This window comes from Helianthus annuus, chromosome 14 (assembly GCF_002127325.2).
Source record: "Helianthus annuus cultivar XRQ/B chromosome 14, HanXRQr2.0-SUNRISE, whole genome shotgun sequence".
NCBI classification, from domain to species: Eukaryota; Viridiplantae; Streptophyta; class Magnoliopsida; order Asterales; family Asteraceae; genus Helianthus; species Helianthus annuus.
The window spans coordinates 146104849-146176768 of NC_035446.2; the positions used below are offsets into that span (position 1 = coordinate 146104849).

The 71920-nt window shown below is 36.1% G+C and overlaps 5 protein-coding genes and 3 long non-coding RNA genes across 9 annotated transcripts; 2 read left to right on the plus strand and 6 right to left on the minus strand.

Moving 5' to 3' along the window:
* Positions 1–6507: 6507 nt before the first annotated feature.
* Positions 6508–11215, plus strand: LOC110904212 (glucomannan 4-beta-mannosyltransferase 2). Its single transcript, XM_022150040.2, has 9 exons — positions 6508–7060; positions 7153–7251; positions 7716–7968; positions 9064–9174; positions 9256–9392; positions 9547–9660; positions 9752–9951; positions 10063–10263; positions 10595–11215. Exons 1-9 carry the CDS (start codon positions 6728–6730, stop codon positions 10755–10757), a joined length of 1611 nt encoding a protein of 536 aa, XP_022005732.1. The 5' UTR covers positions 6508–6727; the 3' UTR covers positions 10758–11215.
* A 3483-nt stretch (positions 11216–14698) lies between these two features.
* LOC110906050 lies at positions 14699–17688 on the minus strand. 2 transcript variants are annotated; one of them, XR_002573616.2, is made up of 4 exons: positions 17648–17688; positions 17173–17274; positions 16760–16816; positions 14699–15222 (listed from the first exon to the last, which is right to left on the minus strand). It is a non-coding gene; the product is annotated as an uncharacterized LOC110906050 (long non-coding RNA). The 2 variants fall into 2 exon arrangements; XR_002573615.2 differs by having other exon boundaries at positions 17168–17274.
* A 179-nt stretch (positions 17689–17867) lies between these two features.
* On the minus strand, positions 17868–18141 carry LOC110906048. The gene is made up of 2 exons (XR_002573614.1): positions 18101–18141; positions 17868–18021 (listed from the first exon to the last, which is right to left on the minus strand). It is a non-coding gene; the product is annotated as an uncharacterized LOC110906048 (long non-coding RNA).
* Positions 18142–18528: 387 nt separating this feature from the next.
* Positions 18529–20610, minus strand: LOC110906047. Its single transcript, XR_002573613.2, has 4 exons — positions 20471–20610; positions 19887–19954; positions 18866–18939; positions 18529–18619 (listed from the first exon to the last, which is right to left on the minus strand). It is a non-coding gene; the product is annotated as an uncharacterized LOC110906047 (long non-coding RNA).
* Positions 20611–21317: 707 nt separating this feature from the next.
* Positions 21318–21914, plus strand: LOC110904211 (protein SRC2-like). The gene has a single exon (XM_022150039.2). The coding sequence runs from the start codon at positions 21318–21320 to the stop codon at positions 21912–21914; it is 597 nt and encodes a 198-aa protein (XP_022005731.1).
* A 211-nt stretch (positions 21915–22125) lies between these two features.
* Positions 22126–29623, minus strand: LOC110904210 (AP-2 complex subunit alpha-2). The gene is made up of 25 exons (XM_022150038.2): positions 29250–29623; positions 28089–28220; positions 27838–27963; positions 27678–27740; positions 27489–27586; positions 27193–27400; positions 26837–27103; positions 26613–26710; positions 26403–26484; positions 26233–26321; positions 26040–26145; positions 25871–25936; positions 25684–25790; positions 25502–25606; positions 25281–25401; positions 25016–25192; positions 24736–24936; positions 23954–24034; positions 23712–23876; positions 23536–23622; positions 23316–23441; positions 23136–23216; positions 22971–23042; positions 22780–22859; positions 22126–22680 (listed from the first exon to the last, which is right to left on the minus strand). The coding sequence occupies exons 1-25, from the start codon at positions 29379–29381 to the stop codon at positions 22545–22547; spliced, it is 3006 nt and encodes a 1001-aa protein (XP_022005730.1). The 5' UTR covers positions 29382–29623; the 3' UTR covers positions 22126–22544.
* A 2324-nt stretch (positions 29624–31947) lies between these two features.
* On the minus strand, positions 31948–34110 carry LOC110904209 (protein RETICULATA-RELATED 1, chloroplastic). The gene is made up of 7 exons (XM_022150037.2): positions 33410–34110; positions 33208–33306; positions 32899–33122; positions 32730–32799; positions 32562–32641; positions 32387–32451; positions 31948–32307 (listed from the first exon to the last, which is right to left on the minus strand). Exons 1-7 carry the CDS (start codon positions 33884–33886, stop codon positions 32114–32116), a joined length of 1209 nt encoding a protein of 402 aa, XP_022005729.1. The 5' UTR covers positions 33887–34110; the 3' UTR covers positions 31948–32113.
* A 663-nt stretch (positions 34111–34773) lies between these two features.
* On the minus strand, positions 34774–38838 carry LOC110904208 (BTB/POZ domain-containing protein At3g44820). The gene is made up of 5 exons (XM_022150036.2): positions 37921–38838; positions 37757–37826; positions 36983–37607; positions 35464–36038; positions 34774–35391 (listed from the first exon to the last, which is right to left on the minus strand). Exons 1-5 carry the CDS (start codon positions 37968–37970, stop codon positions 35005–35007), a joined length of 1707 nt encoding a protein of 568 aa, XP_022005728.1. The 5' UTR covers positions 37971–38838; the 3' UTR covers positions 34774–35004.
* Between the last annotated feature and the right edge of the window lie 33082 nt (positions 38839–71920).

Sequence of the window (71920 nt, forward strand, 5' to 3'; positions counted from 1 at the left end):
TATCATGAATTAGGATCAAATACAAACGCTTCTAAAAATAAGAAGTGTATAAAGGCTTCTAAAAATAAACCCACTATAAAAAAAAAAAAAAAAAAAAAAAAACTATCACCCAAAAACCTACAACCCCCCCCCCCTCCGCCAAAAAAAAATATAGTGGGTTTAGGTTTTAGGTTCTTGGACACTTGTCACTCTATAAAGACTTTTTACACTTCTTATTTTTATAAGTCTTTATAGAATAACTTAACCCTTGATATCATATTGTTGATGGTTGTTTTTGAGGGCTACTAAATGTACCCCTTTCTTGTTACTTTTCATACCCCCATTTCCATAAAATCACATTTAAACTTATCATATTTACCCCCAATACATGTCATTTTTTTAAAAATATTCTTTTTGTTACAAAACAAATTCAAAAGTGTAAAAAAAAATATTGTAGACGTTTTTTTTTCAAAATTTTTGTTTGTTTTTTATATTAATTTAAAAAACATATTTTTTGAAGTGTTTACTTCGATCGAAAGTCCTAAACTGCTTTTAACTTCTTTATAACATACTCCTTACACTAATTAAATTTGAACTTACAGTATGAAGATTGTTAATTTATAGTTTGATAAAATTATTTTAGTACCTATTGTTTATTTGTTCACTTACATAAATGGTTTGAATGATTAATATGTGCTAGGGCTATAAACACTATTTTAAAAGAAAAAAACTTTATTACATTTTAATAAATAAAAATTATTAATTATTTTATAAAAACATTCAAAGTACTAAAAAATATAAAAGTAAGATCTTTAAAATATAAACTAGACGAGGGAAAAACATAATATAGATTTAAAAAAAAAGAGAGTTCAAAACTTTTTTTATTGTTTTTTTATAAAAAAATGTTAGTATTTATTTATAAAGATGTTTAATAAAAAAGCATAATCAAAATACTATTTGAAAAGTGTCTTTAAAAACAATATCCGAGAACTTTTAAAAAAATATGTTTTTTAAATAAAAATTAAAAAACATTTTTTTAAAAAAAACGTCTGTAATCTTTTTTTACACTTTTGAATTTATTTTGTAACAAAGAGAATATTTTTTAAAATGATAATTTGTATAGGGGGTAAATATTACAAGTTTTAATATGATTTTATGGAAGAGGGTATAAAAAGTAATAAGAGGGGGTACATTTAGCCTACCCCTTATTTTTTTAAAAGTGAACTTAATATATATAATTCTATTTTTTTCTTTTGCTATAGTAAATATTTATCTACCAGCTTTTAAATTTTATGAATTCTTACATTTGAACTGCTAAAATATGTTAAGTGGTGATAAAATAATGATTACGCTGAATTGTCGACCGGCTTGTCAAAAACCATTAGCTTGACAATGGCATTTGGATGCACAATAATAATACATAATAAGTATAAAAAATAATAACAGTAAAACTAATCAAAGTTTATATAGATGTGTATGTCCACCGATGTCATATCTTCAAATTTTTGTAAATAGGCAAGGTTTATAAAGGCAAGGTTAATAATAGCATTTCCAACACCATAGATTGTGCATTTAGTCTTAGTATTAGAGGTTATCTGTAAGCATCGCGAGTCGGTGTTCTTGGGGCATTTTTGGGACAAGTGTTGGGGGCATGAGTCGAACGGTTGGTGGGCCAATGTTGGGGTTTTGTTTATTTATTTATTTATCTTTTCAATGAGAAATGATGATAGAATTTAGATTAAGGGTTTATAGAGAACGATAAACGAGGACGAGGATGATGGGTTGTTTTTTGGTAAATTGGAAATAAATAATGTCACCTAATTCAATTTGGCCGATAATAATCCCAAGTCAGTTATTAGCCAATAATAATCCGAACTGGTCAATTTTTTTTGTAAAATAGTCCGCCGCTAAAATAGCTTAACGGAGTTAAGTTTTTTTCCGAATTACAAATCGATGTTTTAGGGCTTTTGATCAGAACGAGGATACGAGTCAATTGATGTAAAACTTACCTCAAAATACTGTCCCAACCCACGAAAACGGTGCTTCAATTCGGGTGTTTAAACTTCCAATTAACAAAAATCAAACCATTTCGAGCACAATTTCGAGTTAAGTTTTACATCAATTGACTCGTATCCTCGTTCTGATCAAAAGCCCTAAAATATCAGTTTGTATTTAGGAAAAAAACTTAGCTCTGTTAAGCTATTTTAACGGCGGACTATTTTACAAAAAAAAAAAAAAAAAAAAAAAATTGGCAAATTGGATTTAAATAATCCCAACTCACTGTTATTGGCTAATAATAATCCGAACTCATTTAATCACCAATAATAATCCGAACTATTCACTTTTGTTTGTAAAATAATCCCAGTTAAAAAAACACTAACTAGGTTAAAAATTTGCTGATGTGGCATCTGATGTGGCCCTTTTAGTTGATGTGTCATATGACGTGGCAGTTGATGTGGCATTTTTGATGACGTGGCAGCTGATGTGACAGTCTACGTGGCATTTTTGATGACGTGGCACCTGATGTGGCAGTCTACGTGGCATTTTTCGATTACGTGGCAACTGATGTGGCAGGTGACGTGGCAAGCCACATCAGCAAATTTTTAACCTAGTTAGTGTTTTTTTAACTGAGAGTATTTTACAAAAAAAAGTGAATAGTTCGGATTATTATTGGTGATTAAATGAGTTGGGATTATTATTGGCCAATAACAGTGAGTTGGGATTATTTAAATCCAATTTGCCAAAAAAATTTGACCAGTTCGGATTATTATCCGCCAATAACTAACTTCGGATTATTATCGGTCAAATTGAGTTAGGTGGGATTATTTATTTCCAATTCGCCTTGTTTTTTTTTTTCTCAATTTTCATTTATTTTTTAATTTTTTAAATAATTAGTTATATCTAACATTTTTTAGAATTTATAAAATTTTTAAAGTTTCATAATTTAAAAATGTGAGTTATTTGTCTAATAATTATTTTTATTATTATTATTATTATTATTATTATTATTATTCTTTATTGTTAACTTTATACCTTATTTAAAGTAATTTTATTAAGAGTAAATTACTTTTTGAGTCCATGTGTTTTAGTAGTTTTAACCACTTGAGTTCAAAATCTAAAAGTTTAACGCCCTGAATCTCTAACCGCTCATTTTATAAAGCTTTGAGCCCAATTTTGTTCATTTTATAACGTTTTGAGTCCAATTTATTTTTATTTTTTTAAATTGGACTCAAAAGGTTAAAAATTCGACTCAAAATGACTCAAATGGTTATCAAAAACGTCTAGGGACTTAGAGCGTTTAACATTTTGATTTTGAATTCAAATAGTTAAAACAACTAAAACAAAACTGCTCAAAAGGTAATTTACTCTTTTATTAAATATTTAAAGTTTTTTCTATATTTTGATTTCATTCCTTTCTTGTCAGCAAAACATGTTATACGTTTTCAATTTATATATATTTTTATATTTATTTAAATTTCATTCGTTTGATAAATTATTTAAGTTTTTTTCTAAGGAACTAACTCACAGTAACGACTTTTGTTACACCGACTTCTTTAATTACAAACAAACTATTTCTAGAATTTATATTATTTATATCCAATATTTGGTCAGCAAAACTCACAAGTCATAAAGTCCTTTATCTAACATTTGACTCGCTAGTTAAAAAACCAATACTACCTACAACTGTTGTTCTGGTGTACTTATTTTACCACCTACAACCGTTGTTCGGGCATACCTATTTTAGTAAGCAAAGTTGACGTGTGCATTTCTAACCTAACCCAAACTTAAAATGACATTTATAACTTATGTTTAATATAAGGGAGTTTAGTCAATCTCAAGTTCAAACTTATAAAAATATTTGTCTAAACGGGTCGGGTTTGAAATAGTTTGATGGGTTGACTCGGTTCTATTTACACTTTAATGAGAAAAGTGCCCGAATTGTTTATGTGGTTTGCCCAAATTTCACCTTTAGTCCTTACATATTAAAAATTACAGCTACAGTCCCCAACTTTAGCAAATTCGTTCTTGGATACTCCCTGGTGTGAATGAGGGTTAGCTTTCTCAGTTAAGTTGGTGTGAAATGATTATAATACCCTTAATATAAAATAAAATAAACTAATCAAGTATTAAATAAATAAAACATATATGTATATACACACACTTAGAGACACTTATATCTCTATCTATTTCTACTCTCTCTCTCTCTCTCACTAAAAACCACCATCACCATCACCACCACCGTCGACATCACCACTCCCCACCACCGCCATCCCCTTCCACCACCACACGCTCCGCCTCCTAAACCCATACCCGCCTCCACCATCAACCACCCATCCCCAAACCAACCACCCCCATTCACCATCACCCTACCGCCACCACTTCACCCTGTCGCCTTCACCAACCCCACCCGCAACCATCGCAGCTACCGACGCCATAATTACACCACCGCAACCATCGTTACAGTACAATACAAAACTGAAGCTTTTGAGCATTTTCTGACTAGCAAACGACCTTTCATGTATCTGTGTACCACCACTCGCCACCGCAACTACTCATTTGACCACAAGCTGCCGCCACTACTTGAACCACTGGAGTCACGACCCAACCGTCTCCTTCCGCCGTAACCACTGTAGCACCTTTATTAAATGAACGAATAGGAACATAGGTCTCGTTCGTTCAATTGTGTTCGTGAACGTTCAGGAATGGGTTCTTAAATGTTCGTACATTTACGTTTGTTCATGTTCATTTGTCTATGCTGTTCACTAAAGATTTTTGTTCACTTATTTAATTTTATCTAAACTTTATTATATTCTTTAATTGTTTTTTTACTTATTGTCTTAACAAATCAAATACAAAACCTCATTCCTACCTTATTTATGCATTGTTCCCCTTTCCTTCTCCTTATTCACGTCGAGTCATCGATGAATACTATCGACATCCGTTCCACGATTAGGACTTCATATTCCAGCTCTGCTCCCTCCGCCATCCGCCTCTAGCTTTCGTTGATTTTGTTTGTGTCCATTTGTGTTCGTGAACACGCTTATTTTCTTAATGAACAAACAGAGACATAAAATCTCGTTCAGTAAATGTTATAAACCAATTATATCATTAAGGACCAAACACGAGTATGATTATGTTTAGACTGCGGGGTGTGGGTGGCTTGGGTTGACATGTGGCGGAGGTGGGCTCCACATGATGTGGCTTGGCTGGGCGTGGCTTTTTTGGGTATGGGGTGACGTGGCTTTTTTTTTTTTTAGCTGGGCATGGTTAGCCCTATTAAAAATTTCATTTAATTAACCAGCCAATCACAGCCAGCCACTTTAACCCAGCCAGCTCCCCACGCCAGGCACAATACCAACGCTAGAGGGGCAACGCCCAAAGCCAAGCCCATAGGGGATGGTGTGCAAGGCTTGGGAGGGTTTCCCATGCCCCAAACCTAAGTCCACACCCCACAGTCTTATGATTCGTTCGATTCGTTTACAACCATCCGAGTAGCAGTATTATTAAATTAAATTACTTTACAATTTTGTTGATAAGAGGACGGGATTTAGTTTTATACGCCGGAATATCCTTATGTTACGGTACAGCTTCCAAAATTACCAACCGGAGGCTGGCCGTTGACTCCTTTCACCTTTGTAAATAAAGTAATTCATTCATCGAAATTTCACTTTGACCCCTTTCTTCTTACATTTTTACTATTTAACTCCTTGATTTTCAACATATGCACATACACTCCCATTAGTGTTTGATAAGAATAAATCTGAGGTCTACTTATTACTATATTATAACTTATAAGTGGTTAATATTTAAGTGAATGACTATATTACAAAGCCTGATACAATAATGCTCATGCATTTTGTTTTAGAGTTAATAATAAAAGAAAAATATAGTAGAAAACAATCAAATATAACTACTAATGTGAAGTATTACTGTCACAAACTAATTGGTTATGAAAAATTCTAAAATTACAAAGCTTCACATGATCATTTTGTTATTCATGAATACTTCTTAAATACAAAAAATCTTTATTGGTATAACACTACAGATAACGACATGTTTTGTCACTTCAAATGGCATTCATGCGTACATGACTGCACTAGTGAACTCTGAACACTCATGGAACACCAACAACATATCGAATTCCCAATCTCAAACATTGCTCGTTGACCATGTATAAAAATCTTGTATTTAATGAAAACTAAATTACCCTACGTCAAATTTATACACACAAAACGTCATTGTTTGTTAACTTACTTATTGAACAACCACTTAGAAAAGTATCGTTACCGCCACACTAAACAAGTAACAACCACCCCTGAGTTTTCACTTGCAACAACTTCCTGTGAAAAAAATAAATAAATTAAAGGACTAATTTTACAAAACACATAGAAAGCATGACTCAAAGTAACACAATTTGCATACCAAAAACACAATAAAAAATATAATATAACAAGGTAATAAAACTAAAATACTAAATTAAAAAAAAAAAAGATGTAAATTGACTATAAAAATCGTCAAACCCCTACTCTCTCTCCTACCCTTGATCCACTCTTCTCTCTCTCTAGACCTTCACTCTCTCCATTCCTATCCTCTCTTCATAATGCCACAACATTCCTCTGCTTCTTCTCTATTCTGATCCAAGAAGCAGCACCGTTTTGGCATAATCTGAAACAGAGGATAGGAATTCAGAGCCATTAATCTCAAACAAAAACCCTTCAAATCTCACCCACAGATCTACCCTTGAAATATGGGGGACGTTATTTCCGGCAAGAATCTGATCCCGGAGAGTTTTCCGGGAGCGTCGGTGGACTTAGCGGCGCAAATTGGGATGTTGTGGGACTTAATTAAAGCCCCATTGATTGTCCCATTGTTGCAGTTAGCTGTCTACATTTGTTTAGCAATGACAGTGATGCTTTTCGTCGAACGCCTTTACATGGGCATCGTTATTATCCTTGTAAAACTCTTTTGGAAAAAACCCGAAAAGCGATACAATTGGGAACCCATTCGAGATGATTTGGAGATCGGAAACTCTGCTTTTCCTATGGTTTTGATCCAAATTCCTATGTTTAATGAGAAAGAGGTTTGTTTGTTTGTTTGTTAGAATATTGTTGTGTTTGATTGTGATTTATGAAAATGTTTTTGTGTTGAATGAATGTGTGATGTCATTGATAGGTGTACAAGATCTCAATTGGGGCGGCGTGTAATCTATCGTGGCCGTCCGATCGGCTTGTGATTCAAGTGTTGGATGATTCTACTGACTATGTTATTAAGGTACTACAAGTGTTTGATAATAGTACAAGTTGTTAAGTGTAAAAAAGATTGCAATCATTGATTCATTGTGCATCATGTTTAACCCTTTTTACTTATTATTGGTTAAATGATTATATTGTTTTTTTTTTTAATTTATAAAATTTGGTTTCAAGATCCGGATTGTGCTCCAATTGGTAGAAATGGATTTGGTTTTCACTTTTTATTGGTCATGTGTTTCTTGTTATGAAATTTTAAATATTTTTGGGTCATAAGTGGCATGACCAAGTGTTGTTCCAACATTTATTTTTACTGTTTTAGTAATTTAGTTCCAACAACCGAATTAACTCATTCAACATGTAGTGCCATTATTACTATCTTTTTGGTTTTATATGGTTTGTACTTTAATATTGTTTTTGTAAAAGAGAATAATAATTTACCACAAGGTCACAAGTAATTAATTATTTAATATGTTGTATGAATTTTAGGATATGATTGAGAAAGAATGCCAAAGGTGGGCAAGCAAAGGGGTAAATATAAGGTATCAAATTAGAGAAAGCAGAGGAGGTTACAAAGCCGGTGCACTTAAAGAAGGATTAAAGCATGATTATGTTAAGGATTGTGAATATGTGACCATATTTGATGCCGATTTTCGGCCAGAGCCCGATTTTCTCCGCCGAGCCATCCCGTTCCTTGAGTTCAACCCTCAAATCGCCCTTGTTCAAGCTCGATGGCGCTTTGGTAACTCTTTTAATCCTATATGGCTCTTAAATGTTGGTTAATTAAGTCAACATTTCACTAATAAAATAGTTACTATTAGGTTACTAACCCCATTATAATTATAAATAAGGAATCAAATAAAAAATTAAAAGAAAAAAAGATTAAGTGTAGAAGTGTCGGTAGCCCCCCTGGCCCCAGTTTTAAAAAAAGGTATATATCATATTCAACTTTTATTTCATTAGAATAATGGAAAGCATAGATATTCATTAAATAATTTAATTTTAATATAATATAATAATAGTAAAAGAAAATAAAATATCAGGAAACAAATAATTGGTGACAACAAGCGTATAACTTTGGGTTAGACAGAGCATATTTCAAAAGTACAGGGGTCAGTGCTAAAACATGAGTATAGTACAAGGATCTAATACATGTCGCAGGAAAAAAAGAGATGTGGGCCCATTCAGACTCCACAAATCACGGGATCCTAGCCGTCCGATTATGACACAAATAAAATGCACTACTTAAAGTTGTACGTTATGCTTTAAAAGTTGTCCCCTTGATGGGTCACCCATAATAACCGGCATAAATAAATATTGCACCTTTGAACATTTATAATCATATTATTTTTAAGGATTTTTTAAAAGTAAATAGCAACTTCACTATACGAGGGGCATTTAGCAATTTCTCACCGACACTCAACTCCAAGGCTCTTGAATTTACATTTTTACCCTCTTGGTCAAAAAAACTTTTTTTTTATTTGTTGTTATTTTTTTATTACATATAAAAAATGTATTTAAGATGAAGAGATTAGATATAGATGAGATGGCGATTGATAATTACACGTGGGATTGTGACAAAAAATCTAGCTGTGAGTTCATGTGCTCAATGGCGTGTTGTGTTTGTTATGTAGAAACATGTTACATTGGCCAATAATTCATCACCCCACTGTACTAATCACTTTATATATTTTGTTGTTCATTTTTTTTCATTTAATTATTTAGTGACCATTTATTATTTGTTATATCAAGTCATTGTAACAAATTTTATGTATTAATTGTTGGTACTTTTTTATATTCATTGATTTTTTTTTTGTTTTTTGTATTAATTTTTCAGTGAACTCGGATGAATGTTTATTGACAAGAATGCAAGAAATGTCACTAGATTACCATTTCACAGTGGAGCAAGAAGTAGGATCAGCTACTCATGCATTTTTCGGATTTAATGGTACATTACCAAAGTTAATTAACGATCTTTTTAATCATTTATGAACAAGTAAGGTAATTAACATGAATGCAATTACCGCAGGAACTGGTGGCGTGTGGCGAATTGCGGCTATTAATGAAGCCGGAGGGTGGAAGGACAGGACCACCGTGGAGGACATGGATCTTGCGGTTCGCGCAGGTCTCAAGGGATGGAAATTCCTCTATCTTGGTGACCTTCAGGTTACTCATTTTTCTATCAATCTACCCACAGTTAAATCTTGAATTAAGATGCAAAGTTGGCATTTTAATCAATCTTTGGATGGGACCCACAATCTAAAACTGGAAAAACACAATTAATTCTTGAATTAATGAGCAAATTTGATGAACGGTGTAGGTGAAAAGTGAACTTCCTAGTACATTCAAAGCCTTTCGTTATCAGCAACATAGGTGGTCTTGTGGTCCAGCCAATCTTTTTAGGAAAATGGTGATGGAGATCGTTAAAAACAAGGTTCGTTAAGCTCGTTTTATTATGATCTTTTCTTTTTAGTCTTCTTTCTTGATGCGTATTGACGACAGCAATGATATTATTATGGGTGCAGAAAGTGACATTGTGGAAGAAGGTGTATGTGATTTACAGTTTCTTCTTTGTAAGAAAGATCATAGCTCATATGGTCACATTTTTCTTTTTCTGTGTGGTTCTCCCCCTCACTATTTTGGTCCCTGAAGTCGAAGTTCCGATATGGGGCGCCATTTACATCCCATGCATCATCACCACCTTAAATTCAGTCGGAACTCCAAGGTATTATTTCATCGTCATGACTGTAACGTCTTTCAAATTTTGTATAATTTAACAAACTGTATAATGAGTAGAGGAAACTTGTTAAATGTGATGTTTTTAAATATTTTTCAGGTCTATACATTTATTGTTCTACTGGATTCTTTTTGAGAATGTGATGTCCCTGCACCGTACAAAGGCTACATTCATTGGTTTACTTGATGCAAAGAGATCTAACGAGTGGGTCGTTACTGAGAAGCTAGGAGACGCTCTCAAGAACAACAAAACCGCTGGTAAACCGGCTCCAAAAAAATTCAAATTCAATATCGGTGACAGGTAAAAATCATACCTCTCCCTTTGTTCTAATATTTTCTCGTCTTTCTTTCTTTTCATTTTTTTTAAACTTGACCAAATCCAATATTCTTTGGACATTTGAGTGTTATGTTTTGGTAATATGACCAAACTCACTTCACTAACTACACAATAATTATTTGTTGCATTTGGTATATAAAAATTAGATAAGGAATAGAATGGTTAGTGGACCAGGAATGTGATTCCTTCCAACTTTTGTTAAACAATGTATAAAATAGAGATAAAAATATACACCATTTCTATATATAATTATAAAAAAAATAGTAGTAAAACTCATGAGTTTTTGGTGATGTAGAATTCATCTTACGGAGCTTGGATTTGCGGTATTCCTCTTCTTCACCGGATGCTATGACTTCATGTATGGAAAGCACAACTACTTCATATACATATTCCTCCAAACGATCACATTCTTGATTGTCGGGTTCGGGTATGTGGGCACCATTGTCCCGAGCTCTTAAACTCCAAATGCGACCTTAAACTTAGCAAGCAAAACCATGCATCTTCCATCTCAACTTAATCTCAGTATATACAATGATTCGTGTGATTGAAGCGCATACCGTAGAAGTAGAGATGGAGAAGAGGAAAATGCTAAAAGGTTGGTAGTTTTTGGAAGATTGATTTTGTGTGTGAAAATTAAGGAGACATAAAAGAAATAGGTTGTTTGTTAGAGGAGCATAGTATACAATTGAGTTGAAGAAGAAAGATGATGTTTATGTTTTATTGGATTTTAGGTACTTTTGTTTTAAATATTTATATGCTGAATTGGTTTTTTTAGATTTCTGTTTTTTGTTGAGAGGTATAATATGATGGCAATAGGAAGACTATAGACATCTATTGTTTCTGCTCTTATTTTTTTCCTTTGTTTGGAGTAATGTATCTTAGTACAACTTCATAATCATACCACAGAATTAGACAAATGTTTTTGGTCTTTTTATTCTTTTGTTAAAGGTTTTTTTTTTTTTTTTCATTAGTTTTTTACACTTGTATCTGTGATGAATTGCTTAGTTACATAAAACTGAAAAGGAATAAAATCTGATAAAAAAATTAAAAGTTTACAAGATGATTGAGATGGTTCGTAGTTATAGTAAAGATAAATAGTCGGTTCCCAAGTTCCGAACCATGAATTGAGTTTTTTTTTTAAGTATTTAACTGGTTGATTTGCTTCCGTTTTAGCGGTTTGGTTGGTTTAAACTCTTAATCAACTTACATATTAAGATGAAGGAATTACTTTTCCATACTCACTTTTGGAATCTTGAATTAATGTAGGAGAGGTAGTTATATACGGTGTACGTAACACACAACTTATTAGTAACACAACTAATATGTATTTTGAGCAATTATACCTAGGGCTGTAAACGAGCCGAGCTAGACCCAGCTCAAGCTCGGCTCGAACGCGATTCGAGCTGGCTCGGCTCGAGCTCTAATTTTAAATCGAGCTAAGATTTGAGGCTCGGGCTCTACTCGATTAGAATTCGAGCTGGCTCGGCTCGAGCTCTAATTTTAAATCGAGCTAAGATTTGAGGCTCGGGCTCTACTTGATTAGAATTCGAGCTAGCTCGGCTCGACTCGATCTAGCTCGAACTAACAAACAACCGCAAAATTTACTACTTAAAAAGTCCTCAAAAATGAATTTCTTCATAGACTAAGGGCCATAATTGCCATGCAATTTAACCATATGGCTAAATATGCAAGTATAAATAGTTAATTCACTTTGTACATTGTCTATACCTTCTTTTATAGGGGAGACACTCCCTTAGTTTTTGTTTTCTAAGCGACGTGGGACAAAAAAAAATGAAGGATGTAAACTTATCGAGCCAGCTCACGAGCCGAGCTAGGCCAAGCTCGAGCTCGGCTTGTTTACAAATCGAGCCGAGCCGAGCTGGTTCGTTTACAACTGAGCCAATTTCGCGCCGAGCTTCCTTCGAGCTTTTTTCGAGCGAGTTTCGAGCGAGCTGCGAGGCATGAATTTTTTGAACACCCTAATTATACCAAATAAACGTTGGGTAATGACTATCCTATATACTAACTAAAGTCGGTGGTGAATGCACCTCCCGGCTTTGGTTCTTTATTTTGCTTTGACAGATTTGGTCCTTTCAGTTAATGGTATACATATCATTTGAAAAACTTTACGTTCTAACCGTCTCTTTAAATTACCGAAAAATGCATTACATCGCCGCAACACTTTTACCTTTTATGGGTGTGTTTTTTTTTTTTCTTATTTGTCAGTAATAGACCGAACGTTGTGACGAGGTTGACTTTGATTTGGGCTTTTATGCGGTTGTCATGGTTCTAACCACCTTTTTTATTACTTAATAAGCGCATTACATCACCAATTAGCGCGCGTGAAAAAAATTCCTAGTTATATCTTTCGGTAAATGAAATTATTATTATTAATATCATTAAAGATAATTGACTTAAAAGACCTAGAAAGATATGTAACGCATCATCATCCACGACACGATAATGTAGCTGGAAAAATACATGGCGAATCTTTACAAGTATGTTAATTCAAAATTTTAATTGTTATTAAAGTTCCCGTACAAAATCTAAGAAAGGCATGAAAAAGTAAAAAAAAAAAAAAAAAGACCGGTGGTATTTTTTCGTAATTATGTGCTCGTAGAGTAATTATCAAAATTACCATACAAATGATCTTGTAGTGTAATTGTTTAAAATGATCTTGTAGGGTAATTATGAAAATTACTAACAAGTGTATCAAAATTACTCTACTAGTTTATCAAACAACATACAATTCAAAATTACCCTACAAGAACAAAGTTACATTACAAGATAATTTGTAGAGTAATTATGATACTCTACAAAATTACCTTACAATATCATTTTACAAAATTACCCTACAACATCATTTGTAGGGTAATTTTGATAATTACTATACGAGTAAATAATTACGAAAATGTCACTGCGTTTTTTCAGGAAAACCTTTGATTCGTACGTTTTGTACGGTAAATGTATTTGTATTTGATCTTTCGTCTTATTCTATAAAATTGTAAATTCCTTGATTTTAAAAGTTAAAATATTATTCTTGTATATAATTCATAATAAATATTATTGTTGTATATAATTCATAATTTATATATGAGATTATCTGTATATATATTGTTTATACATTAATTGGAGCATGATCTAAACATTAATTTAACATTATAACTAGAATTACGACCCGCCGCAATGCGGCGGGAATTCTTTAGTTATAACTAAGTCGATTTAGGACGCGCACGTTATGTTGAACCTGTCAAACGGGAAAAAAATAGACAATGTAAAAACGTTCATCCACACACACACGCACGTTGCGTCGTGTTAACTCGTAAAATTTAGAACGGAATGTAAAAACGTTAAACCAAAGACGCACGTTGCGATGTGTTAAGTCACAAAATTTAGAACAAAACATAAACAGAAAAATTTGCAGAAAATGAAAACTATAAGGGACCAAACAAAAGAGTAAAGTAAAGGGATGTGAATGAAAGTTGACTAAATGACAAATCAATAAATTATAATAGTGTAAGTGTAACAAACGTACTAAAGGACAAGAGTAACTGCCATGTCTGGGGGTTTAAACCCTAAATTGTGAAGGAGAAAGACACATATTTGCAAAAAATAAAAAGTTTTGTGTTAAAAGTAAAAAAAAAAAAACAAATAGTTTTTGGTTAAAAGTAATTTATGAAATACTTTTGGGTGAAAAGTAAAAAAAATCAATTTTTTTGTAAAACCCCCAAAGCGAAGGTTACAACAACCATATGCATAACAATTTTTTCTTTGAAAAACCCCCAAAGCCAAGATTACAACATAAAAGTTAAAAAATCAAAATGGTTAAATCGCAAAAGATGGAAACTTTTGAATTAGAAGTGAAAAATCAAATTAATCAAAGGGGTTAAATTGTATAAGATCGAAACTTTTGAATTAGAAGTGGAAAATCAAATTAATTAAAGGAGCTAAATTACCAAAGATTAAAACTTTAAACGCAAATTGACAAAGATTAAAACTTAAAGCTTAAAAAGGAAACAAATATTACCAAAGATTAAAACTTTAAACTCAAATTGTTAAAGAATAAAACTTTAGGGTTAAAAGGAAACAAATATTAAAACTTTAAACTTAACTTGATAAAGATTGAAACTTTAGGGTTAAAAAGGAAAAATCCAATTTTTTTTTGGAAAACTCCCAAAGCTAATAGTACAAATACCATATGCATAAAGTAGTTGGTTTTTAATAAGGTTTTAATTATATCTTATCTTATAATTCAAAATTTTCTATTATGTGTTTAATCGATTTTTAAGGTAGGTTAGTTTGTTTTGTATATAAACTAGGTTATCACCCGCGAACTTCGCGGGTCGAAAAATTTACTTTATATTAATCGAGTTATGCCATTAAATAAAATAAAAATACATGTTTTCAAACGTAATTTTTTTATAATTGTTTTGAATTGAAAGTTGTAGTCAATGGGTTGCGAGTAAGGTCAGAAACTTCGGGCAAGAACCGGAGGCAGAAACTTGCCTCTCTGAACGACCCATGAAACAAAAAAAAAACTTTTCTTTTTTATAATAAAATATACACATGAAGTTGTTCGAACCTGCAAAACAAACTCATTTAATTAAATTTAGAAGTTAATTAAAAGTTTAAATTAGAAAATATAAACAACAAAAACTTTATTTATTAAAATATACACATGAAGTTGTTAACCCGAGCTTCACCAACATCTCTGCATCATCGACATCGCAGAGTACATCCAAAATCATTTAGCATCCTAAACCTGTAACAACCACCCAGATAAGAGACTTAATCTTCCAAGTACCTCGAATGGTTTGTCGGATCATTCAAAATCCAGTATGTTTAACGCAACTTCACAGCTCTATGAAACAATCGGCTCTGGATCTTTGGAGAATTCCTCAAATAGAGATATACATTGGTCATCTACAAAAATGGTTTATTAAAGTCAGAAACATCAAGTTTTTCATAAAAGTGTCTGAGTCAACCCAACACAGCCGTTTTGACCCTAAAAACCATGTTTGACGACCTACCCAATATAGTCCATTTTCCACAAAATATTATTAAAAAGTATAGTAGATTTTAGAAGCATGGTTACCTTATATTTTTTGTTTTAAAAATGTGCCAACTCTCTTTCTATGCTCTTTTCTCTGTATTAAATTATTCTTTTTTCCTTTTCCTTTCAGTTTTTCGTTCAGAATATAATTCAGATTATAACAACCTCTCATTTTTTATACTTAAATGTGAATCTAATTGTTCAAACTTATTTGTCTACAATCAACAAAATCTCATATAACCAGCAATTTCATGCACAATCAAAGGTGTCACAATCAAACACAAACATAATTCAATCTACACATTTCTCAAAACACAATCTCTAACATCACTAACCTGTAGCAATTATTCAAAACCCTAACTAATGTGTTGTGCACTCACTAATATCTGCTACACATGTCTCACTTATTCATCTTCACAACTTCAAACACATCTTATCTAACACCTTATGCCAATCAACAAATACATAAACCTTGAATATTACTCAAACACATCTTATTTAATGAATCAAAATAAAAACACATAAACCTTGAATATTACTCAATTTATGACTACTAACCCACAAAACAAAACTTTGTCAACAAATTATACTAACTTATGCAATGGTAAACCATAAAAATAACAAATTAATTTAGATGATTAGCCTTGCAGAAAACCCAAATCGGGAAAGTTTACCAGAATGTTAACGAAAAAAATCAGACTCACATTGGGTTACTCAAGCGGATATTAATCACGAAAAAAATCAGACTCAGATTGCCATTACTTCAAAATTTAAATTTAAAATAATGATTGAATTCAAAATTTAAAATTTAAAATCTGAAAATCAAATCACTAATATCCAATCCCGTAAATCAAGCAAACTTATTAGAAAAGTCTAACCTTTCAAATTTAAATTCAATATACAGATTCGAAATTTAAAATCAAACACATTAATGACAAACTTTCAAATCTAATAAGTTTTGTTCAAACTTATTTGTCTACAATCAACAAAATCTCATATAACCAGCAATTTCATACACAATCAAAGGTGTCACAATCAAACACAGACATAATTCAATCTACACATTTCTCATAACACAATCTCTAACATCACTAACCTGTAGCAATAATTCAAAACCCTAACTAATGTGTTGTGCACTCACTAATATCTGCTACACATGTCTCACTTATTCATCTTCACAACTTCAAACACATCTTATCTAATACCTTACGCCAATCAACAAAATCTCATACATCAATCAGCAATACAATGCACATTCAAAGACCTCACAATCAATTTCAAACATCAATCAATATACAAAATTTCTCAAGGCACAAATTTTAATATCACTAACCTAATGCGCTACTACTAAATAATGTGTCGGTGCCATGAAAAAACATCATAATCTTAACTAATGTGTTAACTTACCAAGGCTCAAGACTGTATATTTTCCCAATGTTGTTTGTCCGACGCATCCTCACAAATCTAACAACCGAGTCAATCAAATTATTAGTTAAAACCCAATAAACAAAGTATACTAATATCCAATCCCGTAAATCAAGCAAACTTATTAGGAAAGACTAACTTTTCAAATTTAAATTCAATTTACAGATTCGAAATTTAAAATCAAACACATTAATGGCAAACTTTAAAATTTAAATTTAACATAATAATTGACTTCGAAATTGAAAATTGAAAATCAAACACAATAATGGTTTATTCCAAAATTTAAATTTAGAATAATGATTAACTTCAAAATTTAAAATTTAAAATATGAAAATCAAATCACTAATATCTAATCCCGTAAATCAAGCAAACTTATTAGGAAAGTCTAACCTTACCAAGCAAAACCAACCGACATGGTACCAATTTACAGCAATAGCAAGCATATCTCTGTCCAAAATAGTTGCAGCCAAAAACTCCGGACCATCCAAAATAAACACCTAATGAATCAAAATAAAAGCACATCCCTAAAATTACAAATAATATAGTTAAATCATCTCATAAAAAACATCAGGATTTCAAAGCATTCAAAATTTAAAATCAAACACAATAATGGTTTACTTCAAAATTTAAATTTAAAATAATGATTGATTTCAAAATTTAAAATTTAAAATCTGAAAATCAAATCACTAATATCCAATCCCGTAAATCAAGCAAACTTATTAGGAAAGTCTAACCTTTCAAATTTAAATTCAATTTACAGAGTCGAATTTAAAATCAAACACATTAATGGAAAACTTTCAAATTTAAATTTAAAATAATGATTGATTTCAAAATTTAAAATTTAAAAGTCAAATCAGTAAGGAAACATACCAAAAATATAGGATCATATTCCTCAATCAACTTTAACAACGAATGAGAGTTGTTTTTAGGATCCATAACTGCAAAGGAATTAACCATTGTTTTAAAAAATATATAATGGTAATATATTTATAGAAACAAAGTCTATTTACAGAAACCGAATCATAATTCCGAATACAAAATAATCTTTAACAACAGTAATCTGTTTATAGAAACAAAAACAACTTTAAAATTGAAATCAAAGGCATCTTTAAAGAATTAACAACTAACTAAATACAAAAATTATAACTCAATGACTCACGATAAATCATCATCACTAATTTTAAGACATTGACATATGGAAGTTGTTCTCCCCACAATAAGGTTGCAAAATCATATGGTATTTCCTATCAATCGAAACAAAAAAAAACATATAAGTTGCAATAACTTATTGTGTGCACAAAACTGAAAACTTAAGAAACATACCAAAAATATAGGATCATAGTTCTTAATCAACTTTAACAACGAAGGAGCGTTGTTTTCATGATCCATAACTGCAATGGAAGTAACCACTGTTTAAAAAAAAATATAACGGTAATCTATTTATAGAAACAAAGTCAATTTACATAAACTGAATCATAATTTCGAATACAAAAATCATCTTTAACAACACTAATCTATTTATAGAAACAAAAACAACTTTAAAAATAAATTAAAGACATCTTAAAAGAATTAACAATTAACTAAGTACAAAAATCATAACTAAATACAAAAAATTATAACTCACAAAACAAACCATAAGAACTTCAAAAGATAATCACATAAAATTTCAAATTAACACCTAAAGACAAAAATAAAAAAGAAAGACTATACATATCAAAAAACAAACAACACCAACAAAACTGAACTAACCTGTTTTTTGGTCGACGAACAATTCGAAAAATATAGGATCATAGTCCTCAATCGACTTTAATAACGAAGGAGTATTGTTTTCATTATCCATAACTGCAAAGGAAGTAACCATTGTTTAAAAAAATATAACGGTAACCTATTTATAGAAACAAAGTCTATTTACAGAAACCGAATCATAATTTCGAATATAAAAATCATCTTTAACAACACTAATCTATTTATAGAAACAAAAACAGATTTAAAAAGAAACTAAAGACATCTTTAAAGAATTAAAAACTAATTAAATACAAAAATTATGACTACAAAAAATTATAACTCACAAAACAGTGCAAGATATACCTTTTCTTCAACTTCTCACAGGAACCCATTCAATAGTTCCTTGTAGGGGAAGGAGTGTGAAAGAAGCTCTTCACCTAAAATTACAAAACACAACAAGTTTGTGAGATATGCAACTCGAGTATAAAAACAACAGTCAAAGACTCGAAGCATCCCTAAAATTACAAATAATATAGTCAAAGCATCTCATAAAAAACATCAAGATTTCAAAGCATACAAAATTTAAAATCAAACACAATAATGGTTTACTTCAAAATTTAAATTTAAAATAATGATTGACTTCAAAATTTAAAATTTAAAATCTGAAAATCAAATCACTAATATCCAATCCCGTAAATCAAGCAAACTTATTAGGAAAATCTAACCTTTCGAATTTAAATTCAATTTACAGATTCGAAATTTAAAATGAAACAATGGAAAACTTTTAAATATAAAATTTAAATAGAAACCTTAATTCCGGAAAATTATCATACTAAAAATAAATCACTAAAATTTAAATTTGAAGTTTCAAAAAAAAAAAATCATTAACAAAATTTAAAATTGCTCAAAAATATAAATTTAAAATTTGAATTCCGGAAATAGAAACCCTAATTCCGGAAAATAATCATACTAAAAATAATTCACTAACGAAATTTAAAATTGATCAAAATTTTAAATTTAAAATTTAAATTCCGGAAATATAAATAGAAACCTTAAAATTTTAAATTTGAGGTTTCAAAAAACGTAACACCATTTATTTATAGAAACAGAAACCTTAATTCCGCAAAATTAGCATATTAAAAATAAATCACTAACGAAATTTAAAATTGCTCAAAATTTTAAATTTAAAATTTAAATTAGAAACCTCAAAATTTAAAATTTAAAATTTGAATTCTGAAATTTATATCACTAACATCTAATGCCATAAATTATCATACTAAATATAAATCACCATTTATTTGCTATAAGTTTAAAACAAAATAAAAAAAGATAAATATCAGTTTACTTAAAATATGATTAGTAATTAGAATACACATAAACGTACCAAAAATATCGGGTCATCTTCATCAATAAGCTTTAAAAATGAAGGACTGTTGTGCAAGGGATGCATATCTGAAAAATATATATGAAGGTTTTTAAAAAAATAAAACGGTAAAGTATTTATAGAAAAACAATCAATATTCCTAAATCAACAATCAATAAGCTTTAAAAGATAATTTAATCAATTGAGAAACTTCCAAATTCAAAAATAAAAAGAAACGGTTTAAAAAAATAAAAAATATTTATTTTTTAGAACCAAAATCAATAAGCTTTAAAACATTATACCGGATGAAAAAATATCAGACCACTGTAAATCTTCATCAACACAATCAAAAAACATCGGACACAATCAAAACATATCATCATCAACAACAAACTAAAAGACTGTAAATAAAAATATGAGTAACATGAGAACAAAATTAAAACATCAACAAAATATCATTTCATATGATTGGAATCGGATAATGCAAAATCATCATCAACAAACAACCAACAAACAACGAAAAAAAAAAAGAAATACCGAACAGAAAGGATAAAATCAAACCTACACAAACTTAAAAAAAAAAACAGCTATAACATTTAACTAACCTCTGTTGTTTCACGAATGATCGGAGTCCGATTTTATCCAAGATTTAGGGTTCCACATGAAAAACAAAATCAACAAAAATCAGTAACTTTGATATATGTAGATGATGATAATAAAACCTCTGATCTTGATTTTGTTTGCAAAAAAAAAAAAAAAAAAACAGAAAGATAAATGTTCAATCGTTAGATTAAAGATACACAATAGATAAACAACAAATTAAAACAACATACCTTCAACTTTTATGATCAGATCTACAAAGTTTAGGACAAAGAAGAAGTTAATAGCGTTCGACACAATCTTTATAAAATCAAGTTTCTATAGAATTGAATAACATAAATAAAGTAGATTTAGGATCGATTGTGTAGATTACAATCGTAAAACAAAGAAATCAGAAACAATAAAATCAAAAACATAGAAACATACCTTTGATTGGTTAATAGGATTGATTTGTGTGAAGAAGATGATGTTGCAGAGATTTGGCTATGGTTTAGAATTGAGGATCTTGGTGGTGGTGATAGGAGAGAGGATGCAACTTAGTTTTTTAGGGTTTGTAAAGTGTGTGCAAGAAGAATGAGAAAAAAAAGGAAATATATACTATGACCCGAATTCGAAAAACCCGACCCAACTCAATTCGGATCCCGCCTTTTTTCCTTGGAATCGTGATTGTACAAAGCAAATTGGGATTTCCCTCCTAAACCAAATTGCCACATCAGCCTAGATGGCCAAAGACAAAGGACACATAGCCCAAATCCATCTCATTTATATATATATAGATATAGATATCCCCCACTTTCCCTCTCATCACAATTCACCATTTGTTCAAGAAACCAGTTGTTTAAGTTTTGAATCATGGAGTACACCCTAGACTTCACTCTCGTCTCCGCAAAGGGACTAACAAAAGCTAGCACCATCTCAGGCACTGCAGACCAAAAGGTACAAAAGTTCAAAACCCACATTGATAAAGATGGTGGTTCAGACCCCATGTGGAATTTCCCCATGAAGTTCACTATGAATGAAGCCGCAGGCCTTGAGAACCGTCTGACGCTAGTGGTAAAGATCAAGGGTGCGAGAATGTTTTTGGATAAGAATTTGGGAGAAGTTCGTGTGCCGATCAAAGAGCTTCTTGAAGGCTCAAAAACCGAAGGGAAGACGATGCAGAATGTGAGTTATCAGGTGAGAGGGAGGTATGGTGAACCCGACGGAGTTGTCAGTTTTTCATATAAACTGGGATCTGGTTCTGTTTATCGACCGCATGCAGTGCGTGGAGCAGGTGGACAGGGCAGCTCTGGTAATGGGTTTGGAACCGGTCTTATTGATGAGTTGTTGATCAGGGATGTTGCTAACAGTTCTGGCTGCGGTGGTGGCGTTGTGAGACGTGCCAACTCTTTTCCTACAATCTCCAAGCGTGTGTTCAAGAGCCGAGTCCATGCACCTTTAATTCCTTAATTTCCCAGCATTATGTTGAACCGTAGTTAGCTGTGTTTTCTTTTGGTTAAAAACACCAAAACTATCAATGTACAGATTTTAATATGAAAAGGAAAGATGCTATAAAACTCACTTGAAAGAAAAACATTTATCACTCACATAATCACATTTATTCTCTGCAGTCAATATTGCAACACTGATATTCAAATAAAGTGACATGGCACATGCAATATGAAATTTGATAGTTTTTTACATGAGAAAAACATGGAATCTCTTATCCAAAAATGTCAATAAAAATTACATATGTATGTATATATGTGCACTGCCAAACAAAACAAATAAGCTTACATACAACTTCACTTCTATCCCATATTACACCATCCCGCAACCTCCTATAGACGATGTAAATGTTTCAAAGAATTTAAAACCCAAAGTAAACCCCCTCACCAAGAATGAGCAAAATAACCGAACCCGACCTACCAAGATACAATCTCTTAACTTTTCAACAAAAAAATATTCAAAATGTTCCCGCCCCGCCATCCCAACAGAGCTACAACTCTTGCAATATGTCATGGCAATAACAATTCTACAACTTTTTTTCCCTTTTTGTGTCCATGGACATGTATTCGAAGATATTATTTTGAAGGCTTTTCAAAGCAAGCCAGCAAGTAAAGCACCAGGATCTGACGATGAAATCGGTTGAGTAGTTGGTTGAGGTTGTTGAGGCACGGGCGGTTTAGAGGCTGTGGGGATGCTAATTAATTGTTCCTTGATGAATTCCTTCAACCTATGTGGATATTAAACCAGATATTATCAAACTCTGCACATGCTAATATAATATAGTGTATTATTCCTTTTGATATGAAATTTAAAACCGAAAACATACTCCAATGTTAGTGTGGGGTCCCCTGATGCCACTGTCATGCGTAATTGGGTTCTGTCGGCTGGATCAGTTTCTATTCGTACCTGAGAAATCATTAAACAAAGATGTTAATGTCATCATTATTAAACCGTGGAATTTAAAACAAAAGGGAGGAAACCATTTAATTAATTATATAATTTATTATTTAAACTTACCAGACATAACATGGACCGTGTACTTTCGGAATAGAAGGTTGTGCTTGCAACTAAATTATTTGCATTTGGATCCTGAAAATAATATATACGGTATACCAGGTTGCCTCAGTTACTTTTTATAAAAAATAAATATTCTTAAATCTTTACAATTATAAAAGAAATTACCAGTCCAGGGGAAACAATAAGCCTCAAACTGTTCAATAAATTTGCCATTTCTCCCAAGGACATCGGTCTTACGCCTCTAACCTGTTCAATTTTATACATTTTTTTACAAATTTGCAATATACTCCTAGTGATGTTAAATGTTAAAAAGGAAGATATGAGTTCAACAAATATTATACAAACCACTTCTTGAAGTTTCAAAGGAGGTGCAGCAAGTGATCTCCACTGTGGGAAAAACTCCTCTGCAGATAACGTTATCGGCTGAAAAAACTTGTTCAAGACTGCAGGAATGCGAAGCTTATTATCAACCTGTGTGAGATACCAAAAGTCAAAATTCAATATCGCTGATGTGGATATGTTGTCAAAACACAGGATACAAAACGGAGGGTATGTAACTATGTACCAAGTTGGTTCCAAACTTGTATGAGAAATCAAGAACCGCAACATCCCTACTCGGGCGAAGATTTACCACTTCAAGTGGACATTGAACCTAAAAAAAGTTAAAAAAAAATATAACTTTAACCTAAGAACCACGATTTATTATTTAATTATTTGATAAGTAGATTAACAGTGTCTGACCTGTGACCGTGGAGGAATAATTTCAGGTACCGATGAAAGCTCCAACTTCATATGGGATGGCGGCAGAATCACCGCTTGAACCGCATCAAGTGAAGAAGTCGTTTTGTTCCCCAAGAAGAGAACGAGTCGGCCTTGATGACCTCGCCACTCTGCTTTGATACCAATCTGTGATAATAACAATAATATTAAACGAGAAGAATATTTATGTGATATATATTACTTGATATATATTAAATGAGTACCTGGACATAAGGATCCTCATATAGAACTCCACTATCATTGACACATAAGGCATGGAATCTTTCTACGATATCTACTATCGGCTGCAAGGTTGTCGACGCAAAGTTAGAACTAAAATAACTCAAAAACAAAAAAGATAGCATAAATAATTAGGCTTGTAAAAGAACCCAACGAACACAGACGGGGCTTCTTCAAGTCCGTACGTTTAATTTTAACCAAACAAATGAACGAACATGAACACTTAAATGAACGAATTTTTTTGTTTGTGTTTGTTCGTTAAGAAAGTGAATGCGTTCGTGTTCGTTTATGTTTATTCGTTAATATTATAAACGAATGGTTCACAAACATAAATGAACAAACATAAACCTAACACGACTTAAAAGAAACATGAATATCTAGACTAAAGTCTAAAATAGCATCATAGTTACATCAAACATTTCAAAATGAAACAGATATACCTAGACCAAAGGTTTTAAAATACAAAAATCATATGATTTCAAATTAATACACGTGATAAAAGTTTTGAATGAATATTTAAACGAACGTAAACAAATGAACAAATATAAACGAACAAACACAAACGAACGTTCACGAACGGGATATTTGTACATGTTCGTTCGTTTAATTATATGAACAAAAAATTGTGTTCGTGTCCGTTCGTTTATTAAATGATCGAACATAAATGAACTTCCCACTGAACGGGTCACGAACTGTTCACTAAATGTTTGGTTCGTTTACAAGCCTATAAATATATATGCAAAAAAAAGATTTTAAAAAACAGTACCTTGATAGCATTTTCCTGCTCTCCAACAGGTGCAAGAGCTAATGCACCATCTTCACTTAGGGTTTCGGTCCCAGAAACACCTGGTGGGCCTTCAATAGCCAGTGGGCTTAAAAGATCTCCAAGAATATCAGCATTTTGTGGCTCAACGTCACCCGTAATCCCATTCGTTTGGGCCACTTCTTGGTCCACGTGATTATTTTCCTGTAACATACTCAAATTGTAGATAAACATGAAATGATTGATATCGGAATGTGAAGTGCTAAATGTAGATTAATATTACCATGTTGATGCTAGGGATCTTGACCATTCCAAGTTGGGTCACTTGTAGCGGTTCATTTGTAGGCTGCTGACCTGTCACCACCAGGGCATTAGAAGCCTGCTGTTGGGCCCGCGACTTGATAGCACTTAGCTCTGCTGTGTCAGCTTCAGTGTCTTCGGCTTTTTTAATCAATGATGACTTCCAAAGGGTATCAAAGTCAACAATCATCATGAGTATGTGTGTATTAATATGGACACTGATATTATATATAGATATAAACATATACCTCACGCTCAGGGAACTTGGGCATTTCTGCTAATATATCCATCAGGGCTGCACCTTTCTTACTCAATGTAAAATACTCGACAGCTCGTTGTTGTATCTCAGCATCAATGCTCGTTTCATATCTGTAAATGTGAATAAGCGCACATTTTTATTTAAGTTTATATTAAACAATAGGTGTACCTCTACCTCCAACCAATAATAACCGTATATGACTAAACTAACTTGCTGAATATTGCCCAAATCTGATTTTGCAGTTCCGGATCTGGTGGTTGTGAGTGCATTAAAATTTTTGCATACGTTGAGAGAAGAATGGAAATCGTAGGTGTCCTGAACAAATACGCGGTCTTAGATTATGAAGCAAGATGGTAAAAGCAAGTAAAAATAAAAGGCAAAGTTATACGCACGAGACGGTAGGAAGCTTCTCGTGTATGATGCCGAATATTTCCTTTGGACTACACCCGGGTCTTCTGGCCAAAAGGTGGCTGTATTCTCCAAGCAGATACGCACTAACCTGTTTAATTTTAATTTGTTCCATATCAAAATAATATTAATCAACTTTGTTAAAGTAATTTACATAAGAATAAAAGTTACCTTCATCATTGTCTCGTGTATTGCAGGCTTATCGAGATACTCTCTAGCTTTCAAGGCTGCATAAGGCTGATGAAGTATACAAGTGTGAGTCGGTGAGTCCTATGAATCTTAATAAAACAGCCACAACACGAAAATTATAAAATAAATTAAACGAGTTAAAACAAGTTACCTGGAGGTCTTCATTGTTAGTTACAAATTGCACGACACGAAACCAAATATCATCACTGACAAAGTCTCCTGCTTTGTCAATCAACTGAAGAATAACATCCACATACCTGAACAAAATAATATATAATTTGGTTCCAGAATCACAATTTTAGATTTATATTATTAAAACAAAATGAAAGATCATAGTCTCATACCATGATAAATCAGGGGCAAATTTCTCTGCAAGAATAGCAGCTTTTAGTGCCAGCTCTTCACGCATTGCGAATTCTGCTGTTCCGAGATACTGAAAATAGATGTCGTTAGCGGCATGTTAAATTAGCATTCGAACACATTTCTAAATTTGTTATATCTAGCAACTGTATACCTGTAATAATTCTTCAACAATGTCTTTAGCATTTGAAGTATCACACATAGCATAAAGTAGATCCAGCGCACGTCTCCGTATGCTGTATTCAAGAAAGTCAATACGAAAATATAAATCTTATAAAGCAAATGGTGATATTATTAGCTAATACAAAGATGGCACATATAAAAAGGAAAAGATAGATTCTATTAAGAGCGGTCTAACTCTAACCTGATGTCAGGATCTTTCAGTGAGGTAATAATTTGAGCTTGATGTCTCTTAATAATGTCCTGAACATCTGTAACCATCAGCATTCGAGTCATATTCTCCTGCATGTACCAATTTGGCAAAATAACGCCATCAGAATAAAGCGAGAAGATGAAAAGCTTCAAATGTTAGTAATCACTAATCAATGCATTTATTTTGCTATTTATTTATTTATTTTAACTACTTACTAGACCAAGATAGCGGATATTCGGCTCACGAACGGCGATAAATTTCCCAAGCAAAGCTACACATTGTGACATCATCTCTTTTTCGGCATCAAGATGCATTACTAGAGCAAGAGCTTCAAATAAGACAGCGTGAGATGCGTTGTTCTTATTAACATTTTTCACAACATCTGTTCCCATGAGTACTCGTTGTAGAACCTCAAACAATGCTCTTCTTGTGTTTGGATCTTCAATTGTTGGGAAATATTGAAGGGCCCTCAGTGTTTTCACCTGCAAATAACAAATACCATTGTTTGAGAGATATACCTTAATAACTGTCTGACCCGTGAAAGAGAGTTCTAAAGAAAAAAAACACGAACCTGAAGCCAGGGTGAAGGAATACCATAATATGTATATTCTTGAGGTACATCTTGATTTCTAGCAAGTCTTTCCAATACTTTAACACATTTTGGTAAACAACTCCAGTACGCTTCATGGTTATTAGACACTAAAGAAACAAACAGGCTCATCGATGATGTTAAAACGCCAACATTGCGCTCATCTAATAATTGTGCCATTCGGTCTGACCTGTAAAATTACCAAAAACTACAATCACAGAGAGAACTAAAGAGATATTTTTAAAACAATGTATCTGATTAAAAATATAAAAGATTACCAGCCATCAACATTGACAACATCAGGGTTTTTTCTAACAAGCCGAAGGAGACAAAGTGCAGCCTTCTTTTTCACCAGTGGTCTGCAACTACTTGAGATCTGAGGTACAATCGTACAGAGTAATAATGATAATATGATAACATCATTTTCATTTATAAACAGTAAAGTTCCAAAACTGGTGTAGACTTACAAGTAACTTTTGAACATCAGGTGCTAGCGATTCAGCAAATTCTCTACCACCTATATTCCCAACCTGTAAGTTATGAAAAAGAAGTTTGTATAGTTATAATAATGATAAATAAATAAATAAAGATCTGATTTAACGTTAAATTATACTTCTAAATCCATACCAGTGTTAATGCCAAACACTGAAACGTTTCGTTGCGGCCAATAATATCATTACGAACTGTATTGATTGCTAATCTTAAAAAGTCATGATTCTCATTGAGCAAGCAAGATGTCACTAAATACCCAACCTGCAGAAGTCACGTCATACAAAAATAAAATCCCCAGTTCGCAACAAGGAAATCAAAAACAACTTTGCAGCATACATCATGTGAACCGGAAAATTAAGAAATATATTAAATGTATTTTTGTGTACCTGCTTTTCTGGGTATTTTGGTGCAGATATTAAAGAAACAGCTTCCATATGCCCAAAATCCACATCATATCCCAGCATAAATATGTAAAGCATTTTCCAGACATATTTCTTCTTCTCGTATGGTGTTAACCCCTGTGAGAAGAACAAATGCAGAATTCATTAACGCATGAAAAATGCTGATATTGTACAGGTAATCTGAACGGCCAAAGAGCAAATGCAGAAACATTCTCCAAGTCAGGAACTCATCCAGTGCTAAGCAGTTAATGTGGCAAAAAATCGGATATCAGTCAAGGACCGATATTTGAGATATCGGTAATCACGGTGTGATATCGGTAATTTTAAGTTTTAACATCAAGCAGAATTTATATATATAGCAATTTAACACTAACAATTCAGTACACTCCAAAGATTAACAAATTAACCTTTTGCAACTTGCAAAACACTAACAATAGCAAGTAGGAACTGATTAAGACTTAAAACACTAAAATTTAACCCTAACAATTAAGACTTAAAACATTAACATTTAACACTAACATTTAAGACTTAAAACACTAATAGCAGCAATAAGAATAAAGACGAATGGTAGAACTAAGAAGAAAAGTACCGATATCAGGAAAATTGATGATATATCAGACCAATATCGGTCAATATCGCCGATAATACCGGTAGCAATATTCTGACCGTATTTTGCACCGATATCACACCAGAAGACTGGCGATATTAACTGCATAGATCCAGTGAGAAATGTAAAGAGTGGTTTTACACCTCCCAGATCTTAATGCATCCAAAATGAGTGCAGTAAACATGAGTAAATCATCTCAGCTACGTAAACACAACTGATTTTCAAATTTCAATTCATGTCATGTCACACTAATCAACTATCTTATTTCAAAAATCCTCATCTCACATACACACTAATTCTACTAAGAATTAAGCATTCTGAATCGCTCAGTTACGTTGACTCAACCTTTTTAGGTCAATTCAGTTCAATTACAAATGCAAAATTTCCCTCAATCAACCTAAACCTAACCTAACTTGCAAAATTCACTTCACTTAACCTTTAACTTAAACTAATTCACACAATTTCAGTTACACTAGAAGTTAACCTAAATGCAAATATCAAAAACTTTGAGCATATATCATTTAAAAGAGGAAAGTGACCTTTTCGTTTTTGAAACGAGTGCGGATATTGCCGAGCTCTTTATCAACACGAAGACGTTCTTGCTCTTTGTTCTGGCAGTTACGAATTTCGGAGATGAAGACGGAGAGACCTCTCATGCCGGACAACGCCATATTCGGTGAAGGGAGATCAGATCCAAGTGAAGAGTGATTGTGTGAGTAGAATCAGGCGGTTTGATAGTGGATCCGAATCCAGTTGGATCAGGAAATGCAGTCCGCGTGGAATGAAATGACGGAATCAGGAAGCAAACAGTGTTTGGTTTGTTTGTGATCTAGAGAGAGAAACAAGAAAGAAGAAAGGAAGGAAGAAGGTGGACCTGGTAAAACTTGGGACGAGCCGTCAGTTAGCCTGTGTGTGACATGCGACTTTCAGCTTACCTAAAATATTTACAAAAGGTTAATAGTAATGTTTTCAACCCTTTAATGATATAAAACTTATGGTACGTACCCTATTGCAAATTCGCACGTTATAAACCCAGTAAAGAAAATCTCGCATGTAAAAAAAAACAAAATCGCATGTTCAATACGAAAATTGCACGTTGATACTGTATCTCGTACGCATCGTACATTAAGGCAATTTGTACAATTACCGACCTCAATATATATATATGTGTGTGTGTGTGTGTAACAAGACTAGTATAAAAACATGGTGTTATCATACATACACCACCACAATCCATATACGGGTCATATATGCGATGAAAAAGAGTCATATGAGTCATGTGGCCTTCGTAAGTGGAGTGCATTGTTACATTAGCTACTTGTGTGTCAATCTAACACATCGTACAACCTATATGATTTGAGTGAACACCAGCTTATATGACTCGTATAAAAAAAGATAGAAAGTTATACGACTTGTACAACCCATACTGCGTGTGTGATGTGTCAGTGGTGTGTGGTTGATACATTCCTAGTGTGCATATACAATTACCCTAAAAATAATAACGAAAGGTTGATGATGAAAAAGATAGAAGTATAATTTGGTTAGAGTAAGATTGCATTGATCATCATGTACAGACACAATTTACCCCGCCTTTGAAATCCCTAGTCTATTGTATATTCCATGGTGTTTTTCTTCTTCTAGTGCACAAAGCGATAAAACAACTATAGCGTGAAGAGTGAAGGGAATTCAAGCTTTTAGATTACCCACTGGAAAACATGACTTTATATATTCTTTATGATTCAAAATTGCGACAAATTGTCTTTGAAAAGTCCACCTAGAAAAACTCGTAGGCCTAACATCATTTGCGAATATGGCCCATATGAAACATCAAGGTATGATGAAAAAGTGGTGTCATTGACTAGGTGACCAAATCTCATTAGGCGCCAAACAAAGTCGGGTTCTTGTGGTTGTAGTTTTACATACCATGAGGGGTGTAACTTGTTACGAGAGACCCAGAAAGGTTCATGATTGCGATCAACAGATGTCTTTTGTCATGATTTCAATCAATAAATGTTTTTTCGGACTACCTGCCATCTTACGTCCTATTTCTACCATGTGAGCAACCACAACTTTCTTTTCGACCGAATTTTAGAATCTCCAATGACATTTGCTATCTTATGTCCTATTTTCATATATACATGGCAAGTAATTGTTAAAGTCATCATCTTTTTACATTTTTAAAATTACTTCTATGTTTTCGCCTAAATGGATGAGTCTATTGTAGCATCAATACAAGCTAAGACATACCCATGTGTTTCTTTCAACGATATAAGATATGTTAAAGACATAATTGGTTTATGATTTATGAACTACAACAATCCATCGTCTTCATAATATTAAGGAACTGGTGCTTTGGCTAAAAGATTTGATCTCCCAACCTCTTGGTTGTGAAGCTCATCACCTAATCACCATGTTGTTTGTTCATTGAGGTCAGATACCATTATTATTTGTAAAATAAAATATAATTTGTATACTTTTCATTAACGTGAAATGAATAAATAAGACTTTGACAAATAGAAAGTAAGAAGAAAAGCATGTAGGCTCGTCGAATAGCTTCTTGATATTTTAATCCGAAAAGAAACGAGACACCCTTTCTTACATTGTAATGATTTAGCTTTATTGTAGTTTAAGTTCCTAAATTAAGTATCTCAATGAACGTTTTACCATTCACTTTAAGTTTACTCATGTATTTTCATTCTTATGTATTTACTTCTTCTCTTGTATACATAGATATGATTTAATAATCATATATGAACATTTAACTACTATCGAGCCGAGGCTCTCACTAAAAGCAGTCTCTCTATTCCTACATGTAGAGGTAAGATTGTCTACATCTTACCATTCTCACTCTACCTTCGCTTTGCTATTGGTAGGATTTACCGAGTATAATGATATGAACATTAAAACTGAATGATATACCTCTTTTTGCTACTTCTTATAGGCTCCTTGAGAATATAAAATTTGAAATTGCAAAAGTCTTTCTAAGTTTTTTTTTTTCTTGTAGTTTATTTATTGGGTTGTATCAATAATAAAATTTGAATTTGCAAAAGTCTAAGTTTTTCTATTGGGTTGTATCAATAAAGCAAATACCGACGATATGATAGTTTTTAGCAACACTTTTTACACCGAAGTACAACCTGATCGACTTGCACATGCATATTTTGAACCTACACTTTTACGGGAGACAATCACCAATGCCACCAGACTACAAGGGCATGAACAAACACCGCAAGACGATATATAAAAAGATTTCTGATTATTATTATTATCTAAGAAAAAAGAAGCAGCCTGCCAAAGAGGAGGCTGGCTAATAAATTTGAGGCTGCAAGTGCCTGCCAATTGCCAAAGATCCAAATTCTAAATTTAAAAAGAAATAGAAATGCTTGGGGGCTGTTATTAGTAATTACTGCACCCCACTCCATCTAGCCCAGTCTACAAACTGCATCCCACCATAGATGTTATTTGCGAAACGGACCCCAACTGTAAACGCCATTGCTACTACAGGGACCTGTTTTGCCAAAGGAGAAGCTTCCACCAAGCTTTCCATCCCATTGACGATTTGGTAACGCGTATTTGCAGACACCGCAAGGAAAACACCTGCATATCAATTAAACATAGCATTACTTAGGTTGCTCCCATTAATGATTTAACTACAAATCCAAATCACAAAACATACCCCAAAGAACAGCACTTTGCATCAAAGGAGGCACCTTAACATCACCTTCTGACGTATGCATTCTCCTGAAATTGTCATATAGGGGTCTTTTAGGTACTTGATTATTTATCGAATACTTCCTTATTACAACAATGATATTCTTATTTGACAAAGAAAGTGTAATGAGATTGCATACCGTTTGGCATTCATAATCATATTCGCAATCCCTTGGCCAATAAGACCGCAACCAAATCCAATCGAACCATACAGAAGACCCTGAACCCATACCAACCAAAACACGAGTTATCACTAAAACCAGTTTAAGGGTATTCATACGAACAATTAGAGTCATCCGTATGTATACCTTGTAAAAATACGTGGCGAGTCGTTGTTGTGCTGAAAATCTACATCCGGGTCTCTCAAACTCAAACACACTATACACAACCAATAAAGTTCAAAAATTCAATAAAAAAATCAGCATCAAGCTACAATTAGTATCGCTTTTCATCAATATTCTAAAGCATGATAATAACCTGCTTGGAAGAGCTGCAACAGAGTTCCTCAAACCGCTAAACAAACCACCACTTGCCACCGACTGCTTTCCGATACGCGCATAAGGCGCCAACATACCAACTAACGCCACATCAACCACTATACCTACCAAAAGATCCGCCGCATACAACTCAAACTCATTCCAAAAATCCTTCCCTCTTTTTTGCACTTCGGCAAACGTCGCACAACAAGAATCAATCACTATCTGCATCATAGCTTTAACCAATTACCGCATGCAGATACTCAAAACACAAAACAAAGAAAAAAAAAAAGGCGAACAAACAACAAACCTCGGTCCCAATTTTAAACATAAACGACGGATCAGCAAGCAATCGGTTACGCAGCATCGCAAAAGTCCTAGTCAAGAAACCTAAAGCCCAACCTGATTTCTAATATCAAATTGCCAATAAACGTAAAATTAACACTAAACTAAACGAAATGGAATAATTTTATAAACTTTAACAAAAACAGTGAAAAAGTTAAAACTAATACCTGTAAATCCAAATACCGCGTAAGAATAAGTTTTCGAAGTCCAGTAACTTTAGCAGCCTGTAACATATCATCCGGAAGATTAACACCGTTAGATTCAGCCACCTTCATGACTTCCTCAAACATCATCAACGGTCCAAACTCCTTCTCATCATGCTCATCCTCATCACCACCGCCACCACTCCCCCCACCACCACCACTTCCTCCGCCGCCGCCGTCTCCGCCGTTACCAGGCGGAAAGTTTCCGTTACCGTCATCTTCATCTTCATCGTCACTTTCTTGATCAGGATTTGAATCGAAAACCGGTGTAACGGTCGCCAGGTTATCAGATTTATGCATGCTTCTGCAAGAGCTAGGGTTTCTGGAAATAGGAGTGTGTAGGAAAATAGATACCTTGTGTTTGAAGTTGATCGTTAATTGGTTTCGTGGTGATGAATCGTTGAGTTTCATAACGACGAAAGCTTGTAGAGAAAGAGCCATTGTCACCGGAAATGTGACCGGAAACGGTGGTGTGATTGTGCAGAGGTTTATGGAATAATGCGAGATTGGAAAAGATATTTTTTGATTTTTAGTTTGATAAAGATCGGAGTCGAAGTTTGATTCGCACACGATTATAAACAAAAAGATCAACGGTGAAAGCCAGGCCACAATTATATTAGTAGTATTTCAAACTGAATCAGACGATTCTGTCGTCTTCACGTCTTGTTCGGCGCTACAGACAATGAACTCTTAATTATGATTTGCAAATTAACTGGGCCTTCTTAGGGCTGATAACTGGGCTGGACTCAGAGGACAAATTCTGAATTATGATTTGCGGTCCATATGGTTAATCAAAATATTGAATTTGGTCTTTGTAATGTATTTAGTCTCCAACTAACAAATGAAAAGGTTTTAGCAGGTCCAAGTAAAGGATTAAATGCAAATGCAAAACATAGGGACCATCCATGTATTTTTGAAAAAGTTAGGGACTAAATGCGTTACAAAGTGCAAATCACAGAGACGATTTGTATACTTTTAAAAAACTAAGGACCAAATCCAAAATTTTGGTTAACCACAGAGACTATCCGTATAGTTTACTCTAAATTTTAAGGTTTATTGTTGATGCACGGTCCGCCTGTGACATCTTTCTGATCATAAGTAAAATGTAATTCTACTAGGAGCAACCGTTTTTTTTTTCTATATACAAGATCTCAACTCTTTATAAAATACCAAAACAACAAATTACAAACAATCAGGTAAACGCAACCCCATGATTTTAAATATATACTATTTGAAATTATTATATAAACAATAAAAAAACTGAATAAATTCATAAGATTTAACCATAAAGAATGATGCTTTGATATCTACTATACAGTATACACGGATAAGCCAAGGTAATATGAATATATGAAATAGAGTTGAAAGTAGTCTTCTCTTACATTACGGACATTGGAGTCCCGTTTGTTGATCGAAAACAATGTATAAGGAATCAAGAAAATCCATACAAGACCAATAATGTTTCTTGAATGGATTTTCTTGGTACCCGTACAACAGTACTACTTAAATTATTTTTCAAGATAACACAAAGACCATCTTAGTTTTAAAGAAACTAGGTTTCAACTCAACCTTTTAAGCTCTAGTCTCATTTTACCCAACTCCTCTTCAAGTTCATGCACTCGAGCCATCATTCTTTCCATGTCTACTCTTAGTCCCTGGTTTTCACGAACCAAACTCACCCACCCGTCTATTTGGCTAGCCATGGCAGAATCATGTGGAACAACGGCCATTGGACCTGTGGGGGTATTTTCGCTATTCAGCATGTTAAGGCAGTCCGATAGCGCTGTTTTCATATGAAACTGCTCGAAAAACAACACTTGGAGGACAAATCTAAGTGGGAGGCGATTGTTTTGAGAAACGTGAGCACAAGCATCAATAGATAGTTTCTTGCAGTCGATGATGTGGCAGAGTTGTTCTTTTTCTTTCTCAGGCAACCATGGATGAGCCTGCATTATTCATATCATAAAACAAATCAACCCTTTTAGTATATATGATGATGGGAGAGTACAAGAATATACCTCAAAATATATATCCACAGCTCGGTATAATCCATCGCTTAAAGATCTAGAAGATTCCGGAAGAGCCTGTGCGAGTGAATGCAGCTTCTCAGGTTTCAAGTTCACATCTGATGCAATCTCCGCCATATAACTATCTACAAGCTTAGAAACATTACTCGAAGGAATTAACGACGAAGATAGTGTACTACCCGTTTCTTCAGAAGTTAAATAATAACTAATAATCCTTTCAACACATTCGGTGTTATATAATGTATCAGAATCAGAATAACTAGGAATCATTAGGCCATCTAGCGTAGCGAGATCCAACTGCATGCCTATCCTCCTTTCAAGCGAATCTTGACATTTAGCGTCAACGCCTAATATTAAACCGACACGTAAAAGTCCCAACAAGAAACGACATATAGACTTGCCCTTTGTTTGTGGGAGAAGTTCTACGATGGTTTCTAGTAGAAATCTTTGATCTATTGTGTCACTTTTTGTGCTAAAGTTTGCTATTGATTTAGTTTTTGTAATTTGCGCGCCTTGCCATCTGCCTAAACCATGAAGATGTTTTCCGCAATAGTACATAATAGCTCCTGCAAAATAGGGACGGAAATGGCGATAAAATTAATTTATATCAACAAGCTTGAGGGCCAAGAAGTTGTTGATAACAAATCCACGGTGCACCCTCGGTTTCGACTTTCGACCCACGTCCTAATAAACAATAGAATCATGTTATGTTTTATCTCTAAGGGGTTAAACAAATAAAATTAAGAGTAAAGTACACGGAAAGTTCCTGTGGTTTGCACTTTTTAACATATTTAGTCCCTAACTTGGACCTCCTGAAAACTTTAGATTTGTTGACTGGAGACTAAATGCGTTACAAAGTGCAAACCACAGGGACCATATGTGTACTTTTGGAAAGTTAGGGACCAAATCCAAAATTTTGGAAAACCACAGGGACTATCCGTGTACTTTACTCTAAAATTAAGAAAATAGCTTGAAAAGAAACCGGTCAAAAGAGTAGAAGTTCGGCTAATGTGTAATTATAATACATAAAACATCCTAAATCATTTTACTTATAAAATGAGATTAGTATTGAAATAATGTAATTTTTGTAATCATATATGACAAATTAACTATGCATGAGAATTTTAACTTTCTTTGCACAAAAGTGATTCGGGTCAACCCGACCACCCCATTTTGATTAATAGCAAAATTTACCCGTTTTGACCCATTTCCATACCCCTTAGACCCACCCACTTTGCCGCCCCTAAATCGAAGAAAAAATGTTCAAATGGAAATGGGTTGAAAGTTTGCCAAAATGTATATTTAAAGCATAAAACCTCCTAATTTTATTCAAATATATTAGATCACTTTTGAAATAATTATTAAATTTATGGTATTCTGACATAAAAAAATTTAATAAGAATCTATTTTTTCGGACAAAAATATTTTGTGTAACCCGAACCGACCCATCGAGGAAGCATTGTTAGGGAAAGAAAAAGAGACTTACAAGGGAAATTATCAGTTACGGTACCTGTTAGTTTCTCAGGCGGAATACCTCTAGCTTCCAACGTTTTTACAAACCTCTCAAATAAAGCAACACCAAGACACGACGCATCGTCAAACCACCAATCAGATTCCGGGCTTTGGATTCTCGCACCGGTATCAATCCCATTCCACAAAATGCTACCACCAGGGCTTTGTAACCGACCATACATCATCATTGGCCATCCAAACAAACTCGAATCCGTACAAACCATTGTTGACATGGCATTCAAGCATTTACATATTATTTTCAGATCATCAGCTTTTGTTGCGAAAGTCTCACAGTTTTGAAGAGCCACCATACAATCTTTCCAGTTTTTTAGTACATTCTTGTGGAAGTAATTCTCTGCCTTGGAGAATAAGTTATCGTCTCCATACACATCGATCATTTCAAGATAGTCTGCGAGACAATACACCATGACAATATTTCTCGGAGTAAGTTCCACAGGAACGCCGTAACAGAATTTAACCGCCACCAGAAATCCATCAGCACCACCAGGAATTTCGTTTAAAGTAATGAAGCAAGTTCCTTTATCTTTATCGTTATCGTTATCATTATTTTGAGTTTCTTTGATCAACTTTTCTATTTTCCCTGATCTTGATAGTAGAGGAAACTGGAGAAATATCAAATACGCAATTACAGAATTATGACATATATATATATATATAGGACAAAGATATATATATATATATATATATATATATATATATATAACACAAATTCAATTGAATTTTCTTGTTTACAAGTTAATAAAAACATTACCTTGTGCAGATGGAAGTTTACTTCATCTATGACAATAGTGAGATCACTTGGCAGACCTGCATTACAAAACCTGAAACAAGATACATATATAAATCAAGTATTATAAAAGCAAATTTGAAAAAAAAAATAATAATAATAATAACAGAAATAATTTAGTAATTTACCAGTCATTGCCTTCATTATAGAATCCCAAAGGTTTCCCTGCAGGAACCATGAATGATCCGTTTACCCAAATTCAAAATATCAAGAACTTGTTATACATAACCATGCCTCTTGTCTTATCCCAAATCAAATTCAAACGGACCCAGAAACGATAGCCGGCAGGAGATATATAAGCAAGAAACCGAGTCAAATTAGGCCATCTTTTGGACCATTGCTTGATTATAAACACACAAAAAAAAGTGATAATTATGTCTCTTTCAATGCTATTTTCTGCCCCAATAAAAAGGTAATCTTTGAGTGCCACAGGACAACCCATTATCATCCAACAACAACCATCTCACCAGATACCAATTGGTCCCATGTATCATATAAACTATATAATTAAAGAAAAAGATGACAATTAAAGCAGAATGAAGAATAAACCAGATTGCTTTCAAGATTCCTACTTTTTGAGTCTTGTAACTGTTTACTAAAACCACAAATGACCCCACCATGAGTATGCTTTTAACCATTTGTATGTAACATACCACCCTACACTGATCTTGGTTACCAATTGTATGGTTTGTATAACTAATATCCAGATTTGGTGCCATAATATATGGGGAGAGTACCAGTATAACTTTAAGGTGAATAAAACTAGACATAAAGACAAGGTTAATGATGGTTGAGACATTTTGTCGAACAGGTTGTGTGCAATAATCGAGAAAGCATGGATCCGTATAGCAAGAGGGTGCTTTTTTGTTTGTTTAATCGAACATTCCATCTTTTACCTTTGCTTTTTTGAGAATTAATGATGTCCCACATCAAATTTAAAGTACAAATTGGCTTTAATAACCGCAGATTGCTCGGTTACCGGCTTGAAATTTCAAATTGAATTGAATGGAGTGGAATGAGGCCCTGTTACTGATTATGATCTATCAGTCAAATTTTCAACGACCCACGTGGACGCCATCAACAAGACGGAAGGAAGTGGGTGACCCAAAGCTTTTGTAGAACTACTGACTGAATATTTCTTCATAGTAAAATCTAGTGGGATTCCAGCTAGTGGTAAATTATGACAGTTGGTTCGTAATTTTTAACCTAACCAAGAAAAAACCGAAAAAAATAAAAATGATTGATTGATTAACTAACAGAAAATAACCGGTTAAAGCAAAAAAAAAAAAAAAAAATTGAAATTCACCGCATAAACCGGTTAAGGAAATTAACCCATTTGTGCACCTCCAATTTTTGCGCTTTGCGGCGGGCTTTTGGCGTTTATTAAGGTACCGGTACAAATTAAGCACTCGTTATAGCAACCAAAAGATGTGAAAACGAATACAGGTGCAAATACAATTTCGTTTTCAATGAAATATATACTGGAACGTCGAGACAACAATAAAAACGAATATTGGTATTGATGTTGTGCAGACGTTCAGTTTATCACGATAAAAAGCAAAAAAGAAACATTACATTTGACCCGTTCGATTTTGAACGAGACTCTTATGGAAACGTAGATAAAACTAACCACGTCGCAACAATTATTACGAAATTTATAACGCATTATATTATACTATTAGAAGGACGTAAAGTATAAATGGCATTTAACAAAAATTCAACAGTAAGGTGGCTTTGATGACATGTATATTTGTGCTTTAATTACTTATATATTACCATTCACAACTTATATCAAGCTTAGATGTAATAAGAATATGCAAAGGTGTGTCTCAAAAAGTGGTTTAAGTTGTTTAGATAATAATAGTTAGCGATTTGGACTCTTTTAAGTTTTGTAAGATAGAGATAGCTTGCAGATCAAAAAGTTTTAGTATTTAAACCTTGTTTGTTTTGTTTTTCAATTGTATTCTCCCAAGTTCAAAGCAATAAAAAGTGTCACTAATAGTCTTAACAATAATTTCGAGCAGGGCTACGAATTCAAGGGTTGGGATATTCAGATTAGTTTTACAAGTGGTATCAGCATGAGACTCGGTAAAACCCGATTCAAGCAAAAAGGCAGTTAGAGCCATATACCATGCACGTGGTGCCTATTTAAGACCATAAAGATATCTCTTGAGTTTGCACACGTAATTTGGAAGTTGTGGATGGACGTAACCAGGAGGTTGTATCCATTGGCGAAGCTTGAAAATTTCCATCAGGGGGTCGGAAGTCACAGAACCTAAAAATTCTTTATAAGTAAATTTTTTTTTTTATAAAACCGGGGGGTCGAAAACATATATACCTAAAAAATTCTACACGAAACGTACATACATGACACTACTGAGCGAAAAGTTCGGGGGGTCGGGCGCCCCTCACGGCCCCTTGAAAGCTACGCCCTTGGTTGTATCATGTAAACCTCTTGCAAATTACCGTGCAAAGTAATCCTTACCATATTCTTGAAGGAAACCTTTGGCGACGAGTCAAGCCTTGTACTTGTCAATGGTACCATCGGAATGTCGTTTAATACGGAAAACCCACTTGCACCCAATGGGTTGTCGTGAAGTCGGGGAGACAAGTTCCCATGTGTGATTTCGAAGCAAGGCGTTGTACTCATCGTCCATTGCCTTACGCCATAAAGGATCTTTAGAAGCTTGAAGGTAGGTGTTAGGTTCAAGAGCATGAGTTATAGGTTGAACGGTTGTGGAATTGACAAAATGGGAGTTGTAATACTTGGGATTTTGTTTTCGCTCTCTACGAGGCAAGATCGCCGGTAAATGTTGAGAATGTATGGGAGGTGACGGGTCGATGCGACAAGCCGATGAGTTAGAGGAAGATGACGGGTTGGCGGGACAAACCGATGAGCTAGAGGAGGATGTCATAGAAGGTGTGTGTTGTGGGTCAGTGGGAGCCGTGGGGTGGGGAGAACAAGTTTTCTGTAAGGATTGTGTAAGTGACGTAGGAAGGGTTTGCAAGGGTGACGTGTGAGGTGTAGGTGGGTTTGCATGTGAAAAAGAGGTTGAATGTGGGGAAGGGTTTGCATGGTGTAAAATGGTATGATATCAACACAGAATACAATCTAACAGCGGAAATAGCGACAAAACGCGACAGAAAACTTTTATTACGATTGTAAGATTAGAAAACAGTACACAATACACAGATCAGCTGATGATAATCAGTTGACCATAACAAAGAAATACAGACAATATGATCACAACAGATGATCAACAAGACGTTAACAATACGAACAAACCCTAACGGATGAAAGAGAGAACAAGATGAAGAATGACTGCAAGAATGAGCTAGAAACCCTAGATCACTCTTTTATACCATCAGTTTACGAACTTACACTCCAGCCCCTCTTGTCTTGTAAGCTTAACTATGCAGACCATAGTGAACCACTCTAAGTACACTTTAGCCCTTACACAATATAACATGTGCATAAAAAGAAAAGATTACTATAACTATAAAGGCCACAAGAATTAGAGATTGACATATTTAACCCTTTTCAACATGCCCCCTTAATTCATGTGGCAAACATGTCAACCATACCCAATCTTTCACAAAGAACATTGTGCTATACAACACTCAGTCCTTTTGGAAAGATATCCGCAACCTGATCATCAGTGTGAACCTTCTTAGGTTCAACAACACCAGTTGCAACTTTTTCTCTCATAAAATGCAAGTCTATTTCAAAATGTTTCGTTCTCTCATGAAACACAGGATTTTGTGAAAAAGAAATGGCAGTCTTGCTATCACAATACATTTAACAAGTAAAACAGGTTTTAACTTAAGTTCCTGAAGAACATTCAAAATCCACATGACTTCAAAAGTAGCCGAGCACATGGCTCGATACTCAACCTCCCCTGTGGACTTTGAAATTACACTTTGTTTCTTACTTTTCCAAGAAACAAGTGTATCTCCCAAAAAAATCCCAAACCAAGTGACAAATTTTCTTGTCACAATACACTTAGCCCAATCTGAGTCAACAAACCCAGATAAATTCATGTCATTGGTCCTTTAAAACACTATACCTTTACCAGGTGGCTGTTTTAGATATCTTAACAGCCTCAAAGCAATGTTCAAATGTGACTGACATGGACTATGCATGAACTGACTCAAAAACTGAACTCCATAACTAATGTCATGTCTGGTCAAGGACAGATAAATTAGTTTACCTATCAACTTTTGAAAACCATTCACATTTGACAAAGGTTGACTCTCTTTGACTACCTTATTAGTAACCAAAAAACTTTGTTCAATGGGTGTAGCAACAGGTTTACAACCTAAGTAACCAAACTCATTTAAGAGTTCAAGACAATATTACCTTTGTGTCAAACACACAGAATTATCAGCATATAACACCTCTATACCCAAGAAATATTTAAGCAAACTTAAATCTTTGATTTTAAAAGTATCACTCAAGTTCTTTATTACCTTTTCAATTTCAACTTTATTGTTTCCCATTAACACTATGTCGTCGACATACACTAACAGCACAATAAACACTTCTTTAATACACAAGACAAACATAGAATAATCACAAACACTTTGAACAAAACCCATATCAATTTGCACATTAGTAAGCCTTTCATTCCACTTACGTGAAGCCTGCTTTAGACCATATAATGACTTGACCAACTTACAAACTTTTGAACTATCTTTTTCATAATAGCCTGAGGCAAAGTCATATAAACATCTTCAGACAATGACCCAGATAAAAAAAGCATTATTAATGTCCAATTGATATAGTGGCCAGTTATTATTAACAACCAATTTAATTACTATCCTACAGTTACCATTTTAACAACCGGAGAGAAAGTCTCTCCGAAGTCTATACCTTCTCGTTGGTTAAAGCCTTTAGCAACTAATCTAACCTTATACCGTTCTACTTCACCATTAGCTTTATATTTAATTTTGTACACCCATTTACACCCTATGGGTTTTCTTCCTTTTGGAAGATCAGTTAAAACCCATGTATTATTTCTATGTAAGGCTTCCATTTCATCATTTATAGCCTCTATCCATTTACTATCTTTAACAACTTCATTATATGTAACAGGTTCAACAGTTTTATCTAATGAAAAAACTAAACACAAATTTTCACATGACAAATAAGAATAGTTAACAACTTTCTCCAACCCATACTTAACTTTTCCCTCAACAACAAACTGGTCAAACCTCTTAGGCAAACTACTAATCCTAGATGATTTCCTAAGTTGTGAAGCAGTTCCCTCAGACAGGATGGTCTCATCATGTGAGAGGCTTGTGTCCTATGCCTTGTCATTGTTCTCCTCACTACTACTCTGTACACCCGTCTGAGTATGCTGACCACTAACGTCTTGACAAAGTAAGGCAGATGTGAGAGAAACAGATGACTGCTGATCATCACAAGGTCTCTCAGGAGAACCTAATTCCCTCTCTTCATCATCGGGACTTTCAACAACATTATTATCAGAACTAGAAGGTGCTGGTGCATCATACAGATCAAAAAGTTTAAATGGTTTAAACTACTATCAGTTAAAACTTCTTGATTACTCCAAACATTTGATTTAAAAGGATACACTGTTTCATAAAATTTTACATCTCTAGAAAAAATTCTTTTTTATTATTTAAATTCCACAACTTGTATCCTTTTTTAACATCGGAGTAACCAATTAATACACACTTAATCTAAAACTTTACTAAAACACAAGCACCTATAGTTCCTCAAATGACTAAGAGGGGGTTTAAAACCATGAACTAGCTCATAAGGTGACTTTCCTAACAACACAGAAGAGGGAATCTCGTTAATTAAATACACAGCAGTTAGCGCGCAATCGGACCAAAATCTTAATGGTAAACCACTCTGAAATAACAAGGCCCTAGCTACATTTAAGAGATGTTGATGTTTTCTCTCCACCACACCGTTCTGCTGTGGTGTATAGGCACAAAAGGTCTGATGTATAATTCCTTTACTTTTACAAAAAAAAAAAAAAAACGTTCATTTGATTGTTAACAAACTCAGTTCCATTGTCACTTCTAAAAATTTTGATTTTTTTTCTGGAACCGAGTATGTAACAATTCATAAAAAGACACTAAATTATCAAAAACTTCAAATTTCCCTTTTAATTGATAACACCAAACTGTTCTAGTAAAATCATCTACAACAGATAGAAAATATTTGAAACCTTCCTTACTAGTTACTTTATACGGACCCCAAACATCTAAATGAATTAAATCACCTAATGCTTTAGTCTTATGTTCACTTAACGGAAAAGGGACTCTAGTTTGTTTTTGTTGGGATTGAACCCTGCCAAAGGAACAGATAATTAAAGCCAAAACTAGATCAGAGCAGTGGATCCAGAATAAGCAGATGTTATGCATGCAAGTCTCTCTCCTTGAAAGTGGTTTCAACATCTGTAGACCTCCTATCCACTGATCATACAAACTGCTGACCTACAACTGCTGATCAAGTTAAAGACTGAAGAAGAACTAAAGCTCTGCTGCTCAATCTGCTGCCTTGTTTCAAGCACTGCTGATCATGACAAGTACTGCTGGGTTCACAGCAGTGGAAGGATGCAGCAGTTGTTTTATTTACTTTATGTAATGAAATGTAATATCAGTAGTTAGCATAGCAGTGATTGTATAGGTCAGAGGTTAGAGTTTGTTAGGAGGTTAGATGTCACTTTCATGGTGACGTTAGCTTAGATGCTCAGTGGTTTGTTGCGTGCCTATAAATAGAACAGTGCTCTGTACTGTTCTATTAGCTCTTCACCATCTTCTTCCTGCACGAATAAATTACTGAGCTCGGGCTGAGGGGGAGTTTGTAAGCATACATGCAAGTGTAATCAAAGTTTGAAATAAATTTAAGCATTTGATTCTCTGTTGAAAATGTATGTTTGAAAACATTTCTCCTGTTTGACTGTGAAAAGTTTGCTTCCATTTAATTTCTGCTGCACTACTCTTCCATTGTTCATCTTAATTCAAACACAAATCACAATCAATCCAAACTCAGATCCTAACAATTGGTATCAGAGCTTGGACAGTCAAATTGGATTTAACAATCATTTTGACATAAATAGTTCAGCTCACAATCGTTGATACTAATAGTTTGTTCGTTTTGTTGAAAAACAGAGCAAGGTTTAATCACCATTAAAGTTGATTAATCAGTGCCTGTAAAACAACCAGGATGACGTCACAATCACAAGATGATAAGAATAACATTGGCTCTCTTTTCAAACCACCTATGCTTAAACGTAATGAATACAACATCTGGGAGAGAAGGATGGGTCACATCCTTGCTCAACAGAATACTGGGTGTTGGAGATCTGTTGTCTTTGGTCCCCATGTTCCTATGGTGCCAAGTGATGAGGATACAAAGAAGTTCGTTCCTAAACCAACTGAAAACTATACTGAAACTGATTTTCAAAAGTTCGAACTCGATGTCAAAGCATTTAGCATCATAGCTTCTGCATTACCCAATGAAATCGATGCTGGAATGTTACATTGTAACAGTGCCAAAGAATTGTGGGATGCATTGAAGGAACAATTTGGGGGAACAGAAGAGGTTATTGAAAACAACAGGGAAATTATGAATCAGCAGTATGAAACATTTTGTCACATCAAGGGTGAATCATTAACCCAACAGTTTGAACGTTTTAGTTGTCTCATTAGTGAACTAAGGCTTGTTAAAGTTACATTTTCAAATGCAACTCAAAATAGCAGGTTCCTTAGATCACTACCTGAAAAATGGGACACAATTGCATTTGTCACTAGAAATTCAGCTGAGTTCAAGGATCTGGCCCTGACCCAACTCCATGGTAGACTCCTGACCTATGAAAGGGGGATAAACCAGAAAAGGAGGTTGCAAGAGTCTGGAAAAGTTGCAGATGACTATTCATTTGGCAGCACCGCTCTTTTTGGTCAGGAAGAATCTGGTAGCAGCAGTAAGGATCAGAGTTTTGATCATTTTATTGACATAACTGCTGGCTTTAACAACTCTGACCCTCACTCTGCAAATTATGCTTTCACTGCAAATAGTGAAAACCAGATGTCAGATAACTTGTGTTTTGAACTCAATGATTTGCAAAATTTTGATCCCACTGACTTAGAAGAGATGGACATTTTGCATCAATTGGCTTTGCTTAGTGTTAGAATAAGCAAATTCTACAAAAGAACAGTGAGAAAATTCCCAGGGCTTCATGGGAATTTAAGGGTGGGGTTGGATAAGTCAAAAATCAAGTGTTACAAGTGTAATAGGCTAGGTCATTTTGCTAGGGAATGTAGGAGTCAAACCACTAGTCCAATAATTACTCATCCTAGTTCAAACCCTAGACCACAACAACAAAACACTGTGCACTATACCCAATATACCCCTGCAGCACATGTTAACACTGCTCATTATGCTGCAACCCATGTGCCTGTGCATTATGTTCAAACCACTGTTCCACAAATTCAGTATGTTCAGGCCCCTGTTCCTCAGGCACAGGTGCAACCTGTTGCACCTCAACAAGCTGCTCCAACAGTGGCACAACCAGATCAACAAAGCTTCTTCACGCAAGGCTTTGTTGATTGGAGCAGCATGCCTGATGAACTTGGTGATGAAAATTTTGCTCTCTATGCATCTAATGATACTTTTGATAATAACTTTTGTTTGATGGCATTAGAGTCAATACCAGAAGGGGTGGAAACTGAAGGTGAACATCTAAGTGCTAAAACAGTGGATGAAGTTACTGAAGCAGTGGTTACTGCAGTTGCTGGTGAACTACTGCTGGGAGAAAATTCAGAAACCCTGATTGAACCACTGTCTGACCCTTGGTCCAAAGAAGACAAAGAGAAAGAAGAAGTGAAGAAAGCTGGTGAGGAAGAAGGGAGAGCTGATGAAGAAGGTGATCATCAATGTAATTGTGCCATGATGGCTGCTGCCAAGGTAACACCTCAAGTTCTTGAAAAACTGTGTTCAGACAAATGTATCATTGCATTTGCTAACATTAAAGAGGTAAATGAAAACCTTAGGGATAAAATCTTGTCTGATGAAGTCAAATTTGAAAAGTCATTAAAAGAACTCAGAAACAAATTGGCTGAAAAAGATAAAGTGATCAGCAGTCTCAAAGAAGAGCAGAGCATAACCAAAACTCAACTCCAAACTATGGTAGAAAAATACCAAGTTTGCAAAAAGGAGTTGGAGACTACCCAGATCACCTGTGAAAGATGGGTGGAGTCTTGTAAAGGGTATGAGGTTATGCTTGCAAAACAACTTGAAAGCAATGTCAAATTTGGTATAGGACATAGAAAATATGATCATCTTGTAAACACTGCTGGAAAACAAGTTGTTTTAACTGAAATAATACCAACCAACAAAAATGGCCAAGAGGTTAAAATAACTGACAAACTTGGTAACAAAATTACTCTGGAAAGATCTGTGGGATCCTCAACTTTTGAGGAAATTGAGAAATATCAATTTAAACCCACATGGTCTGATGAGTGTGATATCCTGGAAGACTTCAAACCAATGGATTTCACAACCACTGATGGTGTAAAAGCTCCAAAAGCAAAGATCATTCTTATCAAAGATATCCCAACAGTGGTCAAAACTCTGTTGCAAAGGAATCTGAGAAAAGGAAGAAAAGAGAAAAGATTAAAAACTTGTTTTGTGATTTTTTTGAAAAAAGGAATCATCTAACAAAAGACTGTTTTCATCTAAAAGCACATGATCTAAACAAAGCAAGTGTCATTGTACCTGCTGAGAGCTGCACCATCTGTGGTAAAAATAACCACAAAACTAAGGAATGTGTGTATCTTAAAAACTTTGATGAGAAAAAGAAGGAGTACACAGCAAAAACATCCTTAAATTCATCAGCATCATCTGTTAAATTCACCAAGAAACAACCACTGTTTGTCCCAGTCCAAACTGCTGTCACAAAACAGCTGAACCAAACATTTGTTCAAAGGGATGTTCAAGTGACTGATGCACCTCCTGCCAATCAATTCAGGAGAGGTAAAGGACAACAATCATACCTCGGATCCCACATATTTATGAGGCTTACAAAAAGCCCTCTAAACCCAAAGTGAACAGACATCCTTTTGGTTATCAACAGGTGATTGGCCAAGACCCCCAACAGTGGTTAGAGAAAAACATTCTCAAAAATGTTCAAACCCCTGAGCTAACCACTGTCCATACATCTGTCACCATCCCAGACACTGTTGAGACCCCATCCAAAGCCTTATTGGCTTTGGAGACCTTAATAAACTAATTCTTTTACTTCATGTGCAGGGAGCTTCTGCATGCTTAGATAGTCTTTGGTATGTAGATAGTGGAGGCTCCAGGCACATGACAGGATGTAAAGCCCTACTCAAAGATTTCAAAATCCATGGAAGGGGTGATATATCCTTTGGCAATAATAGTAAAGGGAAAGTTCTGGGGTCTGGTACAGTTCAGTCTGGAAATGTAAAATTTGAAAATGTCAATCTGATAGACAATCTGAAATTCAACCTCTTGAGTGTCTCACAAATGAGTGATAAGGGGTATGGGTCATTCTTCACAAAGGAGTGTTGTAGAATTGTTGGACCAAAAATGGTTGAAAAGATTGAAGCAATAATCAAAAATGGCAAAACTAAACTTGTTGCTCAAAGAAGTGGCAATGTTTATGTTGTTGATACGTCAAAAGAGTGTCCCAGAACTGATGCCTGCCTGTTCTCAACTGCATCAAACAAAGAGACAGAACTGTGGCACATAAGATTGGGAATAAGGAGTTGGATGATTTCTGTGTGTCAAAAGGAATTGTGAGGCAGTACAGCATTCCAAGGACACCAGAACAAAATGGGGTTGTTGAAAGAAAGAACAGAACTTTGATTGAGGCTGCCAGAACCATGCTTGCAGATTCAGGTTTGCCATTAACTTTTTGGGCAGAGGCAGTAAACACTGCTTGTTATGTTCAAAACAGAGTTTTAATCAACCCTAGGCATCAAAAGACTGCTTATGAACTGCTGTATAAAATAAAGCCATTAATCTCATATTTCAAAGTTTTTGGTGCCCATGTTTCATTTTAAACTTAAAAGATTCTATCTCAAAGTTTGCAGCCAAAATTGATATGGGATACCACCTGGGATACTCAACCACTGCTAAGGCCTACAAAGTGTTTAACACACGGACCAAAGCAGTGGAAGAGACTTTGAATGTAAATTTCAATGAACTTTCATCAATGAAAATCCCAGAAAACCCTGCAGAATTGTTTGATCTTGAAAAATTCACTTTTGAAAATACTGCTGTCAAGACTAACAGTGCAGGTCCATCAGAAAATTCATCACCAGACTATGGGTATGAGATCATCATTCCTCAACAAAAGTCTGCCACAATGGGAAGAGCAGCAGATGTCCAAAACAGCTGTCAAAGCTCAACCACTGCTACCTCAACAATTGTTGACCAAAGTAGCCCATTAACCACTGCTTCCACATCATCAAGCACTGTTGATAAAAGTCCTCAAACAGTGGATCAAAGTCAGCATGTGTCCACACCTTTACCACCTATGCCACCACCTTTTGAAGCCACTGCTGGGTCATCAAAGTCACCAGCAGTGGTTAGCTCAGATGATACACTTTTGCAGCCCTCACCACTCAATGCCATTGTTCCATACCAAGGAGAGCTCATCTTCTTGAAATCTCATCCACCTGATCAAATTATTGGCAACATCAATGAAGGGGTGCTCACAAGAAGTCAATCCCAAAACATTTGTCTTTTTGCTGGTTTTCTATCACTCCATCAGCCAGTCAAGTACCAAGAGGCACTAAAAGACAACAATTGGGTAGAAGCCATGCAAGAGGAGCTCCAACAGTTTAGAAGACAACAAGTATGGGAGATTGTTTCATTGCCAGAGGGTGTGAGTCCTATTGGCACAAAATGGGTCTTCAAAAATAAAACTGATGAAATGTAACACCTCGAAAAATTTCATCCAATAATGTCTTGACACGTGTCATAAGGTTCCGTTATGAGAAAACATACTTTAGAGGGACTAAAAGTGACAAACAGTGAAAACTATGGAACGTAAGGGTCCAAAGTGTCAATAATGGATAAATAGACTCTATGATAACCCTACATAATGTTTATAACCTTAAACGGATGGTTCATGGATCATACGACGCGGAAATTGCACAAAAGTGAAGTATTGCAAACTATAGGGGCCAAAAGTGTCAACATGTTTAATTTATACCTCTGAGTGAACTTTTGGCAGACCCGAAGCTTTGAGAAGCTAAAATATACTCACTAGAATATGTGGTTAAAATTTCGTGAAGTTTCGTCAACGTATGAGAAAGTTATGGCCAAAACCGTACTTGAAGGACTAAAAGCGTCAACGTCGAATTTCAGGGCTTTTCGGTTGAGCGAAAAATGTTCCGAGGACATTTCCATGTTGGTAAAAGTCCTAAGGTTCTTAGAAACCAAGTTTGGGGGTTTACGGGTCGAGAAAAGTAGCCGAAACATCGCGTACAAGTTCAGGGGCCAAAGCTGTCAAAGATTGAAACTTGTTTGGCTGAACAGGGGGTCAGGCGACCCGCCTGGACTGACCCAAGCGGGCCGCGTGGGTCTGCCAGCGACAGAATTCGCAAAACAGGCTGATTTGGGTCCGAATTTAAGTTGATTACAGCTCATTCCACCTCCCATCTGCCCCAATACGTGCCCTTGCATGCCTAGTTCAACAGGAGCCTACTACAAACATCTGATTCACTCTTTAAATCAGATTTTGATCATTGTTCTTGGCACTTGAAGTTGTGAACAAGGAGCTCTCTACATTCAAGAAAGCTCTCAAGCATCTCTGGAGCATTTCTGGACATCAAGGCCGATTTCTAGTGTTAGCTTAACATCAATAGGACCTTGTAAGCTCTCAATTCAATCTTTAATCCGTTCTTGTTGTGATTATTGCTAAAAGTCAAACTGTTTGTTCATAAGCTTTGACTTTCTGATTAAACAAGTTTCAATCAGTCATTTCTCGAATTGAAACCTGATACATGTTGGTAATATTATGGGAAACAAACCCTCAAAAGGGTACTCTCTGATTCCCACTACATGCATGCTAAATGTCGAGTCAAACCTATTTCTAAAAAGTCAACAGAAGCGATTTTTGTGAAAAATGACATGAATAATGATACAGATGACATGCAATCTGTTTGATCTTCATAGAAAGCTTTATTATGAATATAAGAATGTATTTTACCACGATCAACTCGACGATCTTTAGTGTAAACCCGGATTGGAACCGAAAGTCTTAATAAACGACTTTTTCGTAAACTATCGGTTCGGATCCGTACATGCATGTGTGAGATCTGTATTTTAGAGCATTTATGACCATTGGCATTTTAGTTAAACTTTCTGGAAATTTTATGTCATAAGTCTATGCTTAGCCGATTCGAATGCATGTTTCCGATTTATGCATAAAGTTGACTATTTTGCCCTTTTTGATATAAAACGTGATTTTTGGAAAAGTGAAAGAGTAGAAATCTTTATTTCTAATATATAAACTTGCACCGAAAATTTCGGATCAGTTGGTGGTCCAGATTTTGAGTTATGGCCATTAGCGTAAAACTATGTTCTTAATTTACATAAACGGCCCTTTTCGCATATGACCTATTTCTGGCCACGTTTTGGTATAAAACTTTTTACCAACTGATGTATTATAATATTCTGGGAATTTTGATGATTTTTAATTAATTTTTGGCTGAACGGATCCTAGATCGCCTAGTCATTTCGGCTTATGTCGGTTTTGACCGTTTTAGCCATAAAATGAGTTTTACACATCCTTTTGACCCGAAACCTTTTTCTACTGATTTTATATGATGAATAAATTATTTTAAGTATTCTGGAAATATAAAAATCTCAGATTTATTGTGAAAACCCGAAAACGCCCTTAAATCGCATTTTTAGCATTTTAAGCGCATAGTAAGCGTTATACTTGTTTTAAACATGTAAGACTTATACCTACTGATGTAATTAGCATATTTTCATATAATAACAGTAAGTATAAGTATATGATCTCAGATTTCCAGTTTTGGCATTTTTAGCCCTTGTGAAATTACTAAAATACCCCTACGGTGCATAGTTTGGTTTTAAATGATAAATTTGGTATATGGGTCATACCCTACTGATATAATATGTTATATTAAGTATATTTACTGTATGAACCAGACCCGAAACTCAGATTTCTAATTTTACTCTTTTATTATCTTTTAAATGACCAAAATGCCCTTCTAAGGCATAAATTGGGTTTAAAATTATTCCGGGCAATATAGAACATAACTTACTGATATTATATCATAATTAAAGCATATTATATCTGGGAGCTTGCATTTGAATCATTTGACTACCCGTATCGCCCTTTTCGCGTTCGATTCGGTTTACGTAACTAGTTGCGTAAATTGACCGAAACGGGTCAAACGTTATCATTTTTATTTCAAAATCCAGAATGTATTTAGTATACCCATATTATACAAGTATTCAAACTTGTCGGGTCTAAATCACATTCTATCCGGTCTTTCGCTTAATCGTGCGTAAACCGTATCATTCTTAAAACTAACCGGTCAAAGCTCAGGCTTAAATAAAAGACCCGTTAGGAATCTAATAGGTTAATTATAAACCTTTGTTCCAGATTAGGAGGCCCAGTAAAAGCTACCACACTTACCGTTTGTGTTACATACTTGCTCAGGTAAATACATTTTGACTTATTTTCCCTATACGGGCTTGGGGTACGGTATTTAAAATACCGCTTGATCGGGCGCACAAGTCCTGCTCCTTATGGGTGTACAGTCTTGAATAGCTTGTGCGACTTCGTTTAAACAGTCTTGTCTTACTTAAAGGCTTTGGGGGGTTATTGACCGTGTCCCGGATATCCTTGGCATTATCTTACGAGATGGCCACGACCAGAGCACGGGGTGTAGGCGTACACTCGTCGTGTATAACTCTTTAATGTGGTGTGTCATTTAATTCTTAGCCCGGACAGCAGATCCCGGGCCACCAAAGATACGAGTGCATGTAAATCGTTCACAAGTTTATATTATATAATTATCCCAAGTTAATAAAAATATTTATGCCTTGTGCATTTAAATCAATTTTCAATCATTTTCAAAATGAGTCAGTCGATTTGTATTTACCAGTGTAAACTGACGTATTTTTCCCAAAAGGTTAAGTGCAGGTACTATACGAAAATAGGCTGGCTGTTTCCTAAGAGCGTCCACTATAGTCTCGCAAGCTCGGACGACAAATATCTGTTGAACTATTTATTCTTATTTTATTTGATCCGCCTGTGGATCCGTTTCAACTACTGTAATATTTATTATTGCACTTTATTTAAAGTTGAAATGTATCTATTCTGCTTCCGCTGTGCATTGTTATATTGTGTGTTTGTCTATGACGATGCCAACTACGTCACTGTACCCCACACCGGGTCCACCGGTGACACGTGGAAATCGGGGTGTGACAGGTTGGTATCAGAGCCAACGCTGAGTGAATTAAACACTATCCTAATGTGTTTAATCTCAGTTACACAATTGCACATTCCTCGATTTTCGAGTCTAGACAAAGAACTTAGGAAATGTTCAACATTCCGTTTAATTTATTTTTATTATTATTTTGCTTTGTCTTATATATTTTGTTGTGCAACTTGTTTGACTTTTGACAGGATCACTATGCCGCCCCGTATGAGAGGTCGAGGAGGATTTGCTACATCTCACGACCATGAGGCAGGGCCCTCACATAGGCGAGCTCCATCCGCCACGCACAACACAGCCGCCAACGACCTTTGGAGGTCTTTCGCCGAGCCTGCTAGACACTCGGTATCCGCGAGCACTTCACCGTCATTACCCCACTCGTTTGGGCCCCACTCGGAGAATGGGCCCCATGGTTCGCATGGATCCTACATACCTTTGCATCAGTCACCGCACCAGTATCCAGCACCAGTCTACCAGGGTTTATATAACCCTGATGCTTTTGTGGATGAGCCAGTGGGTCATAACCCACTCGGACCGGAGGACCACTTTTCTGGTGGTTACGAGATGGACGTCGACGAGGATACGGACCCCTCGCTACCACCGTCAGGTACGCCCAACCATCCCATTGAGATATCGGATGGGTCGCCATTTAGGGGATCACCCTACAATGGTGGGGACAGCTTTCAGGAGAGATTTAAGCAGCATGATTGGTATTACACCCCCAGCCACAACTCTCCGATGCTCCAGTCTCACCAGGTTTCGCCGGTGCACTCGCAGCACCACTCGCAGCAGCAGCAGCTTCAGCAGCAGCCGCCTCTACCGCAGGACCTATCTGAGGCCCTATGGCGTGACGTGATCACTCCGTCACCACCGCTGCCACCAGTTTTACCTCCTCCGCCTCAGAGGCCAAGGAGGAATGCGCGCATGTCTACGCGCGGAGGGATTCGCATAGGCACCCCTCCACATGTTGGTAGCAGCCGCTACACACCTCTTCCCGAGGAGTCCGAGACGGGGGAGTCTCAGCATCCCGTATCGGAGGTCACTTCAGTACCGATCCCGCCTCTGCCGCCGCAGAACTATGGAGAGCCGATTCCGGCTTATGCTAGTGCAGCTCAGTTTAACCCGTTCGAGCATGTTTTCCCTCAGGGTTATGATTACACAGGAGACCCTTATTGGCAAGCTGTGAACTACAGCTCACTCCCACCTAGTGGTCCATTGGGAGACACTTGGGCTGCTGGGCAGTCTACTTTTGGTTACCCTCCGGGTTACCAGCAGCCACCGCAGCCGCAGCAGTACCAGCCACCGCCACCGGCGCCTATGATGTCGCCGCCGCAGGTTCAGGAAATCCTGCATGGGATTGATAGCATGCGACGTGAGTTTCAACACGAGATGCGAGCTGATCGCCGACGCACCAGTGGCATGTTCAAGAAGGTGTTTGACTTGCTCAAGGGTAAGAGCAAGAGGGATCATTGAATCCTTTAATTATTGTCTCATTTACTCATGTCCCTGCGTGGACATCTATCCTTGTACTCTACCCCTGCGTGGGTATATCTATCTTATTATACCCCTGCGTGGGTATGCTGTTCTGTTGACCCCTGCGTGGGTTTGCTTTATTTTATTTTGCTTTTGTTGTTATTTGTTTAGCCCTGCGCGGGCATGTTATTCATGTTATTCATGTTATTTCAAAGTCCCGTTTAGGGCAAAGATGTACTGGTACTTTATTTAAAATTGAAATAGTTAATTTGAATTTCTCATTTAATTATGTGCATGAATTTAACAATTAAATAATGGAAAATAAATTTTTTTTTTTTTGATTTGCCATTTTTTTATAAGAATCTTAGTAAGGTATAACCTAGCTTGAATGCCTTATTAACAGGCCTGACCATGATGGTAAAACCTGGTTGAAAAGATTCCACTCCCTGTTGACATCTGAAAACATGTTAACATTCCTGGCTAAGCGTGATCGGTAGAATCACACAAGCCACCCTTTTTTAATAAATTATCTACAGATTATATCTGTATACAAGTCTATTAATGACTTGATACCTACGGGTTATGACTATGTCATATAGTGACAGTTGTGGTTTATGACTCTCTGTCTAGTAAAGGATTATTTGTTTAATTATACAATTTATAATCCTATAAAAATCTAAATTTATAATTTAGTGATTGTCCTTGTGACTAGGCCTATGGTGCCAATATATATATTTTCATTCCTTGATTGCTATTAAGAGCCTGAATGAAATTTATTAAATTAACTGCTAAGGTTCTTGATACCATGGTTAATAAATCGTCTAGAACGATAATACTGTTAGGTTCTAAATTAGACCTTTTCCTTTATTGTAGCTTAAAGCTACAATGGCCAAATCGGAGGAGACCAACAGTCATTCTGGGGAACACTCAGATAATGCAAAGATTCACGTTACCGGTGCAGAGTTGCAAGCACTGATAGTTAACGCTGTTGCCAAAGCTATGGATAGGCAATTCAGGGAATCTAGTGGTACTCAGAGTAGAACCCGCACAGTGACGCATGTCAAGTCTAAGACTCATTCAGGGGCTCATAGTAAGCCGCCATCTAAAAAGAGTGAGCCGAAGAAAGCTGAGGATGATAATCACTCCTCCAACCACAGCAGCATCCCAAAGCAAGAAGTTAAGATGAACCATGATACGCACAGCAGGTCCTGTACGTACAAATACTTCGTATCTTGCAAGCCCAGAGATTTCACTGGGGAAAAGGGAGCCGTCGATTGTATGACGTGGATTGATGAGATGGATATTGTGGTCGATATCAGCGGGTGTGCTGATAGGGATGTTGTGAAGTACGCATCCCAGTCGTTCAAGGGAGACGCGTTAGCATGGTGGAAGTCGCTTCTACAAGCTACTGGAAAGACCGCTCTGTATAGCATGACATGGGATCAGTTTGTAGCACTGATCAAGGAGAATTTCTGTCCGCAGCATGAGGTTGAAAGAATTGAATCGGATTTTGTGTCTCTAGTTATGAAGAATCTCGATTGTCAAGCGTATCTTACTACGTTCAACACTTTATCCCGGTTAGTGCCTTATCTGGTGACCCCGGAGCCGCGTAGGATCGCTTGATTTATTGGGGGTCTGGCACCGGAGATAAAGGCAAGCGTCAAGGCTTCAAGGCCTACTACATTTAGATCAGTAGCTGATCTATCCCTCTCCCTCAGTCAAGATGTCGTCAGACTAAGAGCTATGAAGAGCTCGGAGGAAAACAAAAGGAAACGTGAGGATGACACCTCACGAAGATCTGAGAAACGACACAAGGGAAACAACGACCATAGGAAAGGGTCGGGGTTCAAGAAAGGGGATCAGTCGGGTGAGAAACCCAAATGCAAGGTTTGTAAGAGGCATCATTTTGGGAGATGCAGGCAGGAGTCTAAGTCCCAGTCTTTCGAGAAACGTTGTGGGATCTGCAAGTCCACAGATCATAAAGCTGTGGACTGCAAGAAAATGAAGGATGCAACTTGTTTTGGTTGCAACGAGAAAGGGCACATTCGGCCCAATTGCCCAAAGAATGCGAGGAAGGCAGATGAAGGAAAGAAGACTAATGCGAGAGTCTTCAGAATGGACGCTAAGGAAGCAATCCTTGACGATAACGTCATTACCGGTACGTTTCTTGTAAATGATGTTTTTGCTAGAGTCTTGTTTGATTCAGGAGCCGATAAGTCGTTTGTAGATAATAAGTTTTGTAAATTGTTGAACCTTCCTGTTAAAACCTTAAGTGTGAAATATGAGGTAGAATTAGCCGATGGAACCATAGAAACCGCCTCGACTGTTCTAGATGGATGTGTTATATCCATTAGGAATCATTCTTTCCCGTTATCCTTGCTTCCCTTTAAGCTAGCTAGATTCGACATAGTGATAGGCATGGACTGGTTGTCGAGTAACCAAGCCCAGATTCTGTGCAATAGAAAGCAAGTAATAGTTAAGACTCCGTCTGGTGAGTCACTTACTATTCAAGGAGATACCCAGCATGGATTGCCGGAGCAAGTGTCCATGCTCAAGGCATCCAGGTGCATGCAGAAAGGATGTGTCATTTATATGGCACAAGTTACCATTGATGAGCCAAAGCCGAAGATTGAGGATATTCCTGTTATCTCAGAATATCCTGAGGTATTCCCTGAAGAGCTACCCGGTTTGCCACCGGATAGGCAAGTAGAGTTTCGGATAGACATCATTCCAGGCGCTGCGCCTGTAGCAAGAGCACCATACAGATTGGCACCAACGGAGATGAAGGAGTTAAGGACGCAGTTGGATGATTTGTTAGCTAAAGGTTTTATTAGACCTAGCTCATCTCCTTGGGGAGCGCCAATCTTGTTCGTTAAAAAGAAGGATGGATCGATGCGTCTGTGCATCGATTACCGTGAGCTTAACAAGGTCACTATTAAGAATCGGTATCCGTTACCCAGGATCGACGATCTGTTCGACCAGTTGCAAGGAGCAAGTTATTTCTCCAAGATTGACCTGAGGTCAGGTTATCATCAGTTGAAGGTCAAGGATGAAGACGTACACAAGACCGCGTTTAGGACTCGTTATGGACATTACGAGTTCCTAGTGATGCCGTTTGGGCTCACAAACGCACCAGCCGCGTTCATGGACCTCATGAATCGCGTCTGTAAACCCTATTTAGATAAATTCGTTATCGTCTTTATTGACGACATCCTTATCTACTCGAAGAGCCAGGCTGACCATGAGAAACACCTTCGTTGTATTCTCAAACTTCTGAATCAAGAGAAGCTTTATGCCAAATTCTCGAAGTGTGAATTTTGGCTTCGAGAAGTCCAATTCCTTGGACATGTAGTAAGTGAGCGTGGTATCCAAGTAGATCCCGCTAAAGTAGAAGCAGTCATGAACTGGCAGGAGCCGAAGACGCCTACTGAGATTCGCAGTTTCCTCGGATTGGCAGGATACTATAGGCGATTTATCGAGAACTTTTCAAGAATTGCTGCGCCCCTAACTTCGTTGACTCGTAAGAAGATTAAGTTTGATTGGGGCCCTAAGCAGCAGGAATCCTTCGACATTCTAAAGAAGAAGTTAAGCAATGCTCCAGTGTTGACATTGCCCGATGGTATTGAAGAATTTGTGGTGTATTGCGATGCATCACATACTGGCATGGGCTGTGTACTCATGCAGAAAGGCAAAGTCATTGCCTACGCTTCTCGCCAGCTAAAGGTGCACGAGAAGAACTACACCACCCACGATTTGGAATTGGGTGCGGTTGTATTTGCATTGAAGCTATGGAGACATTACTTGTATGGAACCAAGTGCATAATATATTCAGACCACAAGAGTCTTCAGCATCTGTTCAATCAGAAGGAATTGAACATGCGTCAAAGGCGATGGATGGAAACCTTGAATGATTATGACTGTGAGATCAGATACCATCCAGGCAAGGCAAATGTAGTTGCCGACGCTTTAAGCAGAAAGGAAAGGGTGAAACCGATCAGAATAAATGCCAAGCGCATTGAAATAAGGAATAATTTGAATGAAAGGGTGTTAGCTGCACAGAAGGAAGCTGTGCTGGAAGCTAACTATCCTGCAGAAAAGTTAGGAGTAACTGAGGAGCAGTTATCCTACGATAAAGATGGAATGCTACGCCTAAACGGACGAATATGGGTTCCAGTTTATGGAGGACTTCGGGATGTTATCCTCAAGGAAGCCCACAGCTCTAAATATTCCGTTCATCCTGGAGCTGATAAGATGTACCAGGATTTGAAAACAAACTACTGGTGGATTGGTTTGAAAAAGTCCGTAGCCGAGTATGTGGCTAAATGTTTGACTTGTGCTCAAGTCAAGGCTGAGCATCAGAAGCCGTCAGGTTTGCTTCAGCAACCTGAAATTCCCAAATGGAAATGGGAAATGGTGACAATGGATTTTATCACCAAGTTACCGAAGACGAAAAAGGGGAATGATACCATATGGGTCATAGTAGATAGACTGACTAAGTCAGCTCATTTTCTACCTATCAAAGAGACGTATAGCTCAGATATGTTAGCTCAATTATACGTCGATAAGATAATAGCGCTACATGGTATACCTATATCTATTATCTCCGATAGAGATACTAGATATACGTCGCATTTTTGGAAAAGTTTCCAACAGTCGTTGGGCACTCGTTTGAATTTTAGTACGGCTTATCATCCTCAGACTGATGGTCAGAGTGAGCGTACTATTCAAACCTTGGAAGACATGCTTCGTGCATGTGCGATCGACTTAGGTGGTAGTTGGGATAAGAACCTACCACTGATTGAATTCTCCTACAACAATAGCTACCATTCCAGCATAAAGGCTGCGCCTTTTGAGGCCCTATACGGTAGGAAGTGTAGATCGCCCATTTGTTGGGCAGAAGTTGGAGATGTCCAGTTGTCTGGACCAGATATCGTCTTTGAGACGACAGACAAGATCGTTCAGATCCGTGATCGTTTGAAAGCTGCCAGGGATAGGCAGAAAAGTTATGCGGATCCTAAGCGCAAGGATTTTCACTTCGATGTAGGTGAAAAAGTATTGCTTAAAGTATCGCCCTGGAAGGGTGTGATGAGATTTGGAAAGAAAGGCAAGCTGAGCCCGAGATACATAGGACCTTTCGAGATTATCGAACGTGTCGGGTCAGTCGCTTACAAGTTAAACTTGCCTGAAGAGCTTAGTGCTATTCATAATGTGTTCCATATCTGTAATTTGAAGAAGTGTTTCGCTGACGATTCACTGGTTATACCGCATACAGATATACACATAGACGAAAGTCTAAAAATTGTGGAAAAACCTTTGTCGATTGAGGATCGACAGGTAAAGAAGCTTCGACGGAAGCACGTGCCTATTGTTAAGGTCAAGTGGGATGCCCGTAGAGGTCCCGAATACACGTGGGAAGTGGAATCCACGATGAAAGAAAAATATCCCCATTTGTTTGAATAAATCTCGGGGTCGAGATTTCTTTTAAGGGGGTGAGGATGTAACACCTCGAAAAATTTCGTCCAATAATGTCTTGACACGTGTCATAAGGTTCCGTTATGAGAAAACATACTTTAGAGGGACTAAAAGTGACAAACAGTGAAAACTATGGAACGTAAGGGTCCAAAGTGTCAATAATGGATAAATAGACTCTATGATAACCCTACATAATGTTTATAACCTTAAACGGATGGTTCATGGATCATACGACGCGGAAATTGCACAAAAGTGAAGTATTGCAAACTATAGGGGCCAAAAGTGTCAACATGTTTAATTTATACCTCTGAGTGAACTTTTGGCAGACCCGAATCTTTGAGAAGCTAAAATATACTCACTAGAATATGTGGTTAAAATTTCGTGAAGTTTCGTCAACGTATGAGAAAGTTATGGCCAAAACCGTACTTGAAGGACTAAAAGCGTCAACGTCGAATTTCAGGGCTTTTCGGTTGAGCGCAAAATGTTCCGAGGACATTTCCATGTTGGTAAAAGTCCTAAGGTTCTTAGAAACCAAGTTTGGGGGTTTACGGGTCGAGAAAAGTAGCCGAAACATCGCGTACAAGTTCAGGGGCCAAAGCTGTCAAAGATTGAAACTTGTTTGGCTGAACAGGGGGTCAGGCGACCCGCCTGGACTGACCCAAGCGGGCCGCGTGGGTCTGCCAGCGACAGAATTCGCAAAACAGGCTGATTTGGGTCCGAATTTAAGTTGATTACAGCTCATTCCACCTCCCATCTGCCCCAATACGTGCCCTTGCATGCCTAGTTCAACAGGAGCCTACTACAAACATCTGATTCACTCTTTAAATCAGATTTTGATCATTGTTCTTGGCACTTGAAGTTGTGAACAAGGAGCTCTCTACATTCAAGAAAGCTCTCAAGCATCTCTGGAGCATTTCTGGACATCAAGGCCGATTTCTAGTGTTAGCTTAACATCAATAGGACCTTGTAAGCTCTCAATTCAATCTTTAATCCGTTCTTGTTGTGATTATTGCTAAAAGTCAAACTGTTTGTTCATAAGCTTTGACTTTCTGATTAAACAAGTTTCAATCAGTCATTTCTCGAATTGAAACCTGATACATGTTGGTAATATTATGGGAAACAAACCCTCAAAAGGGTACTCTCTGATTCCCACTACATGCATGCTAAATGTCGAGTCAAACCTATTTCTAAAAAGTCAACAGAAGCGATTTTTGTGAAAAATGACATGAATAATGATACAGATGACATGCAATCTGTTTGATCTTCATAGAAAGCTTTATTATGAATATAAGAATGTATTTTACCACGATCAACTCGACGATCTTTAGTGTAAACCCGGATTGGAACCGAAAGTCTTAATAAACGACTTTTTCGTAAACTATCGGTTCGGATCCGTACATGCATGTGTGAGATCTGTATTTTAGAGCATTTATGACCATTGGCATTTTAGTTAAACTTTCTGGAAATTTTATGTCATAAGTCTATGCTTAGCCGATTCGAATGCATGTTTCCGATTTATGCATAAAGTTGACTATTTTGCCCTTTTTGATATAAAACGTGATTTTTGGAAAAGTGAAAGAGTAGAAATCTTTATTTCTAATATATAAACTTGCACCGAAAATTTTGGATCAGTTGGTGGTCCAGATTTTGAGTTATGGCCATTAGCGTAAAACTATGTTCTTAATTTACATAAACGGCCCTTTTCGCATATGACCTATTTCTGGCCACGTTTTGGTATAAAACTTTTTACCAACTAATGTATTATAATATTCTGGGAATTTTGATGATTTTTAATTAATTTTTGGCTGAACGGATCCTAGATCGCCTAGTCATTTCGGCTTATGTCGGTTTTGACCGTTTTAGCCATAAAATGAGTTTTACACATCCTTTTGACCCGAAACCTTTTTCTACTGATTTTATATGATGAATAAATTATTTTAAGTATTCTGGAAATATAAAAATCTCAGATTTATTGTGAAAACCCGAAAACGCCCTTAAATCGCATTTTTAGCATTTTAAGCGCATAGTAAGCGTTATACTTGTTTTAAACATGTAAGACTTATACCTACTGATGTAATTAGCATATTTTCATATAATAACAGTAAGTATAAGTATATGATCTCAGATTTCCAGTTTTGGCATTTTTAGCCCTTGTGAAATTACTAAAATACCCCTACGGTGCATAGTTTGGTTTTAAATGATAAATTTGGTATATGGGTCATACCCTACTGATATAATATGTTATATTAAGTATATTTACTGTATGAACCAGACCCGAAACTCAGATTTCTAATTTTACTCTTTTATTATCTTTTAAATGACCAAAATGCCCTTCTAAGGCATAAATTGAGTTTAAAATTATTCCGGGCAATATAGAACATAACTTACTGATATTATATCATAATTAAAGCATATTATATCTGGGAGCTTGCATTTGAATCATTTGACTACCCGTATCGCCCTTTTCGCGTTCGATTCGGTTTACGTAACTAGTTGCGTAAATTGACCGAAACGGGTCAAATGTTATCATTTTTATTTCAAAATCCAGAATGTATTTAGTATACCCATATTATACAAGTATTCAAACTTGTCGGGTCTAAATCACATTCTATCCGGTCTTTCGCTTAATCGTGCGTAAACCGTATCATTCTTAAAACTAACCGGTCAAAGCTTAGGCTTAAATAAAAGACCCGTTAGGAATCTAATAGGTTAATTATAAACCTTTGTTCCAGATTAGGAGGCCCAGTAAAAGCTACCACACTTACCGTTTGTGTTACATACTTGCTCAGGTAAATACATTTTGACTTATTTTCCCTATACGGGCTTGGGGTACGGTATTTAAAATACCGCTTGATCGGGCGCACAAGTCCTGCTCCTTATGGGTGTACAGTCTTGAATAGCTTGTGCGACTTCGTTTAAACAGTCTTGTCTTACTTAAAGGCTTTGGGGGGTTATTGACCGTGTCCCGGATATCCTTGGCATTATCTTACGAGATGGCCACGACCAGAGCACGGGGTGTAGGCGTACACTCGTCGTGTATAACTCTTTAATGTGGTGTGTCATTTAATTCTTAGCCCGGACAGCAGATCCCGGGCCACCAAAGATACGAGTGCATGTAAATCGTTCACAAGTTTATATTATATAATTATCCCAAGTTAATAAAAATATTTATGCCTTGTGCATTTAAATCAATTTTCAATCATTTTCAAAATGAGTCAGTCGATTTGTATTTACCAGTGTAAACTGACGTATTTTTCCCAAAAGGTTAAGTGCAGGTACTATACGAAAATAGGCTGGCTGTTTCCTTAGAGCGTCCACTATAGTCTCGCAAACTCGGACGACAAATATCTGTTGAACTATTTATTCTTATTTTATTTGATCCGCCTGTGGATCCGTTTCAACTACTGTGATATTTATTATTGCACTTTATTTAAAGTTGAAATGTATCTATTCTGCTTCCGCTGTGCATTGTTATATTGTGTGTTTGTCTATGACGATGCCAACTACGTCACTGTACCCCACACCGGGCCCACCGGTGACACGTGGAAATCGGGGTGTGACATGAAAGGGGTATTGTTGTCAAGAATAAAGCCAAGCTTGTGGTTCAAGGTTTCAGACAAGAAGAGGGCATTGACTATGATGAAACTTTTGCCCCTGTTGTAAGACTTGAAGCAATCAGATTATTTCTGGCCTTTGCTGTCAACCACAGCATCAAGGTGTATCAAATGGATATCAAATGTACATTCCTCTATGGTAAGATTCAAGAAGAGGTTTATGTTTGTCAACCTCCAGGTTTTGAGGATCCATTTAATCCAAATCATGTCTACAAGCTGAATAAAGCTTTGTATGGCCTGAAACAAGCACCAAGGGCCTGGTATGAAACTCTTTCCATCTTTCTACTTTCCATTGGTTTCACCAGAGGCAGAATTGATAAAACACTGTTTTTAAAATGGAGAGGAAAGGATTTGATGATTGTCCAAATTTATGTGGATGACATCATTTTTGGAAGCACATGTAATAAAATGTGTGAAGAGTTCAAGCAACTCATGACAGCTGAGTTTGAAATGAGTGCAATGGGTGAACTCCAGTGCTTTCTTGGTCTCCAAGTAAGGCAGCTGCAAAATGGCACTTTTATCCATCAAGGCAAATATGCCAAAGAACTTTTAAAGAAATTTGACATGGATGATTGTAAGCCATGTAGTACACCCATTGTAACCAATTAATTAGTCATGTCTGATGAAAAGGATGAATTGGTTGATCAGACCTTATATAGAAGCATGATTAGGTCTTTATTGTACCTAACTGCATCTAGGCCAGACATTATGTTTGCAACATGTGTCTGTGCAAGATCCCAATCAGCCCCTAGAAAGTCAAACCTTATTGCTGTAAAAAGGATATTCAGATACCTCAAAGGTGCTCCCATACTTGGTATCTGGTATCCAGCTGATGGTAAAATTGAGCTTTCAGGTTTCTCAGATAGTGGCTTTGCTGGATGTGACAAGACAAGGAAGTCCACCTCAGGAGGGTGCCAATTCCTAGGTAATTGCTTAGTGTCTTGGCAAAGCAAAAAGCAAGCAGCTGTTTCCACATCCACTGCTGAGGCAGAATATATAGCTGCTGCAAGCTGTACAGCCCAACTGCTCTGGCTTCAAAATCAGTTGCTGGATTTTGGTATCACTGCCTTGAAGACACCACTCATGTTGGACAGCCAGGCAGCAGAAAATATCATCAAAAATCCAGTATCTCATTCAACAACCAAACACATCGACATCAGACATCACTTTGTGAGGGATTGCTATGAAAAAAGGTTTGATTTCTCTGCATCATGTTCCAACTAAGGATCAGTTGGCAGATGTGCTAACCAAAGCATTAGACACATCCACCTTTGAAAGCTTGATCTCTAGGATTGGCATGCTAAACATGGAATAACAGACAAAATCCTGTTTTTTTTTATGAATAAAAGCATTAAAATGTTTTCAGAACATCAAAAATCCATCCTTAAAAATAGCTAAAAATGAATTTTTCATTAAAATCCTAAAAGTCTGCCATAACCACTGATGAGTTCAAAAGTCTGCTCTACTTCAAAAGTCTGTCCACTGCTGAAAGTCATCCCCTGTTCTCATATTCCTTTGATAAGCACTGATGTTCAAAATCAGTGTTGTATCCACTGATATGCTATCCGCTGATAGTAAAAATCATCCACTGCCTCCATTACCGTTGCAACCACTGCCTTCACCAGTAGTTTTCACAAAAGTATTGTCCTTCATTTCACCAGGGGATGGCACGTGGACAGTACATAGTGGTCAGACCTTTTGTAACCGCTGCCACGTCAGCACTCACTTTTCCTCCATAAAACCCCCATTCTAAACCCAAACAGGGTTTACTGTCGAATTGAATTCTTAAAAATTCTCTTCTCAAAGCAGTTTCTTCATCCTTCGTCAAATCCCTTCACAAATTTCTTCGATCGTCTTGTTCAAAATGACTAAATGGAAGTCCTCCGCAAAATCCTCCAAAGGGGCCTCTCAAAAGGCTAAATCCACAGAAATTCCACACAAACCTTCTCACAATCTTCTGGGTCTTCTCACAAAACCCGGCACTATCGATACTTTTGATTCCATCCTCGATATGATCACTGCGTCAAAGTACAAAACTTTGCTTACAGCAGATGCTCCCATCTACCTGCAAACCCAGAGAGAGTTTTGGAAAAATTGTACCCTTGACAAACAAGGCAAAGATGTCATAGCCATTAACTTTACTCTTCAGGGAAAAGCAGTCCAAATAACACCACAATCCATATCAGAGGTCTTTCAGCTCGATGATCAGGAAGGTAAAAGTTCTTTTCCTAAAAATAAGTTAAAAATTGACTTCATTGAAAGAGGGTATGCAGACACAATGATGAAGAGGGATACCTTACAAAAAGGTTTCTTCCCTCCTGCAACAAGGTTTTTATTCCATACCCTCCTTATGTGTGTTTCAAATAAAACTTCTTCTTTTAATGAAATACCATTGAAAATTCAAAACTTGGGATATGCTATTCTACAGGAATAAAATTTTAACTATTCCAAGGAAATCTTCAATGATTTGGTTAAAAATGTTGAAACAAAATCATTCTTACTGTTTCCAAGATTTCTAAGTTATTATTTTGAAAAGAAATTCAGTAAGGATGATATTTATATAGTAAACCAAGGTGAATCTTTCCAAATGCACAGCTTAACTGCTGAAACTTTTACAAGAATGTCAACACCTTGCAAAACACAAGCAGAGGTGCCTGAGCAGAATTTAGCAGCAAACACTGCTCCTCAGGTATCTGCTGTTGAGCCCACTGCTCAAGGTGATCAAGGTAGCAAAACAACTACCTTGAAACCCACACCTATAATCACCAAAAAGCCACAGAAAAAGAAAACTCAAAAACCCCCAAAACCTACCAAAAAGGCAATTCTGGAGGATGAGATACCAGAGCAACTGTCTGTGACAAAACAAAAGTCACCAGAAACCACTGCTGCTACTTCCTCACAGCAGTTGGTAAAAATATCTCAAACCATGGCTGAAACTCCTCCTGCTTCTTCTAAAAAAGAACAGGTTGTACAAATAGGGACACCACATCATGATGCTCTGGAAGCACTTGTTTCCATCATTCACAGCCCATTGCCCGGGGCAAATCTTCTTTCTACACCTGCCCTCACATCCACAATTCCACCAAATACAAAAATCCTGTTGGATGCAATTGATTTGAACCAGGCACAAACCAGTCCTTCTCAATCACCTGTTCATGAGAATATACCTCAACAACTGACTGGGCCTGATGTATCAATCTTTGCTAACCCACTAACACAACCTGAGGAGGTTACACCCCTTGAGTTACAAGTAACTCTTGGTGGTAATCCAAGTGAAGCAGCCACTACAAGTGTTGAACCCACTGGTTTGCACTTGGACAGTGGTTACATCAATAAGACTTCCTTGGAGGCAATTCCTTCTATAACACCTCTAATATCTGCTAGTGAGTTTGTTTTAACCACTGGTTCCATCAAAAGATTATTAAGTGTTGAAGGAAGAAGTCCCCAGTACCAAGAAAAAGGGGCATCAGTTGTTGATGTTTGGAGTACACTCCCTACCTCAACCTCTGATAAAACCACTGCTAGTGGGAAATCAGATGATCCCATTAAATTGGGTGATGGTTTAAAGTACCAGGAATTGACGGCAAGGGTTGAAAAACTGGATACCTCTATTGCAGAAATCAAAGAAATGCTGCATCAGTTGTTGACAGTTCAAATGGTACAACCCACTGCTGTTCCACCTCAAGCACCTGCTCCACCACCAGCAGATGCTACAAATAAGCTTTGGAACCTTTTTCAACCTTTTCTCCAACAACAACAGATGGTTGATCAGCAACATGAAAAACATGTTCAAGAGCTGAGAAACACAATGGAGTCTAGGTTCAAGAACACACAAGCAGACATCAAGGCTATAAAGGCCCATCTGTTGACAACCACTGGCACTGCTCCTCCAATAGTTCTTTTTATTGATGAAAGGGGGAGAAAATTCAGGAGTGGAGGAAGAAAGGGATTGATAATGGTCTGTATATTGAGCCAGAAAAGGATGCTATGCTAAGGAAAATTCCCTTGCCAGATGGTAGCAAGAAGGTTGATGTTACCCATAATGCACTTGATAAAGGTGTAGTAAGTGTAAAAAGGGATAGAACGGCAAAGGATATATCAAGGTGGAATGAGGAGAAAAGAGCTTACATGGAGCTGAATGCGCAGGGTTGTTCTGGGTTAAAGGATGTTCAAAATCCTAAGCCAAAAAGAAATCCTACTAGAAAAGTAAGGGAACCCAAGTCCACACCATCCAGACTCACAAAGCATACTCCAAAACCACCGTCCAAAAGCCCCCAACATCAAACCTTCATCCAAACAGCTATTGTAACTCCTGCTGTATCAACATCTGCTGGTACTTCAGTTGTTTCAACATCTGTTATCACTTCAACACACACTACTTCAACACACACCACTACCACTGCCTTATCACCACCACCACCACCATCACCACTTAAAACAACATGTCCACCATCACCTCCTGCCAAAAAGCAGAAGACAGCAGATGTTACATCTGCTGTAATGACAACAGTGGTTGAAACACCAGTTGTTTCAACAACTGTTAGTCAATCACAAATCACTGCCTCACATATCACCACCACTGTTCCACCCAAAACATCATCGGCCGCTCCTACAATAAAAAGGAGAAGGGTCATCATACCAGATGATGATTCTCCATCACCACCACCAACATCTTCAAAACCTCTAGCACTTGTCATAATTCCAAATCCCATTCCTCTTTCTTCAGCTCAAATTCAAAAGCCATTACCTCCTGCAGGTGTTTTATTTCCCTTGGAACTCATAGCAGTTAGAGAAGAAATCAAATCTTTCTATTATGAGGATGACCCTGCTAAAAGGAGTTTGCCATCAGTTGAAGGATATCCCAGGCCAAACAATATTGAAGAATATTTGAAAATCAAGGCCAAGCAAGCAGAGGATATCTCAAACAAAAATAAACAAGGGAAATCTGATAGAGAATTTCAGCAAAACTATCAGTTTCTTCTCACACAGGTCAGATCTATGGAGCAATTTGCCAAAAATGTATATCAGCAAATCTCAGAAAGGGCAGATGAGTCCTTGAGAAAAGACTACATTGATAACATCATGACCTACAAGAAATACAAGGGGGAGAAACACATGTACAAAAACTGGACCATTCCTGAGCTTGAAAGTGAGGCAGCCAGGATTCAAGAAATGATAAAAAATAAGGTCAAGCAGACTCCTCCTGAAAAATTCAAACAGTTTGAATCTGACAAAGCTTTAGAGTTGAAGAGAATGAAAGAGGAGCTGATAGCATCTGATTATGGGTCAAAGAATTCTGTGACAAAGTGGGGAGAAGATAGGGTCAGGGCCACCTACAAAAAGTTGGAGGAACTTAGGAAGAAAGATCCAACAGTTCCACAAAAGCCTGACTACTCCAAAGCAGAGGTCTCAAAAAGACCACCAAAGCTGCAGGTCAAAAGAACCACTGCTCCAGCTGGTGCTGCCATCTACAAAAGAAGGAGTCAAAACCAGTTCGGTGCTGAAACAAGTCAAGATCTAATTGCTGGTGATGACCTTGTAAAAGAGGGCATTAGGTTAATGATGAAAGAAGATTCTGAATTGGAACAATCTGCAAGTACTGCTCAGCCAGTCATGAATAGGCCAGCATCACCAAATACCTCATCCAATAAAAATCTCCCAAGAAACCCACCAGGCTCAAAAGTCCTAAAGTGGAAAACTGATAAACAGACCCACGTACTGACAGTGTTCAAGTCTAGTGGAGAAGTGAAGAAATTAACAAGGGAACAAGCTCTTGGCAAGAGTCTTGAAGATTTGCAGGATCTCCTTGATCTTCCACTTAGTAGGGATGATGATGACACAGATGCCTTAACCTTTGAATTACAACTCAAAGGGCAAATAAGGGAACTGCTGATGAGGCAATAAAGATCTACCAATAATGGAGAGTTTTGGCATTATCTGTTCCAGGGGGAGATTGTTGGGATTGAACCCTGCCAAAGGAACAGATAATTAAAGCCAAAATTGGATCAGAGCAGTGGATCCAGAATAAGCAGATGTTATGCATGCAAGTCTCTCCCCTTGAAAGTGGTTTCAACATTTGCTGACCTCCTATCCACTGATCATAGAAACTGCTGACCTACAACTGCTGATCAAGTCAAAGACTGAAGAAGAACTAAAGCTCTGCTACTCAATCTACTGCCTTGTTTCAAGCACTGCTGATCATGACAAGTACTGCTGGGTTCACAGCAGTGGAAGGATGCAACAGTTGTTTTATTTACTTTATGTAATGAAATGTAATACCAGTAGTTAGCATAGCAGTGATTGTATAGATCAGAGGTTAGATGTCACTTTCATGGTGACGTCAGCTTAGATGCTCAGTGGTTTGTTGCTTGCCTATAAATACAACAGTGCTCTGTACTGTTGTATTAGCTCTTCACCATCTTCTTCCTGCACGAAAAAATTACTGAGCTCGGGCTGAGGGGGAGTTTGTAAGCATACATGCAAGTGTAATCAAAGTTTGAAATAAATTTAAGCATTTGATTCTCTGTTGAAAATGTATGTTTGAAAACATTTATCCTGTTTGATTGTGAAAAGTTTGCTTCCATTTAATTTCCGCTGCACTACTCTTCCATTGTTCATCTTAATTCAAACACAAATCACAATCAATCCAAACTCAGATCCTAACAGTTTTGACCTGTGACATATTTCACAAGGATGATTATCAACAGACCCAATCTCAAGACTATCTCTTAAAATGGCTAGAACTTTGTCAGAGGGATGACCCAGTCTACTATGCCATAAACTGGCTTTACTTATACTATTAAAACTAAAGCCAATATTATTACCACAATTATTCACGAAATACAAACCATTGTCCTGTCTACCAGTCACCAGGACTTTCCTTGACTTTAAATCCTGAAGAGAACAAGTACTCTCATCAAACACAACAGACACCTTACTATCTCTAGCAAGTTTAAACACAGACACCAGATTCATACTGTAACTGGGAACATAAAACACAACATATAAAACAACTCCAGTTGCCAATTTTATATTACCAATCTTAGACACTTTAGCGCTAGTTCCATTTGGGTGACGCACCTTTAAATCAAACTCTGTTACATCACAGTTATACATATCCCTATCTGTCATGACCATATGTTGATTTGCCCCGGAATCTATAATCCAGTTATAGTTAAACCCAATTCTAACAGAACTAGAGCAACTGACAAAACTACTAACTACATCATTCACATTTGAGTACATACCTCCCATATTAGAACTACCTTGTTCAGTTCCAGACTTCTCTCCTACCAAATTTAACAACTTAGTAATCTATTTAGAAGTAAATGGTAAACCAACAGTCACATTGATTTATTATTAGACACAATATATTAACAACTTTGACCTGATATTTTCTTAAAGCCAGGAGGATACCCAATTAACTCAAACCATCTATCAACAGTGTGACCAAGCATATTACAGTTGTACATTTTAGGATTGGATTAGGACCTCTAGTTATCTTTCTTTTACGATCAAAATCCTGATTAGTTTTAGAAGCAAAAGACACATTTTGACCTTTAGAACCACCACTAGTAATCCTATGTGACTCCTCCCTAGAAACCACAGCAAAGGCAACCTTGACAGATGGAAAGGTCTCTGTTGTTAACAAGTTAGTTCTCACAGTTTGATAAATGTCATCAAGACCCATGAGAAACTGCATAAGTTTTATTAACATCGAAAAATCATCGTAATCTTTTGCTGCTTTACAAGAACAAGTGGGCAGTTTGAGCATAGCCTCAAACTGTTTCCACATTGTTGTTAACCTATTATAATAGTTTGCAACAGAACTCCCATTTTGTGAAATTACATTTATCTTTTTTATAATGATCATACACAACAGCCCCGTCCACCTTGTCATAGGTTTCCTTAAGATCATCCCAAACCTCTGAGGCATATTTAGAAAAAACTTGACCAAAAAACAACTCCTCATAGACTGAGTTTAATAACCAAGTTAAAACTACTGAATTGCATCTATCCCACTGATTAGCTAGAACATGATTGATCAGAGTGTCGCGCTCCGGTCAAAGATAATATTTATAGT

Bases quoted from the DNA above. Each gene is read 5' to 3' on its own strand.
- LOC110904212 (XM_022150040.2), top strand. From the start codon at position 6,728: ATGGGGGACGTTATTTCCGGCAAGAATCTGATCCCGGAGAGTTTTCCG. The intron at 9,393-9,546 runs GTTACTCATTTT...TGAACGGTGTAG, and splicing joins TCTATCTTGGTGACCTTCAG to GTGAAAAGTGAACTTCCTAG. The intron at 10,264-10,594 runs GTAAAAATCATA...TTGGTGATGTAG, and splicing joins AAATTCAATATCGGTGACAG to AATTCATCTTACGGAGCTTG.
- LOC110904211 (XM_022150039.2), top strand. From the start codon at position 21,318: ATGGAGTACACCCTAGACTTCACTCTCGTCTCCGCAAAGGGACTAACA.
- LOC110904210 (XM_022150038.2), bottom strand. From the start codon at position 29,381: ATGGCGTTGTCCGGCATGAGAGGTCTCTCCGTCTTCATCTCCGAAATT. The intron at 24,035-24,735 runs GTACTGTTTTTT...ACAACCTTGCAG, and splicing joins AGCAGGAAAATGCTATCAAG to CCGATAGTAGATATCGTAGA. The intron at 23,623-23,711 runs GTCAGACACTGT...AACTTTTTTTAG, and splicing joins TTATTCCTCCACGGTCACAG to GTTCAATGTCCACTTGAAGT.
- LOC110904209 (XM_022150037.2), bottom strand. From the start codon at position 33,886: ATGGCTCTTTCTCTACAAGCTTTCGTCGTTATGAAACTCAACGATTCA. The intron at 33,307-33,409 runs GTATTAGTTTTA...ATTTGATATTAG, and splicing joins CGCGGTATTTGGATTTACAG to AAATCAGGTTGGGCTTTAGG. The intron at 33,123-33,207 runs GTTTGTTGTTTG...GCTATGATGCAG, and splicing joins TGTTTAAAATTGGGACCGAG to ATAGTGATTGATTCTTGTTG.
- LOC110904208 (XM_022150036.2), bottom strand. From the start codon at position 37,970: ATGGTTCCTGCAGGGAAACCTTTGGGATTCTATAATGAAGGCAATGAC. The intron at 37,827-37,920 runs GTAAATTACTAA...ATCTTGTTTCAG, and splicing joins TATAATGAAGGCAATGACTG to GTTTTGTAATGCAGGTCTGC. The intron at 37,608-37,756 runs GTAATGTTTTTA...ATATTTCTCCAG, and splicing joins TAAACTTCCATCTGCACAAG to TTTCCTCTACTATCAAGATC.